The 72,089-nt window shown below is 34.6% G+C and overlaps 4 protein-coding genes across 11 annotated transcripts in view; 2 read left to right on the plus strand and 2 right to left on the minus strand.

Annotated features, from left to right (window-relative positions):
• LOC120087944 (cation/H(+) antiporter 15-like) overlaps positions 1 to 1,394 on the plus strand; it is a 4,321-nt gene extending 2,927 nt beyond the window's left edge. Inside the window, exon 3 of one of the 2 annotated variants that reach the window (XM_039044968.2) lies at positions 1 to 1,243. This exon is cut by the window's left edge and continues 670 nt beyond it. In XM_039044968.2, coding sequence (XP_038900896.1) covers positions 1 to 488 — 488 coding nt within the window. In that variant the 3' untranslated portion in view covers positions 489 to 1,243. The other variant, XM_039044967.2, reaches the window with a different exon arrangement.
• A 4,970-nt stretch (positions 1,395 to 6,364) lies between these two features.
• LOC120088703 (uncharacterized) lies at positions 6,365 to 7,292 on the minus strand. Its single transcript, XM_039046126.2, has one exon. The coding sequence runs from the start codon at positions 7,189 to 7,191 to the stop codon at positions 6,727 to 6,729; it is 465 nt and encodes a 154-aa protein (XP_038902054.2). The 5' UTR covers positions 7,192 to 7,292; the 3' UTR covers positions 6,365 to 6,726.
• A 14,384-nt stretch (positions 7,293 to 21,676) lies between these two features.
• EMB1270 (Pentatricopeptide repeat (PPR) superfamily protein) lies at positions 21,677 to 47,723 on the minus strand. 7 transcript variants are annotated; one of them, XM_039045525.2, is made up of 8 exons: positions 44,076 to 47,719; positions 43,755 to 43,958; positions 26,013 to 26,103; positions 24,609 to 25,356; positions 23,098 to 23,170; positions 22,828 to 22,898; positions 22,273 to 22,338; positions 21,677 to 22,174 (listed from the first exon to the last, which is right to left on the minus strand). In XM_039045525.2, the coding sequence occupies exons 1-4, from the start codon at positions 47,645 to 47,647 to the stop codon at positions 24,823 to 24,825; spliced, it is 4,401 nt and encodes a 1,466-aa protein (XP_038901453.1). In that variant the 5' UTR covers positions 47,648 to 47,719; the 3' UTR covers positions 21,677 to 22,174; positions 22,273 to 22,338; positions 22,828 to 22,898; positions 23,098 to 23,170; positions 24,609 to 24,822. The 7 variants fall into 7 exon arrangements, with proteins under 7 accessions (XP_038901453.1, XP_038901454.1, XP_090162271.1 ...); XM_039045526.2 differs by lacking the exon at positions 22,273 to 22,338 and having other exon boundaries at positions 21,677 to 22,235; XM_090306145.1 differs by lacking the exons at positions 22,828 to 22,898; positions 23,098 to 23,170.
• Positions 47,724 to 70,399: 22,676 nt separating this feature from the next.
• Positions 70,400 to 72,089, plus strand: part of LOC120087878 (GDSL esterase/lipase At1g06990-like) — a 2,076-nt gene continuing 386 nt past the window's right edge. Inside the window, exons 1-3 of the mRNA XM_039044878.2 lie at positions 70,400 to 71,061; positions 71,711 to 71,972; positions 72,068 to 72,089. The exon at positions 72,068 to 72,089 is cut by the window's right edge and continues 386 nt beyond it. Coding sequence (XP_038900806.1) covers positions 70,438 to 71,061; positions 71,711 to 71,972; positions 72,068 to 72,089 — 908 coding nt within the window. The 5' untranslated portion in view covers positions 70,400 to 70,437. The remainder of the gene's footprint in view (positions 71,062 to 71,710; positions 71,973 to 72,067) is intronic.

Raw genomic sequence — 72,089 nt, forward strand, 5'->3', positions numbered from 1 at the left:
TGCTCTTCTTTGGTGGCGCGGATGATCGAGAGGCATTAGCATTTGCAGCACGAGTGTCAGAACAGGATAGAATACTGGTCACTCTATTCCATTTCTCGTCTTCAAAAGAGATTGTTGGGACTACAGCTAGAAGCAAGATGCTTGATACAAAGTTCTCGAGTGAGTTTAAGCTGAAAGCCTCTCAAAATAACCGAATATCTTGCCAAGACAAGGTGGTCATGGATTGTAGGGATTTGATTTGTGTCCTCAAGTCTCTTGAAAATGCTTATGACCTTGTAATGGTTGGAAGGCGACATGCCGAATCTTGGTTGATGTCTGATGTTAGGCAATGGAATAAATGGCAGGGCGATTTGGGGGCTGTGGGAGACTTTCTTGCTTCATTCGATCATGAGAGCGGGACATCCATACTTGTGGTGCAGCAGCAGACAAGATTATGGGGACTGCGAGACCCCGAAGAGTCGATGCATCTGAGAAGAGTGAAAATATAAACATTTTTCTGGGACATTTAACATGATCTGCCATGAAATCTGACTTATCTTGTTGCATAGAGATTATCCCTCCATCAGTATAGTTCAAGAGTTGTGCCTCTACTTTTGGTTCACAGTTTCTCCCCTTCTTGATATGTTAAACATAATGCAGAGAACATTTTAACTCCGATTGGGAAAGATGTTGGAAGTTAAAAACTTACAATGTCATTGATCAACATTTACTTTTTATCTGGATACAGACTCAAAAAGGTCAAAATATTACTAAGCAGAATCTGAATCATCTGGCTGATGTATCCGTTCCATAGATACACCATGATCTATCGAGGAAAACACCATTGATTTGCTAGGAAGATCAGATTCATAAATCAACGAATGATATATGTCAAAGGCTCCTCTTGACTTCATCAAAGTCATTTGAAGAAACAAGTTCATCGACTGTCGGAAGTAAGGATTACACAGTATCGTGATCGAGCGACATCATTGTAATGAACTTTTTTCATCTGGTTGCAGTTGCAGAGAGCATCAGTGGCCAAGTTTAAGCAGATATGTTCCTTCTTCCTCTACATGTAGTAATGTTAAACTTAAAACCTGAACCAGGCCATGACCATGATATTGAAATGTGCTGAAGACTCTGAACTGAGGCCATGATATATTATTCTTGTTGATTAATGTAGTTTGGTTTTGTAGTTTTGTGTATGGAAAACATGGAGAATTGAAGCAATTTTGATAAAGATGTAATTTTGTTGCTTTGGAAACTGTGAGAAAGAAGACCCTTGGTTGAATTTGTGCTGAAGCTGTGCACGTTAAACAGGGAAGTAAGGGCATGTCTTCAATATGGGGAAGACTCTCCCATTTTCTCCGGGAATTGAAGCCTCAATCTATAAACCCAGATCCTCTTTGTCCTCATCAATGCTTTATTTTTTTTACTACTGCATTGGCTTCGGTTTTTTGGTTTTCGTTCATTTTGGTCTTTATACTTTCAAAATGTTTTTTTCGATCTCTATACTTTCAACCTTAGTTTATTTTGATTTATGTAATTTCAAATTATTCATTTTGATCCTTATATTTTAAAATGTAATTATTTTGGTCTCTTTATTTTCATTTATTTTATTTTTAACGATTTAAAAGGATCACTTTTTTAAAGAATGACAAAAATAAACTAAAGTTGAAAGTACAATGATCGAAATAAACATTTTGAAAATATCGAGATCAATAGGGACCAAAGTGAACATTTTAAACATACAATAACCAAAATGAACGAAAGTTAAAAGTACAAAGGCCAAAGTAGTATTAATTTATTTATTTCTGTTTATATTTATTTTTTGCCATTTTCAATGGCTGAACATTACATGTGCGCTCTTTCCAATCATCTAGTCTTGTGAATATTAAGCTTCTGCAACACTCACATGCATCTACAGTTGGGATTCACTTCCAACCTTATTTTTAGTTAATGGATTAGTCTAATTTAATATCAAGTTTTACACGAGGATAAAAATATCAATCTCGATATCGGTATCGACATTTTAATTTTACGAATATATCAACGGATATATCGACAAAATATCAATATCGATGAATATTCCTGTAAATCACGAATTTTATAACATTTATTTAGATTAATAATTAATTGTTTTTACTCTCAAACTAAGTTATGGATATTGTTATTAGTATTCTTGTTCATATTGGACCAAAAAGATGACATTTTTATGTTCTACACAGATATTTAATATCGATATCGAACCCTTCGATTTACGAATATATCGGCATATCGATGGATATTTTCATCCTTGATTTTAGAACTCTTAAATTTCTTCTCAGTGTGAGTGAGTTTACTTCTTTAGGACTACAAGTTTGTTAACTGTTAGTCCGTTACATTGCCATTTTGGTTTATGTATTTTAGTATGATTTTTCTGACTTTCTAACCTTTCTATCTTAAGTCTCATTTAGTAAACATTTGACTATTAGAGTTTTTATCTTTCTTAATTAAACATTCGAATTTTTAGACAAATATCAAAAATTACTTTTTTTCCTCTAAAAAAATATTTTTTTTAGTTTTCAAAACTGGTCTTGATTTTTGAAATCAATCTTAAAAATTAGATAACAAAATAAATAAATAAATTAGTGAAAGTAATATTTATAAGATTATCCGATCGAGTCTTAGTTTTCATAGTTCGACTAAAGTCAATTTTTTTCTAACTAGACAAAATAATAATAATAATAATAATATAGTTAAAATATACAAAATATCCTCGTACATTTGGATAGATTTCAATTATGACACTAGACTTTAAAAAGTTCCACTTTATAAATTGTCTTTTTATCTATGTGAACTCGTGTTGTATGAATCAATTTAATGAGATATATCGTGTACTTTGGTACTATACCCTTAGTTTTTACAAATTATAAGCGTACAAATGAAATAAAGGTGTTGTGTTTAATTTAATTATAAGCTATACAAGCTTAAGCATACAAACCTAAAAGATAAAAGAGAGAGAGAAAATAAAGAAAAGCTTAAGCATTCAAACTTCAATCAAATTAAAAAGAAGTTAAATTCTCATTGAAAGTTTTTAGAAAAACAAAAAAAAATCAAATTTACACCCCTAAACTTTGATGTTTATATCGATTGAGACTTTGAATTAATAATCATACTAGTTTAAACTTTGAATTTTCGTAAGTGTATCAATTTACACTCTTCATTCCGTTCTATTTAGATAATGTGAGACTTATAATTTTATCAATTAAACTTCAAAACTTTCATAAGTAAACCAGTTTAGACACTCAATTAGGATTTTCTTTAAAAATTCTCCATACATTAATTCTAATCATCCATTTTATTAATTTGACATTTGAAGAAGTCTACACACATATAAGAATTGAATGCATAGTTGATTTTCAAATGTAATCTTAATAAATGGTCTAAATTAATTCACTTATAACAATTTAAAATTTTAATTGAAACAATTTTATGTTTAGTACAATATTTTTCAAATTAAGATTAAAAGAAAATATTAATTGATATACTTACAAAAGTTTAAGATTTAAATTAATTTAGAGATTAAATTGATAGAACCAAACTGAGATTTTCTCAAATTTTTATTCACACTTTTTAATAGTTTAAAGAGATAATTCAATCTCTTCCAATCAAATTTTCTCAATCATACTTGAGATTTAGAATAAAAATCATTTATAACAATGCAACATATAGTTTGGACAGGTTACTTGAATCAGGCTAATCGATCTCCACTCATCCAAATTTCATAAACATAAAATAATAATAATAAATAAATAAATAAAGTTTTTGATTATTTCCATGAATAGAAGGAATCCCCTTTCCATTATTATCCTTTCAATGATTTTTCAAACAAGTATGATGGCACCTTATCCAAGGCAAATCACTTGGTATTAAAAATGAAATTTATATATTAACTAAGATAAATAAATCATTACAAACAAAAAAAAAAAACTAAAATTATATTATACTCAATTAAGGGTTTGTAATATAGTTAATCAAGTCAGGTTTGTAGTCCAAGACAAAATTAATTAAATAATTAACATGTATACATTATTGTAATCGTGGAAGTTTTTTTTTTTTTTTTTTTTTAAGCCAAGAATTGTATTATATTAATATGGGAGTATGAAAAATGGGGGAATCCATGTGAAATTGAGAAGACCAAGTTATGAATTTATAATATTCAAATATATTTATATATATATATATATATATATATATTTGCCAGCTAGTTTTGCAGCTTATTGTACATAATTCAGCTTCAATGTGTCAGTATATATATATGTGTGTGTTTATGAATATTATACTATATAGTAAATTATTTAACAGTTTGGTGCTTTTGTTCTTCATCAACATCTAGGTTATTAACTTAATTTTAAATTGTAAAATCAAGATATTTAAATGCAAAGTGAGATGAAAAGAATCAAATATCTTGGTTATTGAAATTAGTTAAATAAAGTAAATTGCTCTGGTTTCAAGAGTATCAAAAGTTAATCTTTTTCTTCTCTCTTTATTTTTTTTTTAACAAGAACCTTTGATTTTTAAAAATAATAACAAAACCATAAATCAATCATACTATAATTATTTTTCTCAATTGATATAAAATTTATATTATTGATTTAATGTCAAAGTTTATCTAAATGTAAAAAAAGTTACATTTTTACTAAAAAAAAAAAAAAAAGGAAAGAATTTGAAGCCAAAATAAAGATTTTTTTGGGCCAACAATATATGGATAGAAAAATTCGAACTTCTAGTTTTTTTTTTCTTCTTCGAGTGTCTATGTTTTAGTCAATTGAGTTATGTTTAACTTGACTATGTGGATGAATTTTTTGTTGTTTAATTTTTTATAAGTTTACTTTTTTTTTAAAAGGCTTTAGTTTTTATTTCATTTTTTACCAAAAAGAAATAAGGTAAGAAAATTTAAAGTCACAATAAACATTTCTTTTAATTTGACAATATATATGGACAAATTTACATATTGAAAATATATTTTAACCAAATGAGTTATACTCAAATTTTTTAATACAATAAGAATGAGAGAATTTAAATCATAGATCTCGTAGTCTCTAATACGTATGCTAGCCAGGTCGCTTTGGTTTGAATTATAGTGAATTTGATTCTATGGTGGATTTTTATTGTTTCATTACTATGAAGCTTAGAATTTTATTTTTAAGGTTTTAAATTTCTTTTTCTAATTCAACAATATATGAGTCAATGGGATATATTCTATTAAGTGGTTGAATTATGTTAGATTGATCATTAAAAAAATTAATTTATGAACCATGCATAAATGAATTTCAAATTTTTCTATAAATAATAATAACAAATTCATTTTAAATGACAAGAAGCTAGTTTTATTTTATTATTTGTAATAACATATTGTGTCAGTGCAAAGATTAAACAGTATTAAGAAAATTAATTTAGTGAATGGCAGCTCATCAACTGCCTCCATGATTGAAAGAAAATTATTTATTGATTTTAATACATTAAATTAGAAAAAAACCATATGTATCTCAAAGTCAAAATAATGTCAATCATTGAATTGGATCTGACCCTAATTACAAATTTTCCTCGTCTTATTCTAATTAACTGCAAATGTCAAATATTACCCACAAAAATCCATTACCTTAAATTATAACTTTTAAATTTATTTTTATATGTATACTGGTTCATAAAAAAGAAAATAATTACTTTAATAAATTCAACATAACTCACCGGTGATTGACGTATTTTTGTTTTTGTTTATTTATATAGTAATAAGATGGATTTTGCCTCGAATAAAAATAGATCAACTATTAAATCTCGAATGGAAATTTCTTTACCTATATCTCTCGATAATCTATTATTAACAACTTCTTTTCAATTCTTTTCACGAGAAAGGAATACTTCCTCTTGACTGAATCTATAATTTTCAATAATAGATTCATTTTCGTCTTTTTTTTAAAAAAAAAAAATAGAGATTTTACTCAAAAAATAATAAAATAATTTATTTCAAGCGTCTCAACCATTGTGATTTACCTTATTCAATAAGATTCCTATTTTTTAATATTAGTACAATTTATATTTAAAAAATCAACTTTGTGTATTCATATAAAATTTAACTATCACATGGTAAATTTTTTTCTTAGTTAAATAAATGTATGGATTCCAACATTCACCATTAACATATAAATTAAAAATCCAAATTGAAATTGATGCAAATGGACAAATCTTTTACCACAATCATTTTAGAATCACACAACAATTAAAATTGAGAAAATAACAATGGATTATTAAATATTCTCCTCCATCCAAACAAGGAACCAAATTACAATGGCTGAAAATGAAGGATAAATTAAATAATAATGATAATAAACAGAAAAGGAAAAAAGATAAATAGGAAAAAAAAACTATATATTCACTTTACAACTTAAAAAGACACTGTAAATACAAAATCCCAACATTTCTTCTCAAATCTCATGGCTTTTTTCTCAAATTTCCATGAGAAACTTAAACAGATCCTTTTTTTTACCGCTTCAAAACGAATGGTAAAAAATCCGAGTCTTCTCTTTTTCGTTTCAAGATTTCACAACTCGGAAAAAAAAACTGGATGATTAATAACAAACTTACCCCCCAGTAAAAAAAAAAAAACCCAGATTACCGCTCCGATTCGTTTTTTTCATCCCGGCCGGAAATTCAGATTCCGGCGCCGGCAAAAATATAATTTTTATATGTAAAGTATAAATTTTTTTAGTCTTCAGAAATGCTCTCTAAATGGGGCCGCCATACGACCACTCGGCTGCCGCGGCGCCCCCGTCGGGACGGTTTCTTGTCGGAGACAACATCGGAGAGGTAAGAATCACCGTCTGCGGCGGCGGACACGGCGGCGACGGTGCAATGTTTGACTTTTCTTGACGGAGTTTTAAGGGTAGTTCCGGCGTTTCGTTTCTTCTCCGGCAGAGAAGTCGCCGGAATCAAGAAATAAATACTTCCCCTTTTGAGCTCCGATTCCGGCGAGAGGATCAGAATCCGGCGAACAACTCCTTGTGAAGAAGGCTTACTAAGAACGTGATTTGGGTTGGCTTTTAGAACGTCGCCGGCGGTGATCGGATGAGCAATTTCTTCGACGTGGCCGTTCAAATGGACGATTCGGATCAAATCTAAAGCTCCACAAGGAAGAACACAAGCTAAACAGCATCTTAAACTGTTACCCATTTCAAAAAATTACGAAAATTTTGAAGTCTGTAGAAAAAAGTGTGAATTTTATGAATGGGGGAAGAAGAAAGAAGGACAATGAGCGATTTATAAAGACCAACAAATTTACTCGTACGTACAAAACCAACAAGGTGGGCATTTTTATTAATTAAATTGGGTCTAAATTACCAATTTGCCCCTTGGTGTAAATTCCAATTCCGGTGGCCTTTTTGTTTGTATTTGAAAAATAATTAGTTACTCTATGTTTTTGTTCCCCAATTTTATTTATTTTGATTTTTGTACTTTAAAAAAACTATTTTAATCTATGTATTTTTAATTTTTTATTTATTTTTATCTCTATTTTCAAAGTTTTCATTTTAATCATTGTAGTTTCAATTTTGGTTCATTTAGTTCACGTTCTTCTAAAAAATAATCATTTTGGTCAATTTAGAATGAAAGGACCAAGACGATCACTTTTAGTAGTACAAGATATTTCGAAAGTATAAGAACTAAAATAAACAAAAATTGAAACTAAATGGACTAAAATGAATGAAAGTACCGAAATCAAAATGAACTAAAGTTGAAAGTATAAGAACCAAAGTATCTATATACTACTACTGTTAATTTGTTGTTGGTTTTTCTAAAAAAATAAGCCAATTTCAATAAAAATTAAATTTGAAAATTATTATTATCATTATTTAACCAATTTTTCCAAAAATTAAATTTAAAAGGTTAAGAGTGTGTTTGATTTAACTTTTCAAGTGTTTAATTTTGAAAATAAGTCATCTTGAAAAAAAAATTGAAATGTTTGACAACCATTCAAAATAGCTTTTGAAACTCTTTTCAAATATATTTTAAACAATTTTTAATAAAAGAATTTAAATAAACAAAACATTTTTCTCTAGTCAATTTAAATTGGTCCTAAATCTAAAATTTATTGAAATATTAAAAATGATTTAAAATTTATTAAAAATATATGGACTAAAATTTAACAATTAAATAATTGAAAATATAAGGACTAAAATGAAAAAAAAAAGGCATTTTAAGAAAAAATCGAAGGGACCTGTTTGGTAACGAGGATAAGCAAGCGGGTTTAAGGGTATCCCAAAATTATGAGGCACCTGGCCTAGGAAAGGGCCATCAATTAATTTATATAATAAATACAACATGATTGTGGCAACCACTAATTTTCTCTCTCATTCCTTAAGTTTTGATTAAGCAAAGGCCTAATCCATATATACAACATAATTAAATTCAATTAACGTGATCGTGTGACTTCTAATTAAGCTCAATTTTTCAATTATTTCAATTCTATTAATCTAAACATAAATCAATAAACGAAACAATAGTGATCATTTTAAAAGTCGATGTTACAATATTAAACTAAATAAAACTAACCATTATCTTACCTTGTATTTGAATTCATGGCACACATATTTTTAAAGACCTAGGGATTGATGAAAATTTATGTTATGGAGCAAGTTGTTTATATAAAGTAGAACCTTTTTCTATGTATGCTTTTAGTTCCTTTAATAATCCTAATTAGTAAATTGATTCTGTTTTTTTTTTTTTTTTTTTTGTATATATATATAAAATTACAAATTTGGTTGGATAGTTTAGAAAAAATTAAAATTTAACTCATATGATTTAAAAAGTTAGACTTTAACTCTTATGATTTGAAAAAAAAAAAAGGTTTTATCAAACAGTATGGACTAAATTTTAACTTGAAAATCATATGAACTAAATTTTAACCTTCCCTCAATTATAAGAACTAAATTTGTAATTAACCATTTTTTTCTAGTTCCATAATATATGGGGTGAAAGATTCAAATCTTCAACCTCTTCATCAATGATACATGCTTTATGTAACACCCCAGGCCCAGGATTCGGAATCCGGATTCAGCACCTAATGGTCCCGACATTCCCCCTACGACCTGGCTACGTCATCCTCACTTGACTTGAATGCTTCCACGCTTAACTTTGGAGTTCTTATGATTGAACCACCGAAAAGGAAGGTGCACCTTGTTGGTATAGGTAGTAACTTTCAATTCTTTTAAGCCTTTCTTAACCGATACTCATTCGAATGTGATATCGGTTCATTTGTGTACCTTTCCTGAACTCGGATCGTTACATTTTATGATTTTTTTAATGAAATAAAATATTCGGAGTTAAGAAAAATATTGTATGATAATTACTATTAAACTAATTTTTATATCATTTAAATTACGCTCGCTTAGTGTTTGACTAACCTAACTTAAAAACATATTAATGTTGAATTTATAATATTTTCAATAGAAAGATAGAGGGACTTCACTATTGAGAGCCCCACAAATGTGGCAGATTTAATCATACAAAAAAAAAAAAAAACAATCATAGAAGTATACACATATAAGGATAAGGGCAATAATGAAACAATTCTAAAATGGGTACATCTCATAATTAATATATAAAATAATTGAAATATGTTATTTTAATTTTCCAAATAACATTATTTTTATAACACAGCTCATGATCGTAAATTAAGGCATGGAATAATATGTGACTGGAAAAAGATGAACATAAATTAACACTATGTTTTGGACTAAAAACAATTAATCAACCATAAAATAGTTATAATTTTCAAGTACAAAAGCTTTTACTTTTTTTTTTTTTTTTAATTTAATATTTATGATTGTCCCACTATTAAGAAACAAGCATAGTATAGTGGCTAAATTAAAAAAATATTAACTTAATTGGACATTGATTTTCCCAAATGTTAAAACTTTAAATTTGGGGATTGTGGGTTTATTGGCAAACATTAGAAAGGTAGGGATTATAGTGAAAAGAAGAAGAGAATGGAGAAGTAGTTAAGTTTGTTGCCTCAGTGGGGACTGGAAATCAAATTATTTTTTCTGCCTGTTGCTTTATAATTATTTTTTTAATAAGGGATTAAATTATAATATAAAGTTTAATTTACATTTATTATAAAGTTGGTATAATGGGGGACGAAGCTTCGTGGGACATGCATCCACGAAATGGACCTTATTTTAGAGGCACCGACCATGTCCAATGAATAATGCAACACACAACCTAAAGGAAAAGGGTTAAAAAAATTCTGGATTTAGTGTTTGAACTTTCGTGTTTGTATTTATTTGGCCTTAAGGTTTTAAATGTATCTAATAAATTGTTCAATTTTTTTTTATTTAATAGATTTCTAAACTATATAAAATGTTTAATATATGTTTTTTAAATTTGTGTCTAATATATGTTCTTGATTTTTCAATTTTGTGTGTTATAAATCTTTGAGTATTTCAACATTTTTTAAAGAAATCATGGATCTACTAGACATATAATTGAAAATTTAGGATACAGTTAGACGTAAAATTCAATTTTATAGCTAAGGTTAAATTACACGATCATTTCTTGAACTTTGAGATTTGTGTTTATTTGGTCATTGAACAACTTGTTAATTAAATTACGTGTTCAGTTTTTATGTTTAGTATAGTTTCGCATATTAAACTTTAAATTTTGTGTCTAACAACTTTATAATAAATTTAATTTTTTTTAGATTAAAATTTTGTGTTTTAAATTTGTAATTTTTTATATAAGAAAATTTAAAATTTAACAGTTACATAGTCAATCTCAAAGTTCATACATTAAAATTTATAATTATCAAACGAATTAAAAGTTGAATAATTTTTTGAAGACATTTTACTATTTTAAAAATTAAATAGACATAAAACTAAAAATGTATGAATTAAACATGTAAATTAAAAAAGAAGAAAGAAAGAAATAGTAATTAATTAGTTAAAATTAAGTAAGTAAGAGGAAAAAACAATAATGAGGTTTGGCGAATGGGAAACGCACGAGGGTTGGCCACATTGAAAAGATTCCTCAACTAATTGTAATTTTGCCAGATTGAATCTAAACAAAGAGAAATGGAATCATTTGCATTATAATTGAAGAACGTGAGTGAACACGAAAGCCTAGTTGGAAAACCCCTTAATTAATTCCAAAATTAAAACAACCAACATTAATTTTAAATTTAAAAATAAGACAAAGTCCGAACTAAAGAATTTCACATGTCACAAGACACAACAACTTCCACCTATAGAAGTTAGGTTTCAATCTGTACATATGAGAAATCGGTCCTTCAAACATGAGACTATGAACAATAGAATTACTATTTTTAAGACTAAAAAAAATTTCAGAATGAGTTTTTGACAATAAAAAGCTAGTATATCATTGATAAAGATTTAGACTTTGTTACTTAAACAATTCAATTTTCGAATAAATTCTAGAGAATTAAAGAATTTAGTCTTATCCTAAAAGAGAAAAAAAAAAAAAAAAAAAAAAAACTCGACTTCTATAGCTATAATGATATCGTCTAAGAGAGCAATAATCTTAAAAATTTTAGAGAGTTTTTTACTTTATAATTGGATTTGATTTGATTATATTATTATATTGAAGGCCAACTATTTTTCCTTGCCGTAGTACTTGATTTTCCTTAGCCAATTCACCAAATAGGGCCATATGCATTTATGAAATGGAATAATTTTCCATTTTGAAAGTGGGGTTATAATCTCTAGGTGCATTATAATTTTGATCAAGATGTTTTGTAGTTTTGAATCTTTAATTCCAACAGCTGGCAATTTGATTGTAATATATTTGGTTCAATGCATCCATTTCAAACTTTTTTTTCCCATATATATAATATCTCACATTAAGGTGTCAATTTTTATTCCCTATCCATGTGAAGGTATTTGACTCGTATGGGTTGAGTTTGATTGACATACTTCTTAAGATGCATTTCACTTATGACTTTAATTAATTAATGTGTACACTATAAGATTGTATGTCTAAAAATATATGACATATAGGTAAATCTAATCTATGACTACACAAGTCATTTACAATATCAAAAACGACAAGAGAGACAATAAGTTAAACTATGAGAATAATAGAAACGTAAAGACATAGAGATTGGTAATCTAGTTGGTACAAAATCACCTACGTCTAGAAGGCAATGTGTGTTCAATAAAAAGAACTTCACTAATGTAGAGTTACGCAATTATAATGAGGTACTTATCTATTAGACAACCTCTACAGTGACTCTTAATTAGCTCACTCCTAATAATGAGTTTAGGCTCCCTGCAAACTTGAGAATCCCTCTTCTTTTCACCTCTTGTTTCAAAATACGCTTCAAATAAGCTTGCTTAGGCTCCCCCTAAATATGATAATCACTCTCTATACTCGAACTTAGACAAACTTCTCTAAGTATGAATCGATACAACAACTCTTCATTGAAGTGGAAGCTTGATCAAACACTTCAGCCTATCACTAACAACAAACGACAACAACCTCACAAAGAGGTTCACACACCCTTATAGTCAATAATCACAACTCATGTAATACATTCATAAAATCAAAAGGGCTAACTCTAAAAGATACAAAATGTCTCAAAATATGTGAGTAGCAAAAGGAAACAACTTTGTAAAGATAGAGAATCTTCATCGAGACATAAACAGAAAGAAACTTCTGAAGATTTGCAACAAATGAGGAAAAATATTCTCCAAATAAAAATAGTTCAAACTATCATGATGCTACTGGCCAATATAAAGACATGATGCAAGACATTTTGTCTAAAAAAAAAAAAAAACAAACTCAACTATAGTAACAGTATACTAGGTTGCTTGTTTAATTAAACAGCCAACTCAACTGTAGTAACAATATACTAGGTTGTTTGTTTAATTAAACAGCCAACTCAATTATAGTAACAATATACTAGGTTATTTATTTAATTATCCCTAATTGAAATGTTACTCGCCCAATGAATATAACCTTGTAATTATCTTAAGTTTCTTAAACTCACCATTGGTTATATACTTAAATCTATACATCACACATGTTTATGAATTAAATAGTATTGACCTAAGTATAGTTCAACAGGTTAAGACATATATACACCATCAACCAAAAATCAAACTTTCAAATCTCCGTCTTGTTTTTTGTTTTTTGTTTTTTTTTTTTTTAACTCAAGAGGAAAAAATCATGAACTAAAGATATTTTGGCTAAATGATATAAAAGAACCTAAAAGTTGGGTTTGGAGTATGTTTCAATCATGTTCGTTGACTTTGAAAAGTTTCATTTTAATCCTTGAAACTTGTAAATAATACATTTGGAGAGATACTTTTATCTATCAAAATGATGAACAAAAATTAAGATGTTGAATGATATATAGAAATTAGAGAACATGCACGACATCATTTACAATATTTTTCACGTAAACTGTAAATTGGTTTGGATTTTGTTGAATGATGCTTTAAGCCATGTATACAAAATTAGGTGTCATGAATTTTTGTCATTCAAAAAAGCTCATCAAAGATAGTTTTTGGAATAATTTCAAAATTCAAGATTAAAATGAAACATTACAAAGTCTAGAAAGCATAACTGAAACATTTTTTAGGATTATTAAAATTACAAATGAAGCAGAGAGTGAAGACAACATTAACGCAAAAGAAAGAGAAAAAAAAATGGAAGAAAAATATAAGAGAAAATAGTTGGTTAAAATGTCATTTTAATTTCTATATTTTAGATATTTTGTTTCATTTTAGTCTCATATATTCTTAAAAGGTTCAAATTTAGTATTTATATTCTCAATAAATCTTAAATTTAATCCTTTCTAATTCATTTTAGATTAAAAAAAAAGACTTTTTACCCCTGAACTGTCATAAAAGTAACAATTTAGTTTCTAAATTTTAATTGATAACAATTTAGTCCCTATACTTTTAAATTTATAATAATTTAGTCCTTAAACTTTAATAAGTAACTATTTAGTTTCTAAATTTTAATTGATAACAATTTAGTCTCTATACTTTTAAATTTATAATAATTTAGTCCTTAAACTTTAAAAAGTAACTATTAGTCCCTATTGTGAAAAATATTTATAGGATTAATGAAATTTCTTACACATGTAGATTGAAAAACCGATTAGGAATCAAATTTATTAAATATGCTATAAAGACTTAGTCGTTATGTAATAAAAATTGATACTTAATTTCAATGATATTTTTCACGAGAAGAACTAAATTGTTACAACTTTGAAAGTAATAGACCAAATTATTACTTATTAAAATTTAAGAATTAAATTGTTATAAATTTGAAAGTATAGAGACTAAGACCCTGTTTGATTTTGTTTTTTGTTTTTGGTTTTTGAAAATTAAACTTATTTCCTCCCTATTTCTTACCATGATTTACATATTTGTTAAGTACAATGGTTGAATTCTTACCCAAATTTTAAAAAAAAAAAATCTAAAAGTTACTTTTATTAGTTTTCAAATTTTGGTTGGGCTTTTTTTATCATTAGTAAAAAGTAGATAATAAAAGAAGAAATTTGGTAGTGGAATTTATGTGTATAGACTCAACTTTCAAAAACAAAAACTTTAAAATCAAATCGTTACCAAACAGGATTTTTTTTCCCAAAATGTGGCTTGGTTTTTTAAACTAGGAGTGTTCGTGGGTTGGGTTAGGTCGGGTTGAAGAATTTTTTTAACCAAATCCAATCCTTCACATTATAAATTCCTTCAACCCAAATAACCCTTATTAAAAAAATGAATCCAATCCAACCTAACCACAAAGCATTTGGGTTGGCTTGGATTGTGTTAATCGGATCATTTATTTAATTTTTTATTCTGAAAAAAATAAAATGTTAACTAAAAATTTGATTGAATTATTTTCATATATTGAATTCAAATTAAAAACTCAATTTTAATTTAATATAATAAAAATTTTCTTTAAAATGCTAAAAAAAACTATTTTAAAGAGTTGTTAGAGAATAAATTATAAAAAAAAAAAATAATGAAATTAAATAAAACTAAGAAAAATTATTTCAAAAACTGTTGAAAATATTTACAAGATATAGAAAAATTTTAGAACTATCAATAATAGATGTTGATAGACATTGATAGACTTCTATCAGTGTCTATCAGTCTATCAATGTCACTGATACACATTGCAGTGTCTATCAGCATCTATCATTGATAGTTCTAAAATTTTACTATATTCTGATTTTTTTTTAATATTTAAAAACAACCCTAAAACTAAAATAAATATATGTATATATAATTATATCATAACGAAAAAAAATATACATTTTAAAGTTAATAATAAGTTTGGGTTGACTCAAATTAGTTTGGGTTATTTTAGGCGAATTCATGAATCAACCCAATCCACAAAATTTTCATTTATTTGACCCAATCTAACTCAATGTGTTGATAACACAACTCAAACTGTATGAATTGGATTGGGTTGATCGATTTTTTCAGGTCATGCAGTTTTTTGAATACTCCTATTTTAAACCATTGGTCAAAGTAAAAGAAATTTAGAGGTGAAAGTAGTGTCTTTAGACTTAATTTTAAAAAATAAGATATAAAAGTTCAAATGTATATCAAACAAGACCTAAATCATTACCGACCAAAATTTAATGATTAAATTGTTACTTCCATAAAAATTTGACGAAAATAATTTTAGAAGAGAGTTGGGGCACGTGGGTTAGTGGGGTTTCTCTAATTGTTGATGGGATGGTTGGTAAGATCGCAGATCCATGGTATGGTCCTTCTCATCCAACATGTACTTTATAATCTCCTTTTCTTACTTTACAAACCGTGTGCCATTTATTACCCTTTTCAACTACCAACCCTCTCACAAATTAATCCTAAATATCTTTGTTACAAAACAAAGACAAAAATAATGTACTACATATAAGCATATTTGTACATATGTTTGCTCAACAAACCAACGTAGTGAAGTCTCAAGTCTGGAGAGTTGTAAAATTTTAGAAGTTTTGTTTAGTCGTAGAGTTGATAGTGTAAAAAATTAATAAGACATAAAATTGATTGTTTTAGTCGTACAACTCAAAGATCTTTGGATCGAACACCCTTGAAAAAAGATTTAAATACTTTTGTCTTAATTGGTAAACTAATGGTAAAAAAGCAATGTTTATGAGTGCATTTGAGTTGCACCCTCTTCATATAAACCACTTCAATCATACCCAAAAAAAAAAAAAAAGTTATCATATAGTAAACTTTGGTTGGAAAATTAGTTGAGTTGTACAAAGATTTGTGCAACCATGATGAACTTAAATATTTGACGCTATATGGTCTAAGAGATGGAGAGAGCTCAATCAACCGGATAAGATAATTTAAGAAGTACTAACACTTTGACATCAATTTACAAATTCGAACTTTCGAGGTGCAGGTATGAAAGTTAGATCTATCAATTTATATCACTACATTCAAACAAGGGAAAAGAAAAAAAAACATTTGTCATGTAAATTTTCAGCATGAATCAAATAATGCACGAGATTAGACTATGCATTGATGATTTAAGCCAATATCTAATCAAAATTTATTCAATATAGTCCTTCTAAGTCTAACTATAATTAGCCATCAAATCAACTAAAGACTCTTTGAACCTACACAACAAATAATCCAATTTTTTATGACAATATATGATTCAAATAACCATACTTTGTTGTCCCAAAAAAGTAGACCTTTTTGTCTTTGAGTCATCTCCCAAATGCAATGGAATGTGACTAAAGTAATCTTTTGTCCATGATATATGATGTAAAACTTTCTTCTAAACAATACATATAGCCAAAAAAAAATTTGTAAGACAATCTTTTATTGACCATTGAAAATGAAAGCAAAATCTTTGAGTAGGTAAGCAATGAGATTTTATGTTGACCCTTCACATTGTGTGGTATTTCCATATCAAACCTCTAATGTGTCTTTGTAACAACCCTTTGTTTTGGACTATATTATTTTTTAATCTAAGTGTTTGCTTGAGATCTTTTGTCAGTACAACCCACGTTTGTGTCATCTAATCTCCTAATTGTCCTATGTTTGGCCACAAGTTTTAAGAACTAATGTTAGTTAGAAAAACCTATCTTTTCAATTCTCGAGTTTTGAAGAATCAGTGTGTTTGGCTCTTAAATTTTCACAATATTTCTTTTCAATCCTCGAATTTTTATAATAGATGAATTATTTGGTTTAAAAGTTTTTTAAAATGTACTATTTTAGTCCTTCGATTCTTAAAAATAGGTATAAAATATCATTGAAGTATTTTTTTTATTATTATTTTAAATAATTATATGACATTTTGATTTAGAAAAGTAAGTTTTAAAATAATTTTTGAGATGAGATAATTTTTTTTAATTATTTTTATAATTAAAGATAATACAAAATGATTGCATTGACCTTTTACACCTATGTTTAAAATGTTGGATGACTAAAAGAATACATTTTATATATTTTTTCTTAAAAATTTGATGACTAAAAAGATACATCCTAAAAATTAAAGAACAAAAATCAATTTTTTTTTTCAAAGTTCGAGGACTAAAAAGATAATGTTCCTTTTAGTTTACTATATGGTTGAATGCAACCATGTATGTATAATTAATCATACAATATTGTTGGAAAAAGACTCCTTTTCTTGCACAATTGCTACAATTCTAATAATGATGTTCTGCTGCATCAGGTCAATCAAAAGGCTTCCTCTTCTTACTCCAAATTCATCTTAATCATATTTAATTAATCTTAGTAGATATAAATATGCCTATCTTTTTATATATATTTGCCATGGGCTATCTTATAAGTAAGTCATAAGCGTATTATGAAAAAATGGTAGCTCTTGTAAGTTGTAACCATATTTTTCAAATACATAGCTTTGAGGATAAGCATCAAAGTTTGTTTAATTGATTTTAGTTAATTAGGTGTATTAGGTACATGCGATTGAGAGTGATTTTAAAGTGCATGTTCAAAACTACTCTAAAATGCACCTTTAATTACTTAAAATTAATTTAATATGTTACACTTTTAAATGCAATTTTCATATCATCAAAATTAGTTTTGAATGATTAAAAACATATTTCATAGTGAATTTAAAATTGACATAGATGATTATAACAATTTTTTAATCAGACCCAGACATGCCTTAAATTTTTCCGCATTTCTTTTATGGGCTGACAAGAGAAATAGGAAACTTTAAGGTTTCATTTGGAAAAACGGCAAAAATGTTTCAAAATTATAAAAATAGCAAAATAAATTTATATAATAGAAAATACTAATTAGTAAATGACAACACTACCATAAAACAACAAAATTAAGTATGAATAAGAATACAAAAATACACTTCTTCAAAAATAACTCGAGTACCACAAATATATTCTACCTAAATATTCTAGTACCACAAATACACAATATCTAAAACATTCCAGAAACAAAAATTAAAAATCATTTAATATGATCCTTAACACTTCCGGCTGCCTATAAAACGAGTGTATGCGAGAGAGGATGACAACCAGGCGGTGCAAGTCATTAGAAACTTATGGATGTCTACAATGATGGACTTCCTTTAGGGTGGGAAAAAGGAAAGTTGATTGTACAGTTGTTTTTGGCAAGTGAGTATTTGAAGGAATTGCAACTTCAAGACGATATGACTATTGGAAATATGATTGTGTTTGGCACCAAACTAGTTGAACGGAGTTTCATCGTCTTCATTCCAGGTGATCATTTTGCTCCTTGTATAGTTGTTTTTGGCAAGTGAGTATTTGAAGGAATTGCAACTTCAAGACGATGTGACTATTGGAAATATAATTGTGTTTGGCACCAAACTAGTTGAACGGAGTTTCATCGTCTTCATTCCAAGTGATCATTTTGCTCATAGGATCTTGAAAGCCAACTTTAAACACTATAGTCCTAGAACATCGTTGTTGAAAACGATGTTAAAAAAAAGCAGGAAACATGTGTTAGAGTGAAAAAAAGTCGGTGACCTTCGAGGGTAGTCGTCAAAAGCTAGCCAAGACAATGGAATTCAAGAAAGAGTTGCTGAATAAGATGAGATTCATGGTTTTCTATTATCTTATTTTAATGATGATGAGGATGATGATGATGATGATCATAATAATATATATATATATATATATATATATATATATATTTCTTTTTAAGTACAACAAGCCATTTTGATGTGATTCCATATGAAAAATTGAAAACATTGAAAATATGAAAAGAAAAATCAAATTAATTTGATAACAATGTATATAAAATAATGAAAAAAAATATTTAGATGCAATTCAATTTGTAACAAACATTTAAAAAAATTGAAAGTTTGTTAGATAAAATCAAATTTGATAATAAAAGATAAATTCAAATATAAATTGGAGAGAAAAATCAGAAGTTTTTGTTTATTGTGATTAATTTGATAAGTAGTTAGATAAAATCTAATTTGATAGTAAAATATAAATTCAAATATAATTTGGGGAGAAAAATAAGAGCTCGTTTATTTACAATTACACTGTACTCATAATTCCATTTTCATTTAAGCTTCAATAATTACACTGTATTTATAACTTCATCAACCACAAAACCTATGAGAGAAGCCTAACTCATTGTAGAGACATAGAAAAAGGAACAAGATTACAAAAGTGAATACTTATTTGTTTGTCAAAAAGATAAATTAATGGTATAATAATATAATAAGATGAAAATGAATAAAAGATGATAAAAAAAAGATAAAATTTAAATGAAATATACAATTTGTTAGATGATAATATGTATAAAATATTAAATAAAATCCTAATCAAGATAAAAAAGATCAACCCGAATTTAAAATAATAAAAAATTAGTAAAATAATGTAAAATCTAAAGATATATTACAAAAAATCAAAATGATGATAAAAAAAATTAAAGATCGATTAATTCTGAATATTTTCGAAAAGTGGTTAAATCAAATCAAAACAGATATGAAATCGCCAATTCAAATTTTAAAATGTGAGAATAATTTGGCACCTTTATCTCCTGAATCCGTTAGATTGAAGTCTCATAACTGTCCCATTTATATTGTATTTCAATTGAGAATTGATACACGGTTCCATAATAGACAATTCCATTACACTATATTTCTATTGAGAATTTATACATGATATAACCATTAACAATAATTGAAAAAACAAGTTTGGATTTTATCCTATATTAGGTAACAAATTTAGTTCTTGAACTTTGAAATTTATGTTTATGTAGGCCCCATTTAGTAATCATTTTATTTTTTATTTTGTTTTTAAAAAATAAACATATTTTATCCACATTTCTTACAAAGATATATATCTTTCTTAAGTACAATGGTTAAATTCTTAGTTAAATTCCAAAAATAAAGACAACTTTTTAAAATACTTTTTTTTAATTCTCAAAATTTGGCTTGACTTTTTAAACCATTGGTGAAAAGTAAATAACAAAAGAATAAATTTGGAATTGGAGGTAGGCTTAATTTTCAAAAAAACAAAGAATAAAATGATTATCAAATGAGATCTTAATTTTTTAATCATCAAAATCACAAATTTGGTACCTGAATTTCTATTTTTTTTAATTTACCGGTCTACATGATACAAATTTGAAAGTTTGAAAAATGAAAAATACACCTAATAATTGCTCCTTGAAAATTTAGAGGCCAAGTTCGTTTGTTGTTTTTCTAATTATAACTTTCTTTATTATAACAGGTTCTGCGGTGTTACCAAGATACATCCTAATTAAGGATAGAAATTTTATGAGTATATGAAGCAAACTCTTTTCCTTTTAATTTATCTTGTTTTTAAAATTATCTAGTTGCTCCAACAAAATGGAAATTTATGCTCTATCTTGCCCGTGAATTTAGGTCGAAATAAATAAGAGGAAAATGATTTCAAATTTTTATTTGCATTTGGAATTAAAGTAGATGAGTATGAATTTGAATAAAAATGATTTCAATTCAATTAAATTTTTGGTCGGGATATTTTCTAGAGGTGAGCATAATAGACCAAAAAATCGAGCCGACTGATCAAATCGAAGTTGATCGATCAGACGAGAAGATCAATTGGTATTCATTTGGGAAAATTTCAAGTTGATTTTTTTAAAAGAATATATATATATATAAAGAACAAAACCGACCAAATTGATCGACCGACTTTTACTCTTCGATTGTCAAGGTCGGTTTGAACATTTATTAAACCGATCATAGTCGATTCAGTGGTAAAAAAACTAACTCCAATCAACTGATGTTCACCCCTAAATTTCAACGCATATACCAGAGTGGAAAGAGTTTAGGTCTTTGTATAAGTAGAATGAAAAATATTTAATATTTTCTCTCCTAAAATCATCAATGCAAGCTAAATTCTTCATAGTATTCAATCCTTCACTGACTTTATAATATTTACACTATGAAATAACTTCTTTGGAGGACGATTTTACTATTGAAAAAGAACAAAAAAATAATAATAAAGGAGACTAATTCATATCAATGATTTAGATAAATAATTTAAAAATAAAAATCTACGAGATGAAATTTGAAGATGCATAATAATAATAGGTTGACTGTGAATACTCGTATATACTAGGTATACAAGTGGGCAGAAAACTATTCACTATCATATCCTAAAATCATAATTAAAATTGCACCAATATAAAAATATTTAGACATTTTTCAATACTAGTACTTGTTTGTAGATAAAACACATTTTCCTCCTTTAGATTATTTAAAAATTAACCCGCACCAATATGATGGGATTCAATCAACTGGACCAAAATGGTTCACAAGAACTGAAATAGACATTTTAAAAATACGTGACAAACAGACCAATACAAACATTTAACAAGTACATATACCCAAATAAAGCATAGCCCATACCAAAGCCCAAAGTGAATGCTTTGGAGTGGGAGATCGGTTGACCACATCTATATATCTATCTAAATCAGGGGTGAATTTATCAAGGGGCCGGGGCCGGGGCATGTGCCCCTCTCAAATAGATTCTAAGTTCAGCACTATTTAGTTTTTATCTTTGGAAGGTGGTAGAAGTTGTGACCAAAATATACCACCAAGAATCAACCCAATGTAAGAGTTTGTGGTTGGCCCTTGGTTGAAACTTTCCTATGCAAACAAAATGACCGCCTACCATCATCATCCCAAATACTTCAGAATGTCATCTTCCAGATTTCAACTGATATTATATTAACATGAATAAAGATCAGAAAAGCTACCTGAAAAATGCCAACAAAAGCCTGACAAAAAAAAAAAAATTGTTAGAGCAAACTGTACCTTTGACAGCAAGTCAAACAGGCGTGATCGGGAGCATCCATGACGTAGAAAAGCATGAATGAAGTTCTGATATAGCAACAGGAACTAAATGAATAAAAATCTAAGCGACAAATACGGTGGATAACTAAGGTCCCGTTTGCTAACTATTTTGTCTTTAATTTTCTGTTTTTAAAATTTATGCTCATTTTCTCCCAAATTCCATACCATGTTTTCACTTTCCTTAAAGAAACACTTGAATTCTTAGTCAAAATCTAAAACTAAAAACAAAGTAGTTTTTGAAAACGTTGGTCGAAAATAGACTTCACAACATAGAAATTTATATGTGAAAGTAGAGTTTAGAAGCTTAATTTTTTAAAATAAAATGAACGGTGCCTAAACATTTAATAAAAGTTGTGAATCTTCTCAAAATTTATAATTAAAAAACATATACATATCAAATGGGGAAAAGAAAACACCAATTCCAAATAATGGCAGCTCCAACCAAGGAAGACAATTTTAATGGGCCAACCATGGTAGTGGAACATAGTAAAGAAGAAAATTTAAGTGAGAACTTACTTTCTGCAGTGCAAAACGATGAATGAATGATACGAATGTCAAAGAGAAGTAAAGAGAAAATGTGGTCGATCCTGCATTCACATTGTGAGCTAGGGCATCAATACATATCTGGGTTGAATATATCACATGAAATAATGGAGGGAAGTTTCTCTGGATTCTCTTTAACCAGAGATTTCACTATCTGAGAAGTACAAAGAAAGTGAAGCAATATCCACAGACTAGCCTCTATAACTATTTCATACAGCCTTGTAGACAGGTTAGACAACTGACCCTGTCTTATCAATGAAGTTCCAATATGATTTTGGCAAGCCCTCAGTGAGGACACCACTGAGGAATACATAACCTGAAACAACAAATAGTTAAACGGGGTATTACAATTAGAGAAATTCAATGTCGGTAACATCATAAAGGCTGAGATGACTCCATGTTTCTGTAAGACCCCTAGTCTTGGGAATAGTAGGATTATTAGTAAATATTAGGATAAGTATTAGAAGGGGCAAATTAGTAATTAGATAGTGAGTTGGTTAGGGCTTTTGGTTATAAATAAGAGTGAGTTAAGAGAGGGGTGGAGAATTTTGTAAGGTTTGGGGAATTAAGGGAGAGACTAGCCCTCTCGAAAGGCTAGGTTATCTTGTTCCATGTTCTATGATAATATAGCTTATCTCAATATATTTTCACCTATTTCCATATCTATGTATACTTGAGTTTATTCTTGTATTCTTGAGTATTTCCTTGTTAGGTGGTATCCTAACAGATTCTTCTAATCATATCTTGAAAACGTTAATCTATTTTTGATGAGCTGACTGAAACCTTTCATTCGAAAAATCGTATAAAAAAAGAATTTGACTACGAGGTCTTAAAAAGGCATCAGAACTCTTAGTCAAGTTAAAAAACAAAAGCAAGTTTTTAAAGACTACTTTTTTTTTTTTTAGTTATAAAAACTTGGCTTGTCAATAGAAAGTGAATAACAAAACAAAAGAATTTATAAATGGATGTAGTGGTTATAAGTTTTATTTTCAAAAATAAAAACAAAGAAAGTTTTGTTTGATAAACGTTTATCAAACAGAATCCAACTTCCAAGTTTCTTATTTTTGTATCCAATATTTTCCAAAACATAAACAGAAGTATCATTTTATATTTGTTTATGTTTAAGATGCAAAGCACCGACAACATATGGAGTTCTAGCAAGTGTTACTAAACTCTTTCCAATATTCTTTCTGCGAGAATGTTAGGTACTTAAGCACCTTGGAGAACCACACCCCAAAAGCTAGCTATTGGGATGGGAGAGTTAAGTCACTTAAGTACTACATTGGTCATCCCATTCTAACCAATGTGGAACAAAGGCATCCCATACTACCTTGGTTCCTTTAATACCCCATCAACGGAAAGCCTACATCCCGGCGGTACTTCACTTGGCCACACCCGATCAGAACTCTCCACCGATTCCACTCCAGAACGTCAACAACCGGCTCTAATATCATTTGTAAGTTTTTAAGTACCTTGGAGAAGCACCCCCCAAAAGCTAGCTATTGGGGTGGGAGAGCCAAGCCACTTAAGTACCACATTGGTCATCCCATTCTAACCAACGTGGAACAAAGGCATCCCATACTACATTAGTTCCTAACAGAGAAGAAAATCTACACCAGAATTTGTCCGTTAAAAAAATTATGTTGAGCATTGGTCTACTGTAATTCAACCAAGGAAAACTGTGAAATTATCCTATGCTTGAAATGATGGTTCCCCAATTGATTTAAAATAAAAGAAATAAAGAAAATTCAAACCTTTTTTATTTCCCCAATTCTCCGGCCTGCAAGAGGATCAGTTGTATCCAAAGAAGGATAAACAGCACAATTGTTGCATCAATGCCAAGCTATGTAGAGAGTGAACATTGTTGAATTTGAAAGTAATGGTTGCAGCTGTCGTTCATGGCTAGCAGTGATAAGAGGCCAAAAAAGGAATAACTTGATTTCCATAAGCAATACCATCTGAAGTTTTCTATTTTTTCTTTACAGCGTCAAGTCTACGATAGTATGCCCTCTTTTTAATCTTCCTTATCCTCCTTACTTTCCCTGACTTGATAATTTGTTTTACTTTTTCAAGCTTCTCTTTCCTACCTTCTAAATCAGCTTTAATGACCTTGTCCCTCTTTTCATCAGGAAGTAAAGCCAATCTAGAGAATTTCTTAGGCCTCACAAAGCCCAATCTTTCAGTTATGTCCTTGAATGCAGGAACAAGGCCTCGTCTTATAAAGCATCCATCGATTAGCTTCATCGAATTAAGCTCGGGGAGAGCTGGGGCATCTTTCAACTCAAGGTCCAAACAAAAAGAGGAATCTTTTAGCCACATCCTGAGAGAGTGAGCTTTTGCTATAAGAAGACCACTACGTGTTCTACAAGGTAGAAAAGGAGAACCCATCTCCCAAAGGCATACTTTTAGTGTGCTATTGAGCGAAACCATGTTATATTCTGCTGTTCCAGTGATCAGAACAACTGATTTTGGAGATTCTGGAAAACCTTGCAATGATGCATCCTGCGATAACATAGGAGACATTATAGAGTGCATTAGTTGAGTTAGCATAACATGGCAGATGCCTAGCAGGCCATTCCATAAATATTGCGAGAAAAAAAAAGGAGGAAGAAGAAGAAGAAAGAAGCGCCTAATTAATCCTTTAGCCCTAATTTGACCCTCCTCCCACTTGGCTGGTCTACTCCCAAGTCTATTCATTACACTTCACACCAACTTATGCCAACTTAGTCAAAATTTAGTTAATAAGCAAGTCACGTCAACATTTTACAATGTCAGTGACAATTACTATATACAAGTATATAGAAGCATAATGACTAAATTAATTATTAAGATTAAAAGACTAATGACAATTGGAATACAATACATGTGAAGTTCAAATTCCACCCCATATGCACTTAGTATATGTCTTATAGAAAAATATTTTGAATCCGATCCCAAATACTTATATCTAATAATGATCACATAAGGGTCCGTAAAAAGTCTAGAATTATAAAAAGTAAATCTTTTTATGAACCATTGGAAAGGTCTATATCAATAACTTTATATTGTAAATTCATAAAATAAAATAAAGCACAATTGCAATTCAGATAACAGTTTCAATAATCGCAGAGGTAGCTTAATGTGGAAATTATTTGCCACAACATAGGAAAAGAACTAGCCTGCATATGGTCAAGCCATAAAGTCAGAGCAACAAGGGCTGAACCAGCAGACAGCTTTCTAAAATCAGCACCCCAGTCCTTGTCAGCTACCCTGCATTATTACACTAGCACGTGAGAAAGTAACATATAAGTAACAAACAAATCAAAAACTAAGGGTTTAAATCCGCTCATCTGTACAACATGGTCACCCATGATTGCGTTAGTGACCCCTAAAGTCACCACATGACATCGTAGCTCCAACTTGGGAAGAGGCATTCATTATCAAGCGCAAAAGCAACCAGAGTGCCCAAGTCTCAATCCATATAACACTTTTCCAAATCTTGGAACGAATGAGTAACTAGTTGTACATGGTAGAAAAAGGCTGAGTAGTAATATTGTTGAAAATAGGGTTATTAATCTAGGGGTATTTATGTAATTTTGTAGGCCCCTAGGGTTTCCTACTGTCTATTTATATGTTATGTCCCTATCTACTCTATGTATCAGATTAATTAATAAGAAAGAATTCTATACAGTGGTTTTTCTTCTTGTACTAGGATTTCCATGTAACTGTGTGTTGTTTTTCTCTTTTCCTCTTTTATATTTCATCATGGTTTCAGAGCTAGGCGACGAAATCCTAGCCGTCATGGAAGAGAACCAACCACAATCTTCTTCACTCGATGGAACTTCAAGTGTTGACATGAAGACAGTCATTCAAGCGGCCGTGAAGGAATGCTTTCAAACAGCCCTACCAGAGCTGATTTCAGCCGTCCAGCTGCAGTCGATGGAGAGCGGGGGCCAGCCGTCAATGGAGGACCGTAGTCGATGGAAGCCTCTGCGCCAGATAGAAGCCACGATCGAAGATCAATACTAGAGTGACGCTGCCTTCGACGGTCGGACGAAGACGAAGCCGATCGAGTCCAGCCATGGGTTGCTACTGTCCGCGTCGATCGCACCATTCGAGTCCTCTGCGCCAGGTCTGATCAATCGCCATGGCAGTGGGGTGTTGCCGTCTGCGCCAAGTACTTCGCTCGAGCCTTCCTGCCGGTCAAACCAGGTGCCAATCGAGCCATTCAGTCGCTCGAACGAGCCAAGCAACCTTGTGCGTCGGGCAGATACGAGGACCACCTGCAGCCGCCGACAACATCTGTCCAGCCGTTGGTGGCTGCTTTTCCAGCCACTCGTGGCTCGACCCAATGCCCTGATGACGTTCGACAACGGTTGGCTTATCTCCAACAACAAATTTCAGACTTGGATACGATTTTCGGCGCAAATTCCCAACCGGTTCAACCAATCTACTCGGAGAATCCAGTAAATTCGTTCTCTATTTTGTCAAATGCTTCTTATTTATTTGGTTCGATGAACAACTCTGCGGGATTTCTTGTAGGAGAAAAATTAAATGGCCAAAATTATTTCTCCTGATCCCAATCGACCAGAATGGTCTTGGAAGGGCGTCACAAATTTGGGTATTTGACGGGAGAGATTCTAAAGCTGGTCCCAGGCGACCCTCAAGAACGGATCTGGAAAGGGGAAGATTCGCTGTTATGTTCTGTTCTCGTTAATAGTATGAAACCATAAATAGGCAGACCATTATTGTATGCTGCAACCACCAAGGATATCTAGGAGGCTGCACGGGATTTGTACTCAAACAAACAGAATGTTTCTCGGCTATATACGCTTCACAAGCAGGTCCATGAATGCAAACAAGGGTCCATGAATGTTACATCCTATTTTAACAAATTATCAATGCTTAGGCAAGAGATTGACCTGTGTCGAGAGATTTTCTGGAACTGCGCGCAAGACGGGGCTCAATACTTGAAACTTGAAGAAGCAGACTGTGTGTATGTTTTCTTGGTAAGGTTAAATCCTAAGTTCGATGGTGTCCGTAGTCGAATATTGGGCCAACGTCCTACACTCTCTCTTAGAGAAGTTTGCTCTGAAATATGGCTGGAAGAGGATCAGTCATGCGCCATGAATAACCCTATTACTACAACTGATGCAGCAGCTTTCATTGCAAAGTCGCCCAGTGCTGATGGCAATAAAAAACCCCCTCCTGTGTGTGAGCACTGTAAGAAGCCCTGGCACACAAAGGACCAGTGTTGGAAATTGCACGGGAGACCCCCAAACAGCAGGCAACGACAGTCTCATGACAAATCAAACACTGGACCACTGGTCGTGCCCTAGTGAGTGACTCAGCAGATGAACATACTCAGAAGCAGTCTTCAGTTGACAGTAAGAACAGTTTGAGTACGGTTGGGGTGAGTGCTATTGCACAATCAGGTAATTTTCCCTCATTTGGTCTTGTTAGTATCAATGGTAAAAAACCTTGGATTGTGGACTCGGGGCCACAGATCATCTTACCAGTTCTTCAGATCTATTTATTTCTTACAACCCGAGTGCGGGAAATAAGCGTATTCAAATTGCAGACCAGTCCTTTGCCCTTGTTGCAGGGAAATGCCATATCTCTCCGTTTGACGGTTTAGTTTTGCGTGATACTTTGCATATGCCTAAAATCTCTTTATATGTCAGTAAAATTACAAGGAATCTGAAGTGTAAGACGATTTTCTCACTGACTCCGTTTTGTTTCAGGATCTAAAATCGGGGATGACGATTGGCACTGCTCGGCACGATAGGGGACTCTATTTCCTTTCTACCTCTAGAGATGAACATAGGTTTTATGTCATTAAATTTTTCTGCTTCTGAAAATGACTTTATGTTGTGGCATTTCCGTTTAGGACATCCAAATTTTCAATATATAAAGTATTTGTTTCTACATTTATTTCATAATGTTAATACTTCCTCTTTAAATTGTGATGTGTGTATTCATGCCAAATAAAGTCGGGTTCCTTTTCGGTTTCAACCTTATAAACCCTCGAGTAATTTTACTCTTGTTCATAATGATGTTTGGGGCCCTTCACCAATTACCACTTCTATTGGTAAATGCTGGTTCGTCACGTTTATAGACGACCACACTCGTCTTACTTGGGTCTTCCTCCTCACTGACAGATCTGAGGTATCATCCATCTTCCAACAATTTTATACAATTGTCGAGACTCAGTTCAATGCGAAGATTGGAATTTTACGGAGTGATAATGGGCAAGAGTTCTTCAACACCTCCTTCAGAGATTTTCTTGTCTCTAAGGGGATTGTCCACCAGAGCTCGTGTACTTATACTCCGCAATAGAATGGAGTAGCCGAGCGGAAAAATCGTCATCTGGTGGAAGTAGCCCGGTCTCTTATGTTATCTACCACTCTTTCGTCATATCTGTGGGGGGATGCCGTTCTTACTACCGCCCATCTCATTAATCGGATGCCCTCTCGTGTCTTTAACCTTCATACTCCCTCGGATCTGTTTAAAGAATCCTTCTTGTCGAAAAAGGGTTGGTTTGCCCTAGGAGCTTATTTGTAATTCTTTTATGGGCCTAGGGCTTCTTGTCTGTCTATTTATTTGAGCAGTCTTTCTGTATTTCTGTATCACTTGAATAATAAAAAACAAGTCTAGATCGTGGTTTTTTCTCCCTGACCTAGGGTTTTCCACGTAAACCTTTGTGTTTCGATTCTCCTTCCTCTTTTTATTTTTATCATGGTATCAGAGCAAGGCGACGAAACCCTAGCCGCCATTGATGAATCCCTGTCGATGACCAATTCCAAGATGGTTGTCACAATTAAGAAAACTGTCCAACAGTACCTAGAGGTTGCCTTACCACGTCTTCTTCAACAAATGAGCGCCGGACCGACAACCCAATCCGTCGACGGACAGATCGGGTCGCACCCAGCCATGGAGGATCGCACCTAGCCCAGAATCATTGACGGCACTCCAATTGCGCGCGGAAAGAACCCTATCGATGGCGACGTCCAGACCCACTTCAGATCTGCCGAAATCCCAAGTGCCGATGACCATCGGAGTCTGATCGAAGCCCCTACCATTCTTTCCGATCGAGTGCAGCAGACTGATCCGTCGGATGCAGACGAAAATCGACGTCCGTTCGAAGCGCAGCCAGCCGCGTAGCAGACCCATTTCACGGCGAACTCTCGGGTCCTCGACTACCAGTGGATCCGTCGGGTGCTCGGGCACAGCAGACCAGTCGTGGCTTCGAGTTTGACCAGTAGCCGCCGGTGGATCAACCTGCCTAGTCCGACTGCAGTGGCGCTGGCCCGTTCTTTTTCCGGCAAGTTCTCTGGTAGCCGCAAGTAAGGTTTTTCCCGGAGAGATTCAGGAAAGATTTGTTTCTCTTCAGCAACAACTTGCGGATTTTGGTATGATTCTTTGCACGAACTCACCAAGTGCTCAACCAGAGCCGTCCAATCTTCAATTGTACTCCGAGAACCCGGTAAACTCTTTCCATTCTTTACCTACTACAAACTTATTGTCTGGATCAATGGAACATTCTGCAGGAATTATTATTGGTGAAAAACTGAATGGCCAAAATTACTTCTCCTGGTCGCAATCCATCAGAATAGCTTGGAAGGGGGACAAAAATTTGGTTATCTTACCGAGGAAATACCAAAACCTGAACTTGGTCACCCCCAATAACGCATCTGGAAGGCAGAAGATTCATTGCTACGGTCGGTTCTGGTGATTAGCATGGAACCTCAAATAGGCAGACCGTTGCTCTATACGGCAATTGCCAAAGACATTTGGGATGTAGTACAGCAGCTGTATTCAAAGAAGTAGAATGCATCCCATCTATATACCTTACGCAAGCAAGTCCACGAATGCAAGCAAGGGACTATGGACGTAATCGTACTTCAATAAATTATCCTTGTTATGGCAAGAAATGGACTTATGCCGTGAAATTATCTGGAAGTGTGCACATGATGGGACTCAATATTCCAAAATTGAGGAAGCTGATCGAGTGTACGATTTTCTGGTTGGGCTAAATTCGAAGTTTGACGGTGTTCGCAGTAGGATATTGGGCCAACGTCCTACATCGTCACTGATGGAGGTGTGCTCTGAAATACGCCTCGAAGAAGACAGGTCTAGTGCCATGAATATTTCAATAGTTACAACTACTGAGGCCGCTGCGTTTGCCACCAAGTCCTCTGGATCTGACAGTGACAAGAAACTTCCACCTATTTGTGAGCATGGCAAAAAACCATGGTACACGAAAGACCAGTGCTGAAAGCTACATGGAAAACCTCCAAATTACAAACGACGTCAGTCACAGGACAAGATTGGTCCTGGACGGGCTCTGGTCAGCGACTCGGCGAATGACAGGGCCTCGACTCCGCTTCAAGCTGACGGTCAAAGTAACTTAAGTGCTGTTGGGGTCGGTGCAATTGCACACTCAGGTACGACTCAGTCCTTTGGTTTTATTAGCATTAATGGAAAACGACCCTGGATTGTGGATTCCGGAGCAACAGATTACCTTACCGGGTCTTCTGATCATTTTATATCATATCACCCGAGCGTCGAAAATGAAAAGATTAGAATCGCATATGGGTCCTTTGCCCCTATCGCAGGGAAAGGACATTTTTCTCCGTTTGAGGGTCTAATATTACGTGATGTGTTGCATGTTCCTAGAATTTCATACAACTTACTATCTGTCAGTAAAATTACAAGGGACCTGAACTGTCAGACTGTTTTCTCACCCGACATTGTTTTGTTTCAGGATATGAGCTCGGGGACGACGATTGGCACTACCCGGCATGATAGGGGGCTCTATTTCCTGACTGATGAAACTTCCTTTAAGGATGGTTATAGGACTAGTTTTATTTCTTTGAATTTCTCTACTGTTGAAACCGATTTTATATTATGGCATTACCATCTGGGACATCCCAATTTTCAATATATGAAGTATCTTTTTCCGCATTTATTTCATAATATTAATCTATCATCCTTACAGTGCGATGTGTATATCCAGGCTAAACAAAGTCATGTTTCTTCACTCTCAGCCTTACAAACCATCCAAACCTTTCAGTCTTATCCACAGTGATGTCTGGGGTCCCTCACCAACCACTATCTCTACAGGCAAACGGTGGTTTGTCACCTTTATTGACGATCACACCAGACTGACCTGGGTCTTTCTTTTGACCGATAAGTCTGAGGTGCCTCTGTTTTCCAACAATTCTATGCGACCGTAGAAACCCAGTTCAACACAAAAATTTCCATTTTACGGAGTGACAACGAGCGTGAATTCGTTAATAACTCGTTTAAGGACTTCCTGGTCTCTAAAGAAATTATCCTTCAAAGCTCGTGTGCCTATACTCCCCAACAAAACGGAGTAGCCGAGAGGAAAAATAGGCATCTAGTAGAGGTCGCTCGTTCCCTTATGATAGCTACCTCTCTTCCTTCCTATCTGTGGGGCGATGCTATCCTCACTGCAGTCCACCTTATCAACCGCATGCCTTCCCGTGTCTTAGCCTTTCATACTCCCCTCGATTGTTTCAAAGAATCGTATCCCAACACCCGATTAATTCCTGACGTACCTCTACGGGTGTTTGGATGTGTTGTCTTCGTCCATACCCACGGTCCCAATCGTACGAAATTCAGTCCTCGTGCCCAGAAATGTGTCTTTGTTGGGTACCATCTCCATCAACGTGGGTACAAGTGTTATCATCCCTCGTCTCGAAAATACTGTGTCTATGGATATCACGTTCTCGAGGATCAGCCTTTCATTCCCATTAGTCCTCTTCAGGGGGAGAGTCCTAGTGAAAAGGCTAACTGGTCCACATATTCCATTCTCCTAGAGGTGTCGGCTGAACCTGAACATCCTAGCCCTGTTCTCCCTAGTCCTGTTCTTCCCATTAATCAAGTCCCTTAGATAACTTACTACAGGAAGAATCTCGGGAAGGAAACAGTGTCGCCTGTCGCTTCTCCGGCTCCAGTTCATGAGTCTGACTCGGTCTCAATCCCAGGTATGAACATCCCTGTTTGTGATACTGATGATTGTGTTGAGACTAATAATTGCAGAGTGGATAGAGATATAGAGATTGGTGAAAATGATGAAAAAATAAAGGGAATTGAGGAGGGTGGAGAAGCTAATGGAAAAGACAACACTGAAATAACTCCAGCTAACGAGAACAGTGGAAGGGAAGGTGATGGTGTGGGAAGTCCTTCTAAAGAAAGATCCATAGATCAGACGGCTAGCTGCAGTAAGAAACTTGGAAAAGAGGAAAACCATGATGTGTCTCTCGATCTTCTAATTTCCTTGAGAAAAGAGACTAGGTCATGTACAAAGTTCCCTATGCATAGTTACATGACATATAGTAACCTATCTCCTGAGTTCAAGGCTCTCACTACCAGTCTAGATACGGTAATGGTTCTAAGTAATATACATGTTGCCATGGAAACTCCTGAGTGTAAGGTTGCAGTTATGGAAGAAATGAGAGCTCTAGAGAAAAATGAGACATGGAACAGGTTGCTCTTCCTGAGGGGCACAAGACGGTTGGATGTAAATGGGTTTTTACTGTCAAGTACAAATCTGATGGCTTGATTGACAGATACAAGGTGAGACTGGTAGCCAAAGGCTTTACTCAAACATTTGGTATTGATTACTCTAAGACATTCTCTCCTGTGGCCAAACTCAATACGATTCGAGTGCTATTATCTGTTCCTATTAATAAAGATTGGTCTTTGCACCAATTGGATGTGAAGAATGCGTTTCTTAATGGAGAACTCGAAGAAGAAGTCTATATGAGCCCTCCACCCAGCTTCGAAAACTGGTTTAAGCATCGGGTTTGTAGATTGAAGAAGTCACTGTATGGGTTGAAACGGTCTCCAAGAGTCTGGTTTGGCAGATTCACCACGTTTATTAAAGCACAGGGGTATGATCAGGGGCACTCAGACCACACGTTGTTTACAAAGAAGTCTGGTTCAGAAAAGATCTTAGTACTTATTGTGTATGTAGATGACATTGTACTGACCGATGATGATACTGATGAAATTATGAGACTTAAGACAAAGATGGCTAAAGAATTTGAAATTAAAGATCTGGGAAAATTGCGATACTTCCTTGGAATGGAGGTGGCTCAGTCGAAGGAGGGTATCTCTGTCTCACAACGAAAGTATACTCTGGATCTCCTCGAGGAAACAGGAATGACTGGGTGTAAACCTGTAGACACCCCTGCGAAGTATAATGCCAAACGAGTAATGTTAACAATGGAGCCCCAGTTAGTAAAGAGAGATATCAGTGATTAGTCGGGAAGTTGATATATTTATCTCACACGAGACCTGATATATCTTATACCGTGAGTGTTGTTAGTCAGTTCATGCAAACTCCTTATAAGGAACATATGACAGCCGTCGAACGCATTCTACGTATCTAAAGGGCACTCCTGGTAAAGGTCTTCTGTTCAGGAAGTCTAGTAAACGTGGTATAGAAGCATATACTGATTCGGAATGGGCTGGGTCTGCTGTTGATAGAAAGTCTATGTCTGGGTATTGCACTTTTGTCTAGGGCAATCTGGTCACTTGGAGAAGTAAAAAACAGGGAGTGGTTGCCAGAAGTAGTGCAGAAGCCGAGTACAGGGCCATGAGTTTGGGAATATGTGAAGAAATCTAGTTGAAGAAAGTATTGACAGATCTTCGACGAGACAGTGAGCTTTCAATGAAATTGTTCTGTAACAATAAAGCAGCAATAAGTATTGCCAACAATCCGGTCCAGCACGATAGGACCAAACACGTCGAGATTGACAGACATTTCATTAAAGAAAGATTGGACAATGGGAGCATATGTATTCCCTACATCCCTTCTAATCAGCAGATTGCAGATGTTCTTACAAAGGGGTTGTTAAGACGGAGTTTTGATTACAGTATCAGCAAGTTGGGTCTGATTGATATTTACGCCCCAACTTGAGGAGGAGTGTCGAAAAAGAGTTGGTTTGCCCTAGGGGCTTATTTGTAATTCTCTTATGGGCCTAGGACTTCCTGTCTGTCTATTTATTTGAGCAGTCTTCCTGTATTTCTGTATCACTTGAATAATAAAAAACAAGTCTAGATCGTGGTTTTTTCTCCCTGGCCTAGGGTTTTCCACGTAAACCTTTGTGTTTCGATTCTCCTTCCTCTTTTTATTTTTATCACTTCCTAACCACTCGGTTAATCTTCGATGTTCCCCTTCGGGTCTTTGGTTACGTTGCCTTTGTTCATTCCCATGGTCCAAACCGCACAAAATTTACTCCTTCTGCTTAGAAGTGTATCTTTGTTGGGTATCCATTTCACCAACATGGGTATAAGTGCTATCATCTGTCATCTCGTAAATACTATCTCCATGGACGTCACCTTCCTCGAGGATCAGCCATTCTTCCCTGTTAGTCATCTTCAGGGGGAGAACATGAGTGAAGAGACTAACTGGTCCTCTTATGCTATTCCCTTAAAGTCAGCTCCTGTTCCCTTAGAGTCAGCTCCTATTCATATTTCGTCTGGTCCTAGTTCTAAGCATGACGATCCGATCCTTCCTATCGATCAAGTTCCTTGGATAAATTACTATAGGAAGAATCTCAAGAAGGAAGCAGTGTCACCTGTCGAACCAGAACCGTCGGCTCCAGTACATGAGTCAGACCCACCATCAGATCCAGGTACGTGTATTTCTGAAACTAATGATGTTGATGTGTGTACGGAGACTGACAATTGCAGGCAGAATAAGGGCGAAGGAAGTGGTAATACTGAAAATATGGTAGAAGAGGAGACAGCTGAGAATGAAATTATACCAGTTAATGATGATGTGGAGGATACTACTGAAATTCCTGATACACAGATAACTGATCGTGGTGAGAAGCCTAGAGAGTTGAAGGATCGTGATGCCTCGCTCGATCTTCCTATAGCTCTAAGGAAAGGCACTCATTCATGTACTAAATATCCTATGCACAGTTACATGACGTTGGCAATCTGGCACCCGAGTTCAAAAATTTCACTACTAGTCTGGACACTGTGATGGTTCCAAATAACATAAGTGTTGTGATGGAAAAACCAGAATGGCGGTCTGCTGTTATGGAAGAAATGAGAGCTCTCGAGAAGAATGGAACTTGGGAACAGGTGGTGGTTCTGCCTGAAGGGCACAAAACAGTTGGATGCAAATGGGTGTTTACTATAAAATACAAGTCAGATGGGACGATCGACCGGTACAAGGCTAGGCTTGTTGCAAGAGGCTTTACTCAGACCTATGGAGTGGACTACTCTGAAACCTTTTCTCCTGTGGCCAAATTAAACACTATCTGAGTGCTCTTGTCGGTTGCCGTAAATAAGAATTGGCCCCTACACCAATTTGATGTTAAAAATGGGGAGTTTGGAGAGGAAGTCTATATGAGTCCTCCTCCTAGATTCGAGAGTCAGTTCAAAAACAGGGTGTGCAAACTGAGAAAGTCGCTATATGGGTTGAAACAATCTCCAAGGGCCTGGTTTGACAGATTTACAACCTTTGTGAAAGCATAGGGGTAGGTTCAGGGGTATTCTGATCTCACTCTATTTACAAAATGATCGAGATCAGGGAAGATAGTTGTTCTTATTGTCTACATTGATGATATTGTTCTATCTGGGGATGATGATGCTGAGATTATGAGGTTCAAAACAAAGATGGCCGAAGAGTTTGAAATTAAAGACCTCGGTAAGCTAAGATACTTTCTTGGAATGGAAGTGGCTCGATCAAAGGAAAGTATCTCAGTTTCTCAACGAAAATACACTCTGGACTTATTAAAAGAAACAGGCATGACTGAGTGTAAACCTGTTGACACACCTGTAGAGTACAATGCAAATCTCAGTGAGAAAAATGATAGAGTTCCTGTTAATAAAGAGAGGTATCAGCGGTTAGTCGGGAAGTTGATCTACTTGTCCCACACAAGGCCAGATATTTCTTATGTAGTAGGTGTTATCAATCAGTTTATGCAAGCTCCCTGTGAGTATCATATGACAGCAGTTGAACGTATCCTTCAGTACCTGAAAGAAACCCCTAGCAAGGGACTGATGTTCAGAAAATCCGATAAACGATCTATTGAAGTCTACACTGATTCTGACTGGATAGGTTATGTTGTTGACAGAAAGTCGACGTCTAGGTATTGTACGTTTGTCTAGGGTAATCTAGTCACCTGGAGAAGTAAGAAACAAGGAGTCGTTGCTAGAAGTAGTACTGAGGCTGAGTATAGGGCCATGAGTCTAGGGATATGTGAAGAAATCTGGTTGAAGAAAGTGTTATCTGATCTCCAACAAGATAATGAGCTTCCGATGAAATTGTTTTGTGACAAAAAAGCTGCCATCGGTATTGCAAATAACCCAATTCAACATGACAAAACTAAACTCGTAGAAATTGATAAACATTTCATTAAAGAGAGACTGGACAATGGAAACATATGTATCCCTTATATTCCTTCAAATCAACAAGTTGCAGATGTGCTTACAAAGGGGTTACTAAAACAGAGCTTTGACTATTGTATAAGCAAGTTGGGCCTTGTTGATATCTATGCCCAAACTTGAAGGGGAGTGTTGAAAATAGAGTTATTAACCTAGAGGCATTTATGTAAAATTTTGTAGGCCCCTAGGGTTTCCTACTGTCTATTTATATGTTATGTCCCTGTGTGCTTTATGTATCAGATTAACTAATAAGAAAGAATTCTATACCGTGATTTTTTCCCTGTACTAGAGTTTCCACGTAACTGTGTGTTGTTTTTCTCTTTTCCTCTTCTATATTTCATCAAATATAAATTCCTAGAATCCAATCCATCTTTGAAGGGGAGCCACCACTAACCACCACCAACAGCAGGCTACCTCAAATCACTCAGCCCACTTGGCTTAACCATAGGGTCATGCAGTTTGATAAGATCTGCTAGTCGAAGAGGTGGCAGCATTATTTCACATCATTGAAGTGTGAAACTCAATGGTTTTTGTTGAAAATAGGGTTATTAACCCAGGGACATTTATGTAATTATGTAGACCCCTAGGATTTTCTACTGTCTATTTATACAGTGTGTCCCTGTGTATTCAGTGTATCAAATTAAAAAAACAAGAAAAGTCTTTAGAACGTGGTTTTTCTCCCTGAACTAGGGTTTCCATGTAATCTTGTTGTTCTTCTCTTCCCTATTCTTTATTTTTAACATGGTATCAGAGCTAGGTGACGAAACCCTAGCCGTTATGGAAGAGAATCAACCCCAATCTTCTTCTGTTGATGGGTCTTCGAGTTTTGACATGAAAACGACTATCCGAGCAGCTGTAGAAGAGTGTTTTCAGGATGCCCTACCAGAGTTACTTTCTGTTGTCCAGTTGCAATCATCGGAGAGTCGTCATCAGTGGGAGCCACCACATCAGATCGCGCCGATTGGGCTTCTCCACGCAGAAACGAGCTGAACTCGGGAATCGTAGGTAGATTGTTCGGTCGCGATCGAAGGTGGCCGAGAAGAGCAGACGAACAACGTTCTGAGAAGAATCGATCAGCGGGTGGAGTGTCCGGTCACGATCGGAGCTGGCCGCGAAGAACAGACGATCTACGGTGGGAGAATTGACCACAATCTGGGCAGAAGCGACAGCCTTGGACGCGAAGAACAAACTCCTCGGTCCGATCTGAACAGAATCGGAACCGGTCTGGAGCAAACCGGACCGTTCCGGGTTGAACGAGGGTAGACCAGTGATGGGCAGACCCGATCCTTCGACTTCCGCTCCGATCCGATGGTTTTTTCGCCGGCCAATCCTTCCACGCTCATCGCCCGAAGTTTTGAACAGCCCTGCGATCCGGTGGTTTGTGCGTCGGCCAACCCTTCCATGTTCACCGCCTGAAGCCTTGAACAGCCCAGCCGGCCAGCACCGTTTCCAGCCACTTGTAGTTCAACCCGTTACCCAGACGATGTGAGACAACGGTTGGCTTACCTACAACAACAGATTTATGATTTGGATACAATGTTCGATGCAAATCCTCAACCGGTTTATTCAGAAAATCCGATAAACTCGTTACCTATTGTGCCTAATGTTTCCTACTTATCTGGTTTGATGGGTAATTCTGCAGGATTTATCATAGGGGAAAAATTAAATGGTCAGAACTATTTCTCCAGGTCTCAATCAATCCGAATGGCCTTAGAAGGGCGACACAAGTTTGGATATTTGATAGGGGAAATTCCAAAGTCGGCCCCAGGTGATCCACAAGAACGAATTTGGAAAGGAGAAGATTCGTTGTTACATTCTGTTTTGGTAAATAGTATGGAACCCCAGATAGGAAGACCACTACTATATGCTGCAACCGCCAAGGATATCTGGGAGGCAGCGCAAGATCTATACTCTAAGAGACAAAATGCCTCTCGGCTATATACACTCCACAAACAGGTCCATGAATGCAAACAAGGGTCCATGGATATTACTTCTTATTTTAATAAACTATTAATGTTGTGGCAGGAGATGGACTTGTGTAGAGAGATTGTATGGAACTGTCCACAGGATGGGACCCAATACTTGAAGATTGAGGAGGCAGATCGTGTTTATGTGTTTTGGCTGGATTAAACCCTAAATTTGATAGTGTCCGTAGTCAGATATTGGGCCAGCGTCCGACTCCTTCACTCAGAGAAGTCTGCTCTGAAATACGGCTGGAAGAGGATCGGTCATGTGCCATGAATAATCTCATTCCTACTACTGACGCAGCCGCCTTCGTCGCCAAGCCATCCGGTGCTGATGGTGATAAAAAAACCCCACCTGTTTATGAACATTGTAAGAAGCTTTGGCATACAAAGGATCAGTATTGGAAATTACACGGGAAGCCCCCAAACAGTAGGCGACGACAGTCTCATGACAAATCTAATACTAGTCGTGCCCTGGTAAGTGACTCAGTAGATGAACGACTCAGAAGCAATCTTCCGATGATAGTAAGCACAACTTGAGTACGGTTGGGGTGAGTGCAATTGCACAGTCAGGTAATTTCCCTTCTTTTGGCCTGATTAGTATAAATGGTAAAAAACCATGGATTGTGATTCAGGGGCCATCGATCATCTTACGAATTCCTCAGAGTTATTTATAAACCCAAGTGCTGGTAATGAGCGTATTCAAATTGCAAACGGGTCTTTTGCCCCTGTTGCGGGAAAAGGCAATATCTCTCCGTTTAATGGTTTAATTCTACGTGATACCTTACATGTGCCTAAATATCGTATAATTTGTTATCTGTCAGTAAAATAACAAGAGATTTTAAGTGTAAGGCGATTTTCTCACCAGATTCCGTTTTGTTTCAGGATCTGAAATCGAGGATGACGATTGGCACTGCCCGGCACGATAGGGGACTATACTTCCTTTCTGACGAAGCTTCTTCTAGGAATGATCACCATACTGGGTTTATGTCTTTAAATTTCTCTGTTTCTGAACATGATGTTATGTTATGGCATTTCCGCTTAGGACATCCGAATTTTCAATATATGAAGTATTTATTTCCTCATTTATTTCGTAATGTTAGTACTTCTTCCTTTAATTGTGATGTGTGTATTCGTGCCAAGCAACATCGTGTTTCTTTCCGTTCTTAGCCTTACAAACCCTCGAGTCCATTTTCTCTTGTTCATAGTGATGTATGGGGTCCCTCACCGATTACTACTTCCACTGGAAAACGGTGGTTCGTCACATTTATAGATGATCACACCCGCCTCACCTGGATTTTCCTTCTTACTGATAAATCTGAAGTGTCCTCTGTTTTCCAACAGTTTTATACAACTGTCGAAACTCAATTTAAAACAAAGATTGAGATTTTAAGAAGTGATAAAGGGCGAGAATTTTTTAATTCCTCCTTCAAGGATTTCCTTGTTTCTAAAGGTATTGTCCACCAGAGCTCGTGTGCTTACACTCCGCAACAAAATGGGATGAAGTAGCCCGGTCTCTGGTTGAAGTAGCCCGGTCTCTTATGTTATCCGCTACTCTTCCGTCGTACCTCTGGGGAGATGCAGTTCTCACTGCTACCCACCTCATTAATCGGATGCCCTCTCGTATCCTTAATCTTCATACTCCTTTAGAATTGTTTAAAGAGTCCTTTCCAACTACTCGATTGATCTCTGATGTTTCTCTTCGGGTTTTTGGTTGTGTTGCTTTTGTTCACTCCGATGGTCCAAACCGCACGAAATTTACTCCTCGTGCTCAGAAGTGTGTCTTTGTTGGATATCCACTCCATCAACATGGATATAAGTGTTATCACCCATCGTCTCGGAAATACTATGTCTCCATGGATGTCACCTTTCTCGAGGATCAGTCGTTTTTTTCTGTTAGTCATCTTCAGGGGGAGAACATAAATGAAGAGTCTAACTAGTCATCTTATGCTATTCCTTTAGAGTCAGCGTCCATTCAAACCTTGTCGAACCCTAGTTTTGAGCATGATAGTCTGGTCCTTCCTATCAATCAAGTTCCTTAGAAAACTTACTACAGGAAGAATCTCAAGAAGGAAGCAGTGTCACCTGTTGAAACAGAACTGCCGGCTCCAGTGCAGGAGTCAGACCCGCCATCAGATCCAGGTATGTATATTCCTAATGATGTTGATATATGTATGGAGACTGATGAAGGCAGGCAAGACATGGGAGAAGGTAGCAGTAATACTAAAAGAGTGATAGAAGGGGAAACTGCAGAAGATGAAATGATTGAAACTACAGAGAATGAAATGATTCTTGCTAATGATGATGTGGAAGATACTACTGAAGTTTCTGATACACAGATGGTCGATCATGGTGAGGAGCCTGGAGAGGTGAAAGAACATGATGCTTCACTTGATCTTCCTATAGCTCTGAGGAAAGGTACTCGTTCATGTACGAAATACCCTATGCATAGTTACATGACGTATAGTAATCTGGCATCCGAGTTCAAAGCATTCACTACTAGTTTGGACACTGAGGTGGTTCCAGATGACACAAGTGTTGCAATGAAAAAACCAGAATGGCGGTCTGCTATTATGGAAGAAATAAGAGCTCTAGAAAAGAATAGAACCTGGGAACCAGTGACTTTGCTTGAAGGGCACAATACAGTTGGATGTAAATGGGTGTTTACTATAAAGTACAAGTCAGATGGGACGATTGACCGATACAAGGCTAAACTCGTTGCAAGAGGCTTTACTCAAACCTATGGAGTAGATTATTCTGAAACTTTTTCACCTGTGGCTAAACTTAACACTATCCGAGTGCTCTTGTCAGTCGCTGTGAATAAAGATTGGCCTCTACACCAACTTGATGTTAAAAATGTGTTTTTGAATGGGGAACTTGAGGAGAAAGTCTATATGAGTCCCCCTCCTAGGTTCAAGAGTCAATTAAAAAACAAGGTGTGTAGATTGAGGAAGTCACTATATGGATTGAAACAGTCTCCAAGGGCCTTGTTTGACAAGTTCACAACTTTTGTGAAAGCACAGAGATATGTTCAGGGGCATTCTGATCACACTCTTTTTATAAAAAGATCAACATCAGGGAAGATAGTTGTTCTTATTGTCTACGTTGATGACATTGTTTTATCTGGAGATGATGATGTAGAGGTCATGAGGCTAAAAACAGAGATGGCCAGAGAGTTTGAAATTAAAGACCTCGGGAAGCTAAGATACTTTCTGGGAATGGAAGTGGCTCGTTCAAAAGAAGGTATATCAGTTTCTCAACGAAAATATACTCTGGACTTGCTAAAAGAAACAAGTATGACTGGGTGTAAACCTGTTGACACACCAGTAGAATACAATGCGAAACTCAGTGATAAGAATGATAGAATTCCTGTAAATAAAGAAAGATATCAGCAATTAGTTGGAAAGTTGATATACTTGTCTCACACAAGACTTGATATTTCTTATGCAGTAAGTGTTGTGAGTTAGTTTATGCAAGCTCCTTGTGAGGATCATATGACAGCAGTTGAACGTATTCTTCAGTATCTGAAAGGAACTCCTGGTAAAGGCCTAATGTTCAGGAAAACAGATAAACGATCTGTTGAAGCCTACACTGATTCTGACTGGGCAGGGTCTATTGTTGATAGAAGATCGATATCTGGCTATTGTACATTTGTCTGGGGAAATCTAGTAACCTGGAGAGGTAAGAAACAAGGAGTTGTTGCTAGAAGTAATGTTGAGGCTGAGTATCGGGCAATGAGTCTAGGGATTTGTGAAGAAATCTGGTTGAAGAAAGTATTATCAGATCTCCAGCAAGATAATGAGCTTCCGATGAAATTGTTTTGTGATAATAAAGCTGCCATCAATATTGCAAACAACCCAGTTCAACATGACAGAACTAAACACATAGAGATAAACAGACACTACATTAAGGAGAGGTTGGACAGTGGAAACATATGCATCCCTTATATTCCTTCAAACCAACAAGTTGTTGATGTACTAACAAAAGGGTTAGTGAGACAAAATTTTAATTATTGTGTAAGCAAGTTGGGCCTTGTCGATATTTATGCTCCTACTTGAGGGGGAGTGTTGAAAATAGGGTTATTAACCTAGGGGCATTTATGTAATTGTGTAGACCCCTAGGGTTTTCTACTGTCTATTTATAAAGTGTATCCCTGTGTATTCAGTGTATCAAATTAAAAGAATAAGAAAAGTCTTTAGATCGTGGTTTTTCCTCTTGTACTAGGGTTTCCACGTAATCTTGTTGTTCTTCTCTTCCCTATTCTTTATTTTAACAGTTTTCCATGACGATTCAAAACCTTTTGATGATGAATGCAGTCCAAGCCATTAATAGGTGTTATACTTATTAATAAATCAACGGTTTTTCACAGTTGCGAGGTTTTAGCACACAAGGACATAAAAATGTTGGACGAACTATAAAAACCTCCTTTCTGCGTCCCATAATTATATGTGCACACCACCTTTCCTAATGGTAGGCATAATAAATGTGATAGACAAGAAACTGGAACAAAATAGTATTTACCTGAATATATCCTTTCGGTATATACTTCTCTTGATTGCCAACTGGAAAACCCATGATGCAGTTGCTCGAAGTTCAAATGCCCACAGCAGATCCTCTAAAGCATTGACAAAGTTAAATGTTGCATCATCATCTTCCAAAACTCCAAGTTTCTCTAGAAACTGGTCAACCTCCAGAATCAGCGACCCCGATTTTTGTGTTAATAGCCTACAAGAGAAGCTCACCTTCAAATGGCTATTTCCAAGAAATACTTGATAGCATCATATTAGAAGAGAATGTAAAACATTGTCTTGCTGCTTTAACACTAGAAAAAGTATTGAGTACCTGATTGGAAGATCGAATCCCGTATCTCGTAATGCAGTTAAAATGATAATGGCTTCACTTGTACTTTCCGACAAACTTGCAGCCCTTATAAAGCACGTCCATATTCTATAATCGGGCTCTATACCATCTGCCTTCATTGCCATCAATTTCTGGATTCCACCACTGTAATCTTTGTTTCTGAGGTAGGCATCAATTACTGAACTATATGGTAATGTATCAAGGTTCATGCCAGTTGCTTTCAGATCATTGAAAACCTTTTCAGCTTCCTTAGGGTGGCCAGAACTGCCATAGGAAACCATTAACAAATGCATTGTGGCAACAGTGGGATCTATTCCAGACTCTTTCATCATGACAAGTAAGCGCTCCGCTTTCAAATGATTTCCTGTATTTCTAAACATCTTCATCATTACATGATAAAAAAACCGGTCTAATTTACATCCACTAGCTCTCAACTCTTCAAAAAGCTCCTCTGCTTCTTCAACTAGCTGCTTTTTAGATAGTGCAGAAATCAGACTTTTATAGGTGTCCAAAACAGGCTCCATACCCCGCCTTTTCATTTCATGCATCAGTGACAACCCCTCTTCCGGTCTACAATCTCTGCAATACATTGTAATTAAAGAGTTATAAGTATCCTCATCTGGTGTCAGTCCAGTTTCTAGTATTAAATGGTACACTCTAGAAGCATTTCTGAAATCCTCAACTCCTACATACAACTTGATGACAGAATTCAATATGGACAGATCAGGTTTAAATCCGGCCTCCTCCATTTCTGATAGGATGGCCTCGACATCCCTAACTCGTTTTCCCTTGCATAACAATGCAACCATACTCCTATAAAGATGCATTGTTGGAAGATAACCTGCAGCTTTCATTCCATGATAAATTTTCTTCACCTCAAATATGTTTCCATCTCGAGAAAATGCATCAAGCATCAAAAGAACAGAACTTTTGCTTATCTTAAAGCCCATATCTTGCAACTCCTGGACTACAGCATAAAGCTCCTTCAATCGATTATCAGCAATTAGTGCTTGCAATAAACCATTAATGGAAATCACTGTGGGAGAAGGACCATCGCGCATCATGGTATTAAAAACAGCCCTTGCTCGTTCGTAGCAACCACTTTTAGCATAAGCTTGTATTAATGCATTCCAGATCTTCCTATCAATGATAGCTAGTTTTAGCCTCGCATTTCCAACCAAACTTTCAGCTTTCTGCCATAGTTTTAGTTCACCATAGGCGTCAATAATTTCAACATAAGTAGAGACATCATCTACTACAACCCCTTCAAGCTCTGCACGTTCAAGCAAATAATGGGCTGTGTCAGGATAGCCTATTTTACAGTGCATATGCATCATGACTTGGTATAAGTTTTCCGAAATTTTGACACCACAGAACATCATGTCAGAAAAAATGTGAGATGCTGTATGAAAGAGTTCCTTTTCCTGGCATCCTTGAATCAAACATTCATACATTAAGGAACTTGTGCCATGTGAACCAAACCCTCTAGTTGTATTTCCATATTCCACTAGAGCAGCATCTATTTGCTTAGCCTTACAAAGTACAACTATCAGTGATTCAACAACCAGCTGATTGGAATTTGAAGTCTTCTCCTTCAAAAATTCTAGTAATTCACAAGCTTCCAAGTGCCTGCCAGACAAACTATATGTACTCAAAATAGATAATAAATTCTCATCGTCTAGCTCACAGCCAGTGTCAATGGCCAATCTCAACATTGTAGAAGCATGACCATAGCATTCTCCCTTTAGAAGAATTGAAGAAATAACTTGAGGATTCATACCACATTGTTCTTGCATATCTCTTATTACTTTGTCAATGTCATCCAATTTGTTCTCTTTCACAAGGTTCCGAAGCATAACCTCATAGAGGGCACCATCTGGTATTAGACCATCACGCACCATTTCCTTGTACAACAACATTGCCTTCTTTGTCTCATTGAACCTAAGAAAGAGATCAATCATAACCGAGTATGCCAAATAATCAGGTCTAATCCCAGACCTAAGCATACAATCAAATGTCGTCTCAGCTTCTACTGGTTTCCCGGCCTTTCCATACCCACATATTAAAGCACTATATGTCTTTAAAGTGGGTTTGACTCCAGAATCCAACATCTCAGTCATTATGTTTGCGGCTTCTTCTATTCTACTAGATTTTCCAAGTGAATCAATAAGAACAGTGTATGTAACTTCATCAGGGATTCGGCCTGACAATTTCATATCCCTGTAAAGCTGGAAAGCCAGGTCATGTTGCTCCTGTTTCCCATACATGTGGATAATCGTATTGTATGTCATCTCATCTTTACCAAATCCATTGCTTACCATTTCTTCACAAATCTCCTTTACCTTCTTTACATTCCCTTCTCTAGCAAAAGCATATAATAATGAATTATATGTCACTGCATCAGGAAAGAACCCTTTGGACTCTAGTTCCTTAAAGAGTTGCTCAGCTTTGTTGGCCAGGCCACATCTCCCATAAACTGATATCATGGCATTGTAAGTCCATAAATCAGGTTGACAATTATGTCTCTCCATATCATTATATACCTTCATTGCTTCTTCAAGATTTGATTCACGAGAACAAGCACTAATTAAAGTGTTATACGTTATTATATCGGGTCTAACACCTGACTTCCTAACCTCATTTAGAAATTGAAGGGACAAATTGGGTGTCATGGGTCCTGACTTCATACGTGCATTTATCAAAGTGTTGAAACTCACGAGGTCAGGCTCACACCCTCTCTTACGCATCAAATCAAGCAACTCTTGAACCAGAATGAACCGACCATTTCGTGCATAAACGCCCATCATAGCATTGTAAACTTGGACGGTATTGCCAATGGCAGGCTCAGACCTTGTGAAAATTTCTACCGCCAATGCTTCTTGATTGGCCTTTCCAAGCACTGCCAAGATGGTAGCCAACATCCGAGCATTGGGTGAATACCAATGTCTCAAATTCAACCATTCATAAACTTCCAAAGCTCTGTGCCAATTCGAACGACCCACCCATTTCACTACGAAGCAAAAGTCAGTGGGTGTCATTTGAACCTTCCTATCATCTAACACATCAGCAACAAATTCATCCTGTTTCAATGCTAAAATTCTATCAGTCAAAAATTGCACTCTCTCCCTCCAATCTTTCGCTCTCTTTAGTGCCAATTTGTTCATCTTTTTCACTCTCGTCTTGTTAGGCCTCCCTAAAACTTCTCGAGTTTCATCGCCTACCATTCTCGAAGATTCTGACTCATCTTCTACATAACTCCCATCCCTAATTTCGGAATTCTGCGTTCTTAGAGAAACCTCCGATTCATCAACCATGTGGGTCTGCGAAGGAGATGGAGCGGTGAAATGGGTTTGAGACGGTAACTGAAAACTCTCGGTTAATTTTAGGTTGGGCCATCTAACAGAAGGAGAAGCTCTACTATAGCGAAAATTCTGAGTCGTATTTGCATGGATTTCACTCTGTTGCTCAATTGAAGAAGAAGAAGAAGCGGAAGTCGGTTTACATACCTTGGAAGATGAAGCCACGGCCAACGGAAGCACCGCTGAACATGCCATGGCAATGGCAAACAAAACAAATGGGAAATACAAAATGCTATCAATAAAAAGATAACGGTGATACAGATTACAGTTTTGTTTACGTTGATTGTTAGTGTTTGGGTTTATAATCATGGGGTTTTTGGGTGCGGGAAATGAGATGAGTTGAGATATGAACCGAACGGGTCAACTTCGTATCTATAAATAGTGCACTTAGCTCTTATCACATCGATGATTTCAACTTCGACGACCAACTTCGATGACCACCTTCGACGGTAGCTCCAATGACCACTTCCGGCTTTCAACTCTGTCGAAGTCTGACGGCCAACTCTGGTGACTACTTTCGAAGGCCAACTCTAGTGACCACCTTTGATGGCCAACTTCGGCGACTACCTCTGACAGCCAACTTTGGGACCACTTCTACGACCAACTCCAACAACATTCGACCACTATTGTTGACGGCCAACTCCGACGACCTCTGACGGCAGTCACTCCACCAATTCTGACAACCATTATTTTAAATTATGACTACTACAAACTTGTCTTTGTGGACACACAATCTTTTTATTTTGTTGACGCTCGTGACATAAAATCGTCAATAAAACCTTAATCTAAAGCTTAAAATAACTATTAATTTAAAAAATATATATAAAACATCAATAAATGTTTATACTTAATAAAAACATTTTGTTGACACAAAATTATATAAGTTCCGTCAAAACATTGAATTCCCGATTTTATAGTAACTTAACATTAATAAAATCATTTTTATCAGGTAAGAAATCAAACAAACTCGTATGAAGAAACACTTTGAGAAAAAATTGTTAGACACATAAGTGTTTTTATTTTAAAAGGTTTATATCAAAAGTGTTAGAATAAAAATGACATAGTTAGGAACGTCACACGCATAAATTTGTAAAGCGTTGCTTAAATTTAAAGGAAAAATTGAAATGCATGATCCAAAAGCAAACCATAAATCCCATTTCCCAAAACTTTTTACAATACATGTGTGCTTAAAAATAATAAAATAAAGTGCAATATATAGTTTATTAAAAAAAATATGTAGAATTATTGAATAAAAAGGTTTCCAAACAAAGATAATCATCATAAAAACAAATTATTTATGTAAAAAGAATGCACCAAATATTCTTGACATATGAACTCAACATTCTAAACACCCAAAACACAGACAGACATATGAATTCCACATACATATATATTAGGATTTGTGCCCTAAAGCCTCATAATTTATTCGTTGATTAATTTAATAATTAATTATGAAATATTAATTTATCCACTAATCGAAAAAATTCAAGGTTATTGCATGAAGTCTTGAACATGTACGTAGTTGACATACAAATGGTTCATATTCAAGAAATAACCTAAAGGTCTATAGTATATGAATAAGGTTGGGTGCCTTATCTTGGTAACATTATGGATACGGTCCACTTTGTAATAGTTACAAATGGTTTGATCCAGACCGTTCATGTGGAGACATGTGAATGGAGTATCCTATATAAAGAGTTTGTATAAGACTGGGTCGTGAAATATTTAATCTCTCTTTGTAAATCCGTTAATTGATGAGATTAATATTCCATAGGATGATCATGTGCGACTCGATCTTAATTCTGAATGATTTTTTAACTTTTATCTGTGAGGTCAATCATTTGGTTTGCATGGGTGAGAGTAGCACAAGTTGTCGACTCAATAAGTCTACTATTTTAGGGATTTGACTAAATGGGGAGTTGGGAATATAACTTCACAAGATGGAATTCACTTTTTCCCGCATAGGGTAAGTAGATGAGTAGTTTCCTTCAGTATTGGTTTTGGGTCTTGAACAAAGTACCTCAGTCTTTCACTAGCCCGATAAGGACTTAGTTTATGGTTTGACTATAAATAAATTGTTCATTGAAAGAATCGGTGGCATTTAAAGAAAAAAGGTAATTACAGAGGTAAAACAAACATTTGACCTAGCTATAATTATGAACAACTCGTGAAGGATCAGCTTGCTTATACTGATTATATTCATGGACACAACTTGTCCTACAGTGCATAAGAGTTCAACTATGGGTCTATAATAGTTTGCCCTATAATTAATGAATGAAGGTTAATTTAATTAAATATTTTGATTAATTAATCTTGGATCAATGGAGCTTATGATCTGTAGGTGCATAAGATCCCCTTGCTAGCTCACCACAGACCAACAAGGATCAAATATGTTGAAATTTTTTTTGAAATGTTCAAATTTATGAGGGAAAATATTAATTGTATTGGGTTGTGAAGGAAATCAAACATGAGGATTTCCATGAGCAGCGAAAGGGATCGTTCCAAATTCCATTCCGATTGAACACAAACAATTACAGTATTTAAACAGAAACTAACAGGTCATGCATATATAGAAATTACAGCATTCTACCATAGAATCAAGGGATAGAGTATGCGTATTTTTGAAGAACCATTCTTCAAAAATCCCTCGAACAGTCTACAATGCGTCCACAGACAACAATTCTTGAACACAATGATCACCACACGAACAACCAATAGCTCCTTGAACCCAATTGAGTCCAACTTGATTCACGAATTGAGTAAGGACACCACCACAATGGTTACCTTGGTATTCTCAGTGTAAGAATCTAGGAGTTGTGGGCTCTGTATGATCTTGGTTTGAGGAAGAGACTGGAGGTCTACGATCGAGTAGACAATGGAGCAAGTGGGAGATGATACAATGTCTATCGCATAGACGATGTACTCGATCATTTAGTAAACAGCGGCCTATCGTATAGACTTAGCCACTCGATCGTGTAGCAACGATCAGCTGAATGACTATCGTATAGTCAACTCTACACGATCGTTTAGTTTCTGTCAACGCTATCGCTTAGTAAAATTCTTTTACTTGATAGCTTTTTTCGTGAGAACTTTCTGAATGAAGCAACTTCTAAAATTAGGAAAACAATTTTCCTTTTATCTAACGGTTACCATAAAACTTCCAATAACCTCCCACTCAATCGGTTATTAGAGAAAAAGAATTAATTATCATATTATTAATATATTATAAATAAATATGATAACCAACTTATCATATTATATTTATAACCTATAGTTTTAATATTTCATCTAGTTCTTTTTCTATTTTATAGTACTTAATGTAAATTATATTTATATTAATTCCTCCATTTAATGTATCCCATACACCATACCAATTATATCACATATAATTGAATTTCCTCTTGTTAATTTGAACACTTCAAATCAACCCCAAAATTTGATTCTCAAGTTGAACCCATTGAGCTACCAAGGGGACCTTATGGACTTGTAGCTTGAAGTTCCAACAATATATGAATAACTGACTAAACTCTTTAGTCGTGAGATCTATCATCCGTTAATTGTTGGGCACTCCACTAAAGACGTCATAGCTACACTCTTCTCACTATAGATACATTTCTATGTCCATATTAACCAATCAACAGTGCAATAACCCTTCACAAATCGCTCGTAAGTACAGTTGGCCAATTAACCATTTTGCCCTTATAGTTACATCTAAGTCTTTAAGTACCACTGATTCCTCTAATGAACAATAATTTATAGTCCTACTATGACTGAGTCCTCTCTTCCAAAGAGAGAGTGTGGCCACTATGTTCAAAATCCAGAATCAACTTTTAAGGGAGCAATCTATCTACTTACCCTTGCTTCGGGGAAGGAATGAATTCCATCTTGTGTAACTGAGTTCCCAGCTCTCAAATCAGAAAAATCCCCAAAAAGATAGGCTTGTTGAGTTGGAAATCTGACCACTCTCACCCATACTAATCAAAGGACCGCCCTCATAGGCAGGAGCTCCCAAAACACTCAGGATTAAGGTCATGTCATCTATGGTCATTTTAGTGAGATGTAAGTCTCAATTATCAATGATGTTATATAAAGAGACTAATCATCTTGTGGTCCAGTTTTATACAAACTCTTTGTATAGGACACCTCGCTTGCATGTTTCTACATGAATGGTCAGGATCAGACCATTTGTAGCACGTTACAACACATGTAACTATCTATACAGCGGGTCGTATCCGTAGTATCACTAGGATAAATTATCCTTTCTTTATCCTTATACTACATACCGTTTAGATTATTACTTAAGGCATTATCCACTTGTATGTCTCATATACATGCTTAAGTTTACATGAAATAACCATGGATCTTAGTTTATTGGATATGAGTAAATGCTAATAAAATAACTCTTATTTTATTAATAACAATATGTGTACAAACTGTTTACAAACTACGAGACTCTGGGAGAATTAGGACATCAATCTCAACAAGTTGTGTGTCCTAAAACTCGTAGTTTGTAAAGTTAAACACATTTTATTATCAATAAAGATGTTATTCGACATTTGTTCAATAAAGTTGTTATTGAATATTTAAATTGCATTCATACAATCTAAATCCAATAAACTAAGATCCATGGTTATTACATGAATACTTGAATAGTATGTAGAGACATAAAGATGGATAAAGTTCGAGTAAATAGCCAAAATGGTATATAGTATACAAAAAAGGTTGAGTGCCTTATTCTGGTAACACTATTGGATGTGGCCTACTCTGTAGCGATTACAAGTTGTTGTAAAGGTGCTACAGACGAATTGATCTTAATTCGTTCATGTATTAACATAAGGAATGGGGGTGTCCTATGCAATGAGTTTGCATAAGATCAGACCAAGAAATAAGTCATTCTTACTTTATAATGTTGTTCACTGTTTAAGACTGACTATTTCGCTTAGATGACCTAGATAACTCGATCTTAATCATGAGCTAACTACGAACTCCTATTTATTTGGGATCATCCTTAGATTTGCATAGGTGGGGTTGGTTCAACAGCGCCAACTCAATAAGCCTCCCATTTCAAGGGTAAAATGGGGTAGATAGCTGGGGACACAGGGTGCAAGACGGAATTTACGCCTACCCGATTTAAGGATAGGAAAAAGGTTGTTCTCTTAAGTACTGAATCCAAGTCTTGAACAAAGGGCCCCGCTCTCTCATTGACCCTATAGGGATCCGATTAGTGATTGGATCATAAACTAATTGTTCATTAGAGGATTAGTAGGAACTTAGAAACAAGACGTAATATCGGGGGTAAAACAATATATTGACCCAACCATTATTACGAACAATCTGTGAAGGGTCGACTTACTCGTTATGGTTAAATCATGTGGACACAAATACATCTACAGTGAAGAAAGTGCAACCATTGAGTTATAGTGGTGTGACTTGATGGTTAACGAATACTGGTTAATTTGATCTAAAGAGTTTTAGCCAATTAATCTTAAATCGTTGGAGCTCATGATATATAGGTCCATAATCTCCCTCTACTAGCTTAAAAACATGAACACCTTGAATTATTAAATTGAGTGAATTTGGAATGATATCAATTTAAATTGTTCAAATTGAATTTCAAATTGAAATTAGGGTTTGAATTTGAATAGGCTCAAATTCAAATTAGGGTTTGTGTAATTATATATGATAAAATTAACATTTAATTTATTGAAATTAAATGAAATTGGAGAGCTTACAATATTTAAATATTGATTTATATATTAATTACATGAATAGAATTCATGTTTAAAATTAGTTGTGTGATTAATTTAATATTTGATATTAAATCAATTAATTAATGAAATGTGTTTAATTAATTAAATATCAAATTGATTTACAATTTTAATCTAATTTAAGAAATTGGATTTTGTTTTTAAATTTGATTAATTGTGAATTAATCTAAATCAAATTTTAATTAATTAAAGAATTGATTGAAATTTGAATTTAGAAAAATATATTGAAAATTAGGAATTTGATAGTGGGTTTTTCCCATAAACACTCAAGCATGAGGTGTTCTTCACGCAAAATCACACATCAATTTTCACTTGAATCTGAACTAGTTGTTGACATTCATGGCTGATGGAGTGCTTGCATGTTGAAGATTGATAAAAAAAAAAAAACCTCATAATTGAAGAAGAGAGATGATGATTGAGCTGAAGAAAAGTTTTTCCTGCACTCATATTCTTCTTTCTCTCGAACCCAGAAAAATAAACTTCACAAATTCACTCAAATTCGAGTTTTACCACTCAAATTCAAGTCTGAGAATAGTAGAGAAGATATCTTAGTGGTTTACTAACATTTTAAAGCTGAATTGATGTGAAGAGCAACTTGGATTTGGGAGAATTCGTCAAAGGTATGTGAAACTTGAAACCTACATTTGATATTTAGAAATAACATGCTTTAGAACTCAAATTAAATGTAATTAGAGTGCTTATTGATTCTATTTGCTTCTATTGCATGCTAGTATATTTTATCAATTGGTTAGAGAGTGTAATTTAAGCACTCAATTAATGTTAATTTGAGTTTTGGTGGGTGAATTTCTGAAATTGCATGTTTATGGACTGATATGGATGTTTTTCAGCTTTGACATTAGATTTTTCTTTGATTTCCAAGTTATATTTGTAATTGGCTCTTGTTGATGAGCTTAAATGTGTGCTCTAGAGTCTATAATTTATTTGGAGTCATTAGAGTCCGAATTAGGTTATAATTTGGAGATTGAAGCAAGCAAGGTCGAGAGCAAAATTCTGCAGAACTACTTCTGTCCAGGCAGCGTTGCAACGCTGTTCTTCGTGGCTGCCCAGATCGTGGTGTTCTTCCCACAGCATCGCAACGCTAGAATGCAGCGGCACGACGTTGTTCATCCCAGCCCATTGAGCAAGCAAGTTTTCAACCAAGCATCGTACAACGAGTTGAACCGGCCAAGCAGTGAGGATCGAGGACTGAACCGGTTTGCTGAGAGAGGACGAACTAGAAGGGTCGGTTCGATTGGTTTTCTACAATTTCGGTCCGATTCAACCATCTTTGGATCGATTCCACCCATGTTAATGCCTTGGAGGTCTGATTCGGTCGGTTTGAGCAGTTCTACACCAATTTGAAGCTGTTTTTGGACCAATTTTGTAATAATTTAGTTTTTATGCTTGCTTAGGATGCCAAAGTTGAACCATATCAGTGTTATTTAAATAATTATGCATGTGATGTATGTTGTATTTAAATTTAAACATGTTTATGCATATCGTATGCCATTTAGATTTAAAATCCCACCATAGGAAACATGTTGCATGCATTATATATATGTTATAAATTGTTATAATGTATAGAATGCATGTTTAGGGTTTCAGTTATTTAATATAATTGTTATATTAAATTGAAATGCCTTGATGCATGTTGTGGATGTAATAGCTTGTCTAATTTTTATAAGTTGTTATAAAATTGAGTTAGACATTAAAATCCATAACAAAGATAAGTTGCATGCTCACATAGGTTAATCACCATTTTAATAAGTTAAAATAGGTAGACATCTTATAAAAAGTGGTTACAAACTCAACCGGTATATAATTCTGTCTAAGGCTGGAGGTGAAGGAACTATTATACAAGAGTACCTCTGAGCGGAAGTGAATCGTTCTAAGCTCGTTGTGACAGAATTATCGCATTTACGGTCTAACAGAACAGTTATGCAATAAACAACAAATTACCGGCATGCTTCGAAACTTAAACGACGAGAGAACAAGAAATACGTACCAGTTGAAAGAACCCTCCTTTTCCTTAGAACTCGTTCTCTCGAACAGGGACTACGCCTCTCGCTCTCGCTAGAACGTCCAAGCAGTCATTCACCAAATCACCGATCATCTACCCACGAACGGCCTCCAAACGAACACAACAATGGGGATGACACCACCACTTAGAACTCTCGATATTCTCGGTGTGAGAATCCAGAATGTGAGGCTCTGTTGGATTTGGTAGAGGAAAGAAGGAAAGAAAGATTGTATACCACGACCAAGCAAATGGGAGAATATCGGGTCTATCGTATAGACAATGCTTGATCATTTAGGAAACGGTACATGATCGTTTAGTAAATAGGCTACGATCGTATAGACGATCGTTTAGTAAATGCTCGGGCGTGCGATCATTTAGGAAAGGGCTAGACCATTGTTTAGCAAATCCTATACGTTCAGTTAAAAAGAAGCGCACATGTATACGATCGTGTAGAAACTTTGAGCAATCGTGTAGGCTTTTGGTTTGCTATGAGATAGCCAATATACAACTTGTGAGCGAATGAACGATCTATTGCAAAATGAAGACGATTTTTATTTTATTATTCAGTTACAAAAACTGAATGAAACCTCCCACTATCACACAGTTACAGAGAAAATACCGGCACAATTATCCCATAATTGTCCAATTAAAAATAATAAATATAATCATATTATATTCATTAAACTATGGTTTAATATCACATATAAACCATAGTGTTTTCTCCTCCACTAGATATAAATCATATTTATATCATTTTCATCCAAATAATGTATCTCATACATAAAGTCAATCATATCATATATAATTAAACAGATCAATCATATCATATATAATCGAACTCCCTCTTATCAATTTGAACACTTCAAACTGACCCAAAAACTTATTCTCAACTTGAATCCATTGAACTACCAAGGGGACATTATGAACCTATGACTCGAAGCTCCAACGGTACGTGAATAGCTGACTAAACTCTTTAGCCACGAGATCCATCATCCGTTAACTACCAGGCATTCCATTAAAGATCGACAACTGAACTCTTCTTACCACAAATATATTTATGTGTCCATTGGATATAACCAATCAACAGTACGATAAACCTTCACAGATGCTCGTCAGCTAGGCCAATTTACCGTTTTGCCCCTGTAGTTACATCTAACTTCTTAAGTACTATTGATCCCTCTAATGAACAATACAACATAGGCCTACTATGTGTGGATAGCTCTCAGGCCATGAGAAGGTGTGTTGCGCCACATCGTTCAAGCCCCGGGATCAGCTCTTAAGGGAGCAATCTATCTACTTACCTCTGCTTCGGGGAAGAAGTGAATTCCATCTTGTATAGCTGAGTTCTCAGCTCCCAAATCAGACGAATCCCTAAAGTGGTAGGTTTGAGTTGGCGACCATCAAAGGCAAGAGTTCCTAACTCACTCAAGATTGATGTCATGTTACCTATGGTCATCTTAGTGAAGTGAAGTCTCTATCATAAACGGTGTTATATAACAAGACTATTATACTTCGTGGTTTGGTCTTATACAAACTCCTTTGTATAGGACGCCCCCGCTCACATGTCCCCACATGAATGATCGGGATCAGACCATCTGTAGCAAGTCACAACACTTGTAACTATTCTACAAAGCAGGCCACATCCGTAGCATTACCAGGATAAGGTTTCCCTCCTATATCCATATACTACAAACCATTTTGGTTAGGGACAGTTGAAAATATAGACATTAGACCCAAAGTATTAGCAGATATAACATAATTTTAAAAAAATTGCAAATATGGACAAATTTGAATAGTCTATTAGTGATAAACCATATTATTGGTAGGAGTTTATCAGTGATAGACAATATCACTGGTAAGAGTCTATCAACGATAGAAGTCTACCGCTGAAAGACTTGGGAGTCTATCAACGGTAGAAGTCTATCGCTGATAGACTTGTCTATATTTGCATTTTTTTAAAATGATGTTATACACTTGGTTATTATTCCTAAAAATGCTACTAATTGCAATTACCTTTTTGGTTATCACTTAAGACATGATCCACTTGTAAGTCTCCACGTACATAATTAAGTTACAAACAACAACCAAGGATTTTAGTTCATTGGTTTGTAGTAAAGCAAATAAAACATCCAATACTCATAGACAAGAGTGAAGAAAATATCATATATTATACATCACAAGCGTTTGTTCAAAACTGTGTTTACAAACTACATGACACGAGAGTTTAGGGCATCATCCCCAACAGGAGGTACTTAAGTTGACAGTCTACGGAACACCTCTTACCTAGGAATTATGGTCGAATAATTGAGCGTTGTTAACTGGTTTTATAAGCGTACGTGAGCGGTGTGAGGTAATAAAAAGGTTTATCACCTAGACATCATAGATTTAAATCCATTTATAAGTGTTATACTTGGATAAACCACATAGATTTAGGGTTGTTTAATTGGCCAAAATGGACCTAAGTATAAATATACCTAAATTAATAGCAGAACACTTCAGTGGGAGTTTAATAACTTATATGATAAAGTTGTTATAACACTACAGTGGGAGATTAAAAACATATACGATACGTTATTATTAGCTCTCACGTCCCAAAGAGTTCACAATCGAGATTTAAGTGGTACTTCGTGTCACCCTGGGAGCAACCTCCATTCGGAAAGTGTTTGCATAAATCAAGATTCAGGTGAATAAGGGGAAGTCATTCAAATAAAAATCAAGTATATGATACATTGACTTGAACTTTCACGTCCCTACAAAGTTCACACCGTGAGATTCATATGACGCTTCGTGTCACTCTGGGAGTGAACTCCATTCGAAAAGTGTTTGTATGAGTCAAGAGCAAAGTGAATGAGGGAAATAGTTCATAGTACGTGGGTGAAGGATATGTGTCAACGTGTCCTGCGGTCTTTTTCGTTAGTTTGGATCGTGAGATTCCTACGTTGCGCCTGCTGGTTTACTTTAGGCGGTCTTTGCTAGTCATTTAACGACAATTATGTAGGAGTATATCAGCATGCAGAAGAAGCAACAAGGATCAATAAGCATTCTAATTCGTTAATTTTGGCTGTAAATAAAGCATACTCATACAATAATAAGAGGGTTTCAAGTCATACCTTTGTAGAACCTTTAGAATCTCGAATTCAGATGCAAATCTTCTCCAAATCTTATTGTGAACCACCTCAAGATCTTCCCTACTATTCTCTTAGAGATTTAGATTGAGTTTTGGGACTCAAACTAAGCTTGAATGAAGAAAATTTAGAGAAAAAGCTCACTGATGCACCCTCTTGAAGAACACCTTCTTCAACTCAAGTTTTTCAGCAAAAACTCAACTGATGCATATCATATTTCTACTTCAATCTTCTCTATTTATTACAGGACAATCATGCAATGAAGGTTGCTACATGAGGAGTAGCTCATGCTTGGAAGATTGAATCAAAAGTCAAGTGGGATTAGTGTGAGCTCTTGGTTGATTAGTGGAGAAATCCAACTTTTCCATTTTCTATGTTTTTCCAATTTTTCTAATTTCAAAATGATTTCCAAAATCAATTTGATTTAAAAATTTGAAAACATTATTAATTTTATAAAATTAATTTCGTAAACTAATTTTTAATAAAATTAATAATAAACAATCAATTAAACAATTTAATTAATTCTAACTAATTTAGTGTCAAATATTAAAGTAATTTTACACAAATTCCACCATCATGAATCCTTATTCATGAATTAATATTCAAATCATATTTAAATATTAATTAAGTTCTCCAATTTCGTTTAATTTCAAAATTAAACGCGTAATTATATCTCATATAATTGTTAATTCCCTTAATTCTAATTTGAACGTTTTGAATTAATTTATCACACTACTCTAAAGCTAATCCATTAACGAGCTAGTAGGGAGACCTCGTGGACCTATAGATCATGGGCTCCAACGATCCGAGATTAATTGACTAAACTCTTTACACCAAATTAACCTTCATTCGTTAACTAATGAGTCATTTCATCAAAGCCCATAGTTGCACTCCCCTCACTGTAGATATATTATGTCAATTCGTTAACTAATGGGTCACTCCATTAAAGCCATGATTAGTAAGTTAACCATTCATAGGTTTTTCGTAATAACGGCTGGGTCAAATGTTTGTTTTACCCCCGAGATTACCTTTTGTTCCTTAAGTCCACTGATCCTCTAATGAATAATTGGTTTGTGATCCGATCAACAAACCGAGTCCCTCTTGTTCAAGATCCGAAGTCAGCACTTAAGGGAACAATCTCTCTACTATCCCTGAAAGTAGGTAGGAGGTAATTTCATCTTGCACTCTATGTCCCAAGCTATCTACCCGGTCTTACCCCTGAAATAGAGGTTTATTGTGCCGACGTTGTTAAGCCAACCCTCACCTATGCTAATCTAAGGATAATCCCGAATAAACAACATAGTTAACTCAGGATTAAGGTCAAGTTGCCTAGGTCATCATTTTGAAATAATCAGTATTAAACAGTAAACAGTGTTATAAAGTAAGAGTGACTGATTTCGTGGTCCGATCTTCGCATTAAACAGGACACCCTCACTTCTCATGTCATAACATGTACGAATTAGGATCACATTGTCTGTAGCACTTTACAACTCTTTGTACCAACTACAGAGTGGGCCGTATCCAATAGTGTTACCAAAATAAGACATCTTACCTCATTCATATATTATATAGATTATTTTGACTATTTACTTGAACTTGATCCACTTTTATGTCTCCACATAAAGTTCAAATGCTCATGTAATAGTCACAGATCTTTTAGTTTATTGGATTTCTAAAACGAAATAAGCAATTCACATATTCAATAACAACTTATTGAATTTTTAGAATAAGTTTTATTGTTTACAAACCACGAGTTTTAGGACATAAAACCCAACAGGCTATCCCCTCGGAGGGTTGTAATATAGGATTCAGAACAAATCAAACTCCAGAAATGGATAGGATTTCTTAGGTACATTCCCAACCTTGACTCTCCATTTTAGTAGCATCGTTGGGGCTGACCTCTAAGATCTGAACGGAGGGTTACACTTACAGAATTACTAAAGAGTTAGTAATCTCTGACAAAAAATGGTAACTAAACGACTATAGGAATAAAAGTTATTTTAGAGATAGTGTTTGGTCAAAATTGTTTTGCTTTAGTGAAGGAATATTTGACTGCCCCTCGGTAGCACTTATTCTGACTCACTATAGTATCGTTGCAAATAACTAATGGTTATGGGTACTTATTACTTGTTTTGCTAAAATTTGATTTTGGATTTAGGTGCAATTTTACTAAATTAGAATTTGTTTAAATGTTTTCAGCATGTTGAATTCTTCTAGAATACTTGCTTCTAAATTAGTTAATGGTAAAATCGAATCAATGTACAAATTACTAGCAGTTGGTGGTTCTAAAAGAGTTTTAACAGAGGATTGTCCTCTATCTCCCAATTCATATAAAGTTTTGAACAATATAGATGAGAATGTGAAATTTGAACAACAAGATAAATATGATTTACTTGTTATTGAAGTGTGTTTAGTGGAAAACGATAAAACCTGGATAATAGATTCAGGTGCCGTTAATCATATCTGTACTTTCTCACAGGAAACTAGTTCCTGAAAACAGTTGACAGAAGGCGAAGCAATCTTTAAGGTAGGGACCGGGGAAGTTGTTTCAGCTAAAGCAATGGGAGATATGAAGTTATTTATAGGAGATAGATACATTTTACTTAAAAATGTTCATTACATTCCTTCTATGAAAAGAAATTTAATATCTATCTCTTGTTTACTAGAACAAAATTACAAGGTTTCTTTCGAAAATGATGAAGTGTTCATTACTTCAAAAAATATCAAAATTTGTTCTGCAAAATCAGAAAATAACTTGTATTTATTAAAACCAACTGAAATAAAGGCCGTTTTGAACATAGAGATATTTAAAACAGTTGAAACTCATAATAAGAAAAAGAAAGTCTCTCCAAATGCCTATCTTTGGCACTTGAGACTAGGTCACATAAATCTCAACAGGATCGAGAGATTGATTAAGAACGGTCATCTAATTAAGTTAGAAGATAGTTCATTATCGCCATGTGAATCCTGTCTTGAGGGTAAAATGACAAAAAGATCTTTTTTGAAAAAGGTCTTAGAGCCAAAAAAACCCTTAGAGCTGGTACATTCAGACCTTTGTGGTCCTATGAATGTTAGAGCTAGAGGAGGGTATGAATATTTCATCAGCTTTGTTGATGACTATTCAAGGTATGAGCATATTGACCTAATTCGTCAAAAGTCTGAAACATTCAAAAAGTTCAAAGAATATAAGGCTGAGGTTGGGAACCAATTAGGTAAAAAGCTTAAAATACTTCGATCAGATCGAGGTGGTGAGTATATGGTCTTAGAGTTCCATAACTATTTGATAGAATATGGAATCCAGTCTCAACTCACAGCCTCTGGCACACCTCAACAAAATAGTGTGGCAGAAAGAAAAACAGAACCTTGTCGGACATGGTTCGTTCCATGATGAGTTATGCTCAGTTACCAAATTCTTTTTGGGGACATGCAGTTAAATTATTGTGTACATTTTGAACATAGTTCCCTCGAAAAGTGTTTCTAAAACACCTTACGAGCTCTGAAGAGGATGTAGAGGAAGTTTACATCACTTCAGAATTTGGGGTTCTTCAGCACTTGTGTTGGTGTGAAATCCTAAAAAGCTAGAATGTTGTTCAAAAGTATGCTTATTTGTAGGCTACCCTAAAGAAACGAAAGGTGGTAACTTTTACGATCCTTAGGAAGATAAAGTGTTTGTGTCGTCAAATGCAACTTTCTTGGAGGAAGATCACATGAAGAATCATCAACCTTGCAGTAAACTAGTAATAGAAGAAATGTCTAGAGAAACGACAAATGCATCAATAAGAGTTGTTGAAAGAGCAGGTTCATCAACAAGAGTTGTTGATGAAACTGGTACTTCACATCCTTCTCAAGAGTTGAGAATGCCTCATCATAGTGGAAGGGTTGTGCAACAGCCTGACTGGTACACGAGTTTAACTGAAACTCAAGTCATCATACCAGATGATGGCTTAGAGGATTCATTGACTTTTAAACAAGCAATGAATGGTATGGATAAAGACCAATGGATTAAAGCCATGGACCTTGAAATGGAATCTATGTCTTTCAATTCTGTTTGAGATCTTGTAGATCAACTTGAAGGGGTAAAACCCATCGGTTGCAAATGGATCTACAAGAGAAAACAAGATTAAGCTGGTAAGGTATAGACCTATAAAGCAAGACTTGTGGCAAAAGGGTTTACCCAAAGAGAGGGGGTAGACTATGAAGAAACCTTCTCTACGATTACCATCGTCAATAAGAATACTCTTGTCATTGCTGCATTTTATGATTATGAAATATGGAAAATCGATGTCAAAAAAGCCTTTTTGAATGGCTATCTTGAAGAGAGTATCTACATGTCTCAACCAGAAGGGTTCATTGAGCAGGGACATGAACAAAAGGTTTGTAAACTTAATCGATCCATTTATAGGTTGAAACAAACATCTAGATCCTGGAATATGAGATTTGATACTGGGATCAAATCTTATGGCTTTGAAAGAAATGTTGACAAACCTTGTGTTTACAAGAAAATCGTTAACAAAACTGTCGCCTTTCTGGTGTTGTATGTTGATAATATTCTACTCATAGAAAATGAAGTAGATTTCTAGCTGACGTTAAGAGATGGCTGGTTATACAATTCCAAATGAAAGATTTGGGAGAAGCACAGTATATTATTGGGATCCAAATAGTTCATAATCGCAAGAACAGAACTTTAGCATTATCTTAAGCATCTTATATAGACAAGATGTTGTCTAGATATAAAATGTAAAATTCCAAGAAAGGATCGTTGCCTTTTAGACATGGAATTCATTTGTCTAAATAACAAAGTCCTAAAATACCTCAAGAGGTTGAGGATATGAAATAAATTCCATATGCATCAGCAGTAGGGAGTTCAATATATGCAATGTTGTGAACTCGTCTCGATATATGCTATGCAGTTGAAATAGTCAGCAGATTTCAGTCCAATCCTGGATATAATCATTGGACTACCGTTAAGAACATTCTCAAGTATCTCCGGAGAATGAGAAATTATATACTCGTGTATGGTGCTAAGGATCTGATCTTTACTAGATACAATGATTCTGATTTTTAGACCGATATAGATTCGAGGAAATCAACTCCGGGGTTAGTATTTACTCTGTATGGAGGAGCAGTAATGTGGAGAAGTTTCAAGAAAAGTTGTATTGCTGACTCCACAATGGAAGCTGAGTATGTAGCTGCAAGTGAAGCGGTGAAAGAAGCAGTATGGCTCAAAAAGTTCTTGACGAATTTGGAAGTAGTTCCAAATATGCACCTGTCTGTCACCCTCTATTGTGATAACAGTGGAGCAGTTGCAAATTCAAAGGAACCTCGAGCGGAAGTACCATCTCATCAGGGAGATTGTACACAGAGGAGACGTGATCGTCATGCAGATAGCCTCATAAGACAACTTAGCTGATCCATTTACGAATGCTCTATCGGCTAAAGTGTTCGAGGCTCACCTAATAGGACTAGGTCTATGAGATGTTTGTAATTAGAGCAAGTGGGAGATTTTATGGGTATCTGCCCTAGTTTATTGTATTTATTCTTTTTATTCTCTCATTGTAACTCACATTGTATATATTTGTATATATATTGATCCACTGAAGTTTCAGTCCAAGTGGGAGTATTGTTGGGTTGTGTATCCTAAAACTCGCAGTTTGTAAAGTTAAACATATTCTATTATCAATAAAGATGTTATTCAACATTTCTTCAATAAAGTTGTTATTGAATCTTTAAATTGCATTCATATAGTCTAAATCCAATAAACTAAGATCTATGACTATTACATAAATACTTGAACTTTACGTAGAGACATAAAGATGGATTAAGTTCGAGTAAATAGCCAAAATGGTCTATAGTATACAAATAAGGTTGGATGCCTTATTTTGGTAACACTATTGAATGCAGCCTACTCTGTAGCGGTTATAAGTTGTTGTAAATGTGCTACAAACGAAGTGGTCCTGATTCGTTTATGTATTGACATGAGAAGTGGGGACGTCCTATGCAATGAGTTTGCATAAGATTGGACCAAGAAATAAGTCACTCTTACTTTATAACGCTGTTTACTATTTAAATCTGACTATTTCGCTTATATGACCTAGGTAATTCAATCTTAATCCTGAGCTAACTATGAATTCATGTTTATTCAAGATTATCCTCAGATTTGCATAGGTGAGGGTTGATTCAACAGCACCAGCTCAATAAGTCTCCCATTTCAGAGGTAAGACCGGGTAGATAGTTGGGGACATAGGGTGCAAGACGGAATTCATGCCTACCCGATTTTGGGATAAGAGAAAGGTTGTTCTCTTAAGTACTGAATTCAAGTCTTGAACAAGGGGCCCCACCCTCTCATTGGCCCGAGAGGGATCCAGTTTAGTGATTGGATCATAAACCAATTGTTTATTAGAGGATCAGTAGGAACTTAAGGAACAAGACGTAATATCGCGGGTAAAACAACATATTGACCTAGCCGTTATTACGAACAATCTGTGAAGGGTCGACTTACTGATTATGGTTACATCATGTAAATACAAATTCATCTACAGTAAAGAGTGTAACCATTGAGCTAGTGTGGTGTGACTTGATGGTTAACGAATACTAATTAATTTGGTCTAAAGAGTTTTAGCCAATTAATTTTAAATCGTTGGAGCTCATGATTTGTAGGTCCATAAGGTCCCTTTACTAGCTCGTAAAACATGAACACCTTGAATTATTAAATTGAGTGACTTTGGAATGATATCAATTTGAATTGTTCAAATTGAATTTCAATTTGAAGATGTTCAAATTGATATTAGGGTTTGAATTTGAATAGGTTCAAATTCAAATTAGGGTTTGTATAATTGTATATAATATAATTAATGTTTAATTTATTGAAATTAAACGAAATTGGAAAGTTTACAATATTTAAATATTGATTTAAATATTAATTACATGAATATAATTCATGTTTAAAATTAGTTGTGTGATTAATTTAATATTTGATATTAAATCAATCAATTAATTAAATGTGTTTAATTAATTAAATATCAAATTGATTTCCAATTTTAATCTAATTTAAGAAATTGGATCTTGTTTTTAAATTTGATTAATTATGAATTAGTCAAAATTAAATTTTAATTAATTGAAGAATTGATTGAAATTTAAATTTAGAAAAAATATATTGAAAATTAGAAATTTGATAGTGGATTTTTCCCACAAACACCCGAGCATGAGGTGTTCTTTGTGCAAAATCACACATCAATTTCCACTTGAATCTGAACTAGCTGCTGGCATTCATGGCTGATGAAGTGCTTGCATGTTGAAGATTGATAAAAACCTTATAATTGAAGAAGAGAGATGATGATTGAGCTGAAGAAAAGTTTTTCCTGCACTCATCTTCTTCTTTCTCTCAAAACCCATAAAAATAAACTTCACAAATTCACTCAAATTCGAGTTCCACCACTCAAATTCAAGGTTGAGAATAATAGAGAAGATCTCTTGGTGGTTCACTAACACTTTGGAGCTGAATTGACGTGAAGAGCAGCTTAGATTTGGGAGAATTCATCAAAGGTATGTGAAACTTGAAACCCACTTTTGATTTTTTGAAATAGCATGCTTTAGAACTCAAATTAAATATAATTAGAGTGCTTATTGATTCTGTTTGCTTCCATTGCATGCTAGTATATTCTATCAAATTGTATTGGATACAATTAATTACATGATTTATTATAAAGTTTATTTGAATGAGATTCAAATTATAACTTTATAATATGGAGAATTAATTTATTTGAATATGATTCAAATACTTAATTATTTATTTGGAAGAGATTCAAATTAAAGTGAATCTGCAGAAGATAAATATTTAAATAGGATTTAAATATTTTAAACATTTTAATATGAGGTATTAAATGGGAAGATATTTTCTATTAGATATTATTAAATATTTAATTTAAAATATATGCATAGGGATTCTTCTAATAGAATTAGGAGTGACCTCGTAAAAATCTATAACTCTACCGTCATTGTGCAGAGATCTATCTCCCAAGAAAACTCTCCCAATTTTTAGAGAAAGGTTCTTTAAAAATTCTTCTTCCCTATTCCCTCAAGAGTGGTTCCCACAAGCCAGATCCTTGCCAGAGTCATAACAAGGAAAATCTCGTGGAAAAGGAAAACTACTGATTCAAGGAGAAGATTTGCTGCATTTATGGATTGACAAAGGTATGTTGTTTAACCTTTTCTTAATTATTTGTATTTTTAATTCGTTCAAGAAATTAAAGAATATGATCACACATTTTCGCCGATATTCAATTCCCTTCAATTAGTATCAGAGTCATGAAGGGGGAAAATAATATATGTAGAACTGATACACCAACAAAGTGATTATACTTTAATTACTATAAACAATACACGTAATCAAACTCGAATGAAAGCCAAATGGCGTAAAAGGCTTAAATATGAGAATAATCAAAGACTTGAAAAAACCTTAAAACCTTTGGAGACTTCACAACGTAGTTGAGGCACGCTTCTAAGCGCTGTCCTGAAGACAATTATTTGCTCTGCACGGGCTGTAAGTAGACTACAACAATCGTGTCAGCATGATACAACTAGGGTTGGCAAAAATCCCTACGGGGTTAGGTCCCCACCTTGATCGAGATGGGGAATCTCCGGTTTGATTGGGGATGGGGATCAAATCGGAGATCCTAACTGGGTCTCCGCCCCGCCCCCGTACCCGATTAAATTTTTTATTTTTCTATTTTTGTTGACACTTGTCCTTCTCCCACTTACTATAATAATTTCTCTAATTCATCTTGACCCGTGAAAACACCTTCCGACATGTGTCAACATATCCCACGGTCTCCATCATTGGTTGACAGCATGAGATTCATACTTGACCTCGTGACGATTTAACTACGGCTTCTCCTCTCTCTCCTCGAAACCTGTCCCTTCTATCTTGAGAGGCAAGATGTGAGAGTTTGGAGCCCTAATCCTTTGGATGGGTTCTCGTACAAGTCTTTCTTTTAGTGTCTGATTAATCCTTCTCTTTTGAATGAGGCGATTTTTTTTGTCCTCATGGAGGATTAAGATCCCTAGAAAGATTAGATTCTTTACTTGACAGGTTCTTCACGGGCGTATCAATACTTTGGATAGGCTTGCTAGGAAGATGCCTTCGCTAGTTGGTCCCTTCTGTTGTATTCTTTGTTGGAAGGTAGAGGAAGACTTGGATCATATTCTTTGGCATTGTGATTTTGCGAGCCTTGTTTCGGGCTACTTTTTTCAGACTTTTGGTTAGATGTATGCTTGTCACAAAGGTTTTAGAGAGATGATTGAGGAGTTCGTCGTTTGGAGAGATAGCTTTTTCTCTGGCTTGCTAATGTTTGTGCTATTGTTTGGGTTTTGTGGGGTGAGAGGAGTAATAAAGTGTTTAAGGGGCTTGAGAGGGAAGCTAGAGAGAGTTGGTCTCTTGTTCGCTTTCATGTGTCTCGCTGGGCTTCGATCGAAAGTTTTTTTTTTTTTTTTTTTTAATTGATTGATATGATCTTATTTAGTTAGAGTCCCTTTTTGTAGTGGAATTTTCCTTTTTTGTGGGCTAAATTTTTATTTGTACATGTATTTTTTCATTTTTTTTCCTTCATAAAAGTTGTTCAATTTAAAAGAAGTACGTGGAAAAGAGGGGTCTGCCTCAATATTGGAGAAACTATCGATGTATAAAAAATATTGGTGGAATATCATAACCCATTTCAAATCGTCTTTCTTTTTTCTTTTTCTTTTTCTTTTTTTTTTTTGGGTACATTCAAACAAAAAATTCATTTCCTCTCAAATCTGGGGGATTAAACAGGAGGTTAGAACTTTGTGAACCTTCCCAATTCACTAACAAAGAGGATATTTAAGCCGAAACTAAAAACTAGAAACTAGCTAGAATTCGATTCTTTTCCCAATATTTGATTGGAAAATTGGAGGAAATAACAAAATCGAGGAGTACTTTTTTATTTTTGTCATAAAACAAAAATAATAAGATTTTCGGTAAAAGCGTACTGCGCACATGACATACATTGTGTAATTGCTATACTGTGTATAAATTCTCAATAAAAATACAGTGTAAATGGAATCGTTCGTTATGAGATCGTATATCAATTCTCAAAAGAAATATAATGTAAATGTATATTTCATTTAAATTATATCATTTTTTTTCTTGTATTTTTTTAATTACATTTTATTCATTATCATCTTATTAATATTAGTATACCATTAATTTGTTTTTTTGACAAAAAAATAAATATTCACTTTTGCAATTTTACTATTTTTGCTATACCTCTACAATGAGTTAGGCTTCTTTAGTAGATTTTGTGGTTGGAGTTATAAATATAGTGTACTTGTTAAAACTTAAATGAAAATGAAAGTATGAATACAACATAATTGTAAATAAACGAAATTCCTTCATGATTTTTCTCCAAATTATATTTATTTTCGTATAGAAACGCGTAAGAATGGCAGGTTGTACTTAAAAAGAAACATATAAATAAGAATTACACTATAAATATTTGAAATATATGGGTGTATATATAAATATATATATTTTTTGTTTAGTTTAATAATAATAATAAAGATAACAAAAATACCCTAAATCTCATCTTCTTCGTATTCTTAACTTAGCTGTCCCAAAATCTCTTTTTCTCCTCCTCAATCTCATGTGTGCAATCGTTGATTCAACAACTCTTTCTTCATATTTAAAGTTGGCTTTCAAGATTCTATGAGCAAAATGGTCAGATGGAATAAAAATGATGAAAATGATGAAACTCCCATATTTAAAGTTGGCTTTCAAGATTCTATGAGCAAAATGGTTAGATGGAATAAAAATGATGAAACTCTCTACCAACGCAATCATATTTCCAATAGCCACATCTCCTGAAGTTGCAATTCTTTCAAATACTCACTTGCCAACTTCATTGTTACAATCAACTTTGCTCTTTCTCACATTGGATGAAGTCCATCGTTTAATGACCCCCGTCGCCTGGTCGTCATCTTCCATCGCATACACAAGTTCTATAGGTAGCTGGAAACGTTAAGGACAATATTGGGTGATTTTTAATTTTTTTTTCTGAAATATTTAGATATTGTGTATTTGTGGTTTTAGAATATTTAGCTATAGTGTATTTGTAGCATTCAAGTTGTTTTTGAAGTAGTGTATCTTTGCATTCTCGTCTGTACTTAATTTTATTGTTTTAGGATAGTTTTGTCATTTATTAATTAGTATTTTCTATTAAATTAATTCGTTTTGCTATTTACTTTTCTAAATGAAACTTTAAAATTTGTTATTTTTATTTGATTCTGATGAACATCGTTGGATATCTGAATTTTAAACAACGGTTCAATGCTTCTGTCATTCGAATACTTTGGGCTAGGCCCTGAGTTTCCTTCTGGGCCGGTTGGAAGGCCCATTCATTAACTTCCCGCACCTGAGACCCTCTAATGGACGCTAATTCCCAATTAGGCTCACTTACACGTGGATCCCCTCAGGCCTCAGAGACTTACGATATGACCTTAATCTTACACTAAATACTGTTCCTATCATGGTCGTTCACGTCATAATTGTCATACACCTGTAACACCAACAATTCCTTGACTGCATTAATCAAAGGAAGAAATTCTAACCTAGCTAGCTTCTGCTTTAACTGTCTAAAAGTTCAAATATTGCTACTTCCTAACAAATAAACTTAAATTATTGTTTTGTTTCTGTTTCAGATTTAGCTCGTAATCATATCAAAAATAGAAGTGATCATCTTATGATAGTACTTGTTTTTTACTTCATCAGACTTGCATGATCATCCAAATTAGAAACTCCAATGCTTTAATCTCTGGTTTTTATATTCTACAAATGACTTAAAAGAAAATTAGAAGAAGAAACAGAACTTCTACCTGATTTATCTGTATAGTTTATGTGTGAAATTCGCCTAAGCGTCTAGGTGATATCTTCTTTATTTTAATGGTTTCCCAATAATGTAGCCATGCGCAACCTCTATCCAACTGATATAAATGCATAAACTTTGACAACAAGAGTATACAAAAAAGAAAAAACAAAATAAACAAACAAACAAACCTGCTATGGCTGCGGCTAACTTCATTGCTCTGGCAGTGCACATGATTTGGCTGCTTCTTAGCAAACCATGCAATGCTGTAGAGCCTAAAACTTCACGAGCTTTTCCTGCGATTTTCATATTTGGTGATTCCACAGTTGATACCGGTAATAACAACTACATCCTCACCTTGTTCAAAGCCAATTACAAACCATATGGCAGAGATTTCCCTGGCCAGATTCCCACAGGAAGGTTCTCCAATGGAAAACTCGTTCCTGATATTCTGGCATCCTTATTAGGGATAAAGGAACTAGTTCCTGCATTTCTAGATCCCAAGCTATCTGATGATGACCTGAGAACCGGTGTTAGTTTTGGGTCAGCAGGGTCTGGTTATGATGATCTTACTACTACTATATCCGGTGTCATTCCAGTGCTAAAGCAGATTGATCTTTTTGAGAATTACATTCAAAGACTAGAAAGAATTGTGGGTGAAGAGGAGGCTAAAACGATTCTCAGTGGTGGTTTGACTGTTGTAAGTGCAGGAACTAATGATTTCCTTTTTAATTTCTATGACATTCCTAGAAGGTCATTGGAGTACGACATCAGTGGTTACCAAGCCTTTGTGCATGGCAGGCTACAAAGTTTTATCAAGGTAAAGTAACTGATGCAAATTTTAAGTTCAACCATATCCATGATCGTGTAAAATTTTATAGTTCACATTCTCTAACAAAATTCAAGGGCATACGACGCATTGCATTACCAGGGCAGACCTAGAGTAAACATCAATTATAAGGACTTATCATGCTCATTTGTTATTCACCAATTTTTCATCTTTCTGAATTATTCCCTAGAAAATGTGACTTCACACCAATAAATAGAAGTTTCTCCTTATTCTTTAAGATAGACCTACCAGTAGACTTTACATCAGAGAAAATTACACTTTTGATCCTTAAAGTTTGAATTTGGTAGCATTTTGGACCTTGAATTTTCAAAATTGATGTCAAGTTTGATTTTGGTAGCATTTTAGTCTCTACCATCAATTTTCCGTTACAGCAGGACCAAAATGCTACCCAAATCAAATATGAGAGGCTAAAATGTCGAGATTTAAAACTCAAGAACAAAATGTTACCAAACCCAAACTTTAGAGATCAAAAGTGTAGTGAAGTTTTGTTCCATTGTACCCAAAGCAAGGGAACCAAACAGGTTGCAGACCACAAATGGTAGACTAAGCCAAAAAGTAAGTAGGAGCTTCCAGCAGTGTGTAGTTAAGCAGCTAAGTATTTTATTGTGAGAATGGATAGGGATTGTATCAGCTTGGATGTCGCAACATGCTTGTAGCAGGGCTTCCTCCAATTGGTTGCCTGCCTATTCAAGAGACTTTAGCATTCCAGGATCCTAAAAATCGAAAATGTGTGGAACATCAAAACTCAGATTCCCAAAATTACAATCACAAGCTCACCAAGTTACTGCACGATTTACAAGAACTACTTCCTGGAAGCACAATTCACTACGTTGACATTTACAATCCAGTGATCGACATAATTAAGCATCCACAAAAATACGGTAAGCGGTGAAATTAGGCTATCTGACCAAAATTTGGTTTATCATTATTATTAGTAAACTTCACCTAGTTTTGTTTGACGCATTTCATCAAACAGGTTTCGTACAAACTACAAAAGG

Source organism: Benincasa hispida, chromosome 10 (assembly GCF_027475165.1).
Source record: "Benincasa hispida cultivar pf3 chromosome 10, pf3_genome.v1.1, whole genome shotgun sequence".
Lineage (NCBI taxonomy): Eukaryota > Viridiplantae > Streptophyta > Magnoliopsida > Cucurbitales > Cucurbitaceae > Benincasa > Benincasa hispida.

Bases quoted from the DNA above. Each gene is read 5' to 3' on its own strand.
- LOC120088703 (XM_039046126.2), bottom strand. From the start codon at position 7,191: ATGGGTAACAGTTTAAGATGCTGTTTAGCTTGTGTTCTTCCTTGTGGA.
- EMB1270 (XM_090306145.1), bottom strand. From the start codon at position 47,647: ATGGCATGTTCAGCGGTGCTTCCGTTGGCCGTGGCTTCATCTTCCAAG. The intron at 43,959-44,075 runs GTACTCAATACT...CTTCTCTTGTAG, and splicing joins GGATTCGATCTTCCAATCAG to GCTATTAACACAAAAATCGG. The intron at 25,357-26,012 runs GCTAGTTCTTTT...ATGTTATCGCAG, and splicing joins TATGGCTTGACCATATGCAG to GATGCATCATTGCAAGGTTT.